The sequence below is a fragment of the Carcharhinus amblyrhynchos genome, chromosome 31, assembly GCF_965287045.1.
Source record: "Carcharhinus amblyrhynchos chromosome 31, sCarAmb.v2.hapA, whole genome shotgun sequence".
Lineage (NCBI taxonomy): Eukaryota > Metazoa > Chordata > Chondrichthyes > Carcharhiniformes > Carcharhinidae > Carcharhinus > Carcharhinus amblyrhynchos.
The window spans coordinates 7970586-8042674 of NC_137354.1; the positions used below are offsets into that span (position 1 = coordinate 7970586).

The 72089-nt window shown below is 45.2% G+C and overlaps 2 protein-coding genes across 3 annotated transcripts; both read left to right on the top strand.

The window, feature by feature from the left end:
* The first annotated feature begins 4676 nt into the window (after positions 1 to 4676).
* On the top strand, positions 4677 to 9893 carry chchd1 (coiled-coil-helix-coiled-coil-helix domain containing 1). Its single transcript, XM_080215666.1, has 3 exons — positions 4677 to 4832; positions 5856 to 5974; positions 9356 to 9893. Exons 1-3 carry the CDS (start codon positions 4694 to 4696, stop codon positions 9467 to 9469), a joined length of 372 nt encoding a protein of 123 aa, XP_080071792.1. The 5' UTR covers positions 4677 to 4693; the 3' UTR covers positions 9470 to 9893.
* A 9392-nt stretch (positions 9894 to 19285) lies between these two features.
* On the top strand, positions 19286 to 58863 carry LOC145360498 (neurotrypsin). Of its 2 annotated transcripts, none has more exons than XM_080215747.1 (15): positions 19286 to 19614; positions 19927 to 19966; positions 25600 to 25842; positions 27207 to 27345; positions 30145 to 30323; positions 32438 to 32585; positions 34098 to 34276; positions 35924 to 36065; positions 37028 to 37233; positions 38959 to 39100; positions 41340 to 41545; positions 45153 to 45231; positions 46876 to 46998; positions 54723 to 55003; positions 57466 to 58863. In XM_080215747.1, the coding sequence occupies exons 1-15, from the start codon at positions 19558 to 19560 to the stop codon at positions 57777 to 57779; spliced, it is 2478 nt and encodes an 825-aa protein (XP_080071873.1). In that variant the 5' UTR covers positions 19286 to 19557; the 3' UTR covers positions 57780 to 58863. The 2 variants fall into 2 exon arrangements, with proteins under 2 accessions (XP_080071873.1, XP_080071874.1); XM_080215748.1 differs by lacking the exon at positions 19286 to 19614 and adding an exon at positions 19633 to 19686.
* The last annotated feature ends 13226 nt before the right edge of the window (positions 58864 to 72089 follow it).

Genomic DNA, 72089 nt, shown 5'->3' on the forward strand with positions numbered 1-72089 from the left:
TTCTTGTGTGCTATACAGACAAAGCATACCATTCATAGAGAAGGAAAGGAGAGAGTGCAGAATGTAGTGTTACAGTCATAACTAGGGTGCAGCAAAAGATCAACCTAATGCGAGGTAAGTCCATTCAAAAGCCTGATGGCAGCAGGGAAGAAGCTGTTCTTGTGTCGGTTGACACGTGACCTCAGGCTTTTGTATCTTTTTCCCGAAGGAAGAAGGTAGAAGAGAGAATGCATGGGGTCCTTAATTATGTTGGCTGCTTTGCCGAGGCAGTGGGAAGTGTAGACAGAGTCAATGGATGGGAGGCTGGTTTGCGTGATGGATTGGACTACATTCACAGCCTTTTGTAGTTCCTTACAGTCTTGGGCAGAGCAGGAGCCCATACCATGTTGTGATACAACCAGAAAGAAGGCTTCTGTAAAAGTTGGTGACATGCCAAATTTCCTTAGTCTTCTGAGAAAGCAGAGGCATTGGTGGGCTTTCTTAAGTATAGTGTCAGCATGAGGGGGCCAGGACAGTTTGTTGGTGATCTGGGCACTTGCAGACTCCACACAGACAATGACCCAAGCTGGGAATCGAACCCGGGTTCCTAGCCCTGTGAGGCAGCAGTGCTAACCACTGTGCCACCGTACCGCCCATGACTTTGAAAGCCTTTTGTTAACCAGGCTAACTAGGGACAGAGTTTAAAAATGAGAGGTCTGACATTGAAGACTGCGATGAGATGAATTTTTTTCTTTCAGAGGGTCATTAGTGTGCGGAATTCTCTCTCCAGAGATCAGTGAAGGCTGAGTTGTTGAATACATTCAAAGCTGTTAGATTTTCCATCACCCAGGGAGACATAGGTTATGGGGGGGTCAACAGGGAGGTGGAGTTGAGGCCACGTAACCAGATTAGCCATGATCTTATTGAGTGGCTGAATGGGCTCGAGGGGCCAAATGGCCTACTCCTGGCCCTAATTCTCATAAACTTATGTTCTTGTGGAACTCAACATTGTTCCAACTCCATTTTGAAACAAAAACCTGCATTGACGTAGTGCCTTCAATGCGGGGAAGTGTTCATTTTCATTCACCAGTATGAGGTTGTAGTGTTGCGAGGTACTTCCCATGCAAGGCACACATCGCTCCAGACATGTCCTTGAGTTATGACGGAGAAAATGAGCTTGTCAACTTACCTGCCAGAGTTATAATTGAGTACGAACACATTCACCAGAAGTCAAGTAGTAATTCATTCTTTATTTTCACTGCCAAGGATTACTGGATCTCCTGCTCTTACTCTAAGTGAAACCATTAATAATTAACAGGAGTTTGAACATGTCAGAATACAAATTGAATTAAAGCTTCATGCTGACATATGTGTCTGGTATCTTCCACATTCATCCTGGTTGGTATAATTAGCTAATGCTAGTCAGGTAGAATCCGCAATTCATACTCAGTAACAGGCTGTCATAGCTTTAGGGATGTTTTTTGTGGGAAGCAGATTTGAAAAGAAATGCAACAAGTCTCCAGCCAGAAATGACAAGTTATGAGTTGAATCTTACAGCTGTATTTTTTGATTTTTGTTTTGGTTGCCAAGGTGCGGGATTTCACTGTTGGAGAACAGAATTCATCCCTATTCTGTGCTGCATGTGTCAACTCCGAGCAAGGTACCTTTATATTTAATTTCAGGCAATAACAGTGACGTTGCGTCCTGAAATGTTTCCAAGAGGTGCCGAGGAAAATGAACAACTCAGAGAATGGCATTGAGTCATTGAGGGCGGCACAGTGGCACAGTGGTTGGCACTGCTGCCTCACAGTGCCAGGGACCCGGATTTGATTCCCAGCTTGAGCTGAGGCCATTCAGCCCATCGAGCCTGCACTGACTCTCTGACAGAGCACCTTACCTAGGCCCACCCAGCATCGTACAATGCTGTTTAAAATACTTATTATTTAATGACTTCCACGACCTGTGTAGATTGTTCAAAAGCACTTTACAAAAGTACTTTTGAAGCGTAGTCACTTGTCATGCAGGGATTGAATTCAATAGCAAGGAATGAACGAATCAAGGGAACAGAATATAAAGCAATTGATTAAGAAGGGCTTTCCACAGGAAGTGTAAAATACAAAGCAAACTTTGCATTGATTAAAAAGGGCTAAGTTGGAACAAAGAACAGTACAGCACAGGAACAGGCCCTTCGGTCCTCCAAGCCTGCACTGATCATGTGTTCCTAACTAGGCCATCCGTTTGTATCCCTCTATTCCCAGTCTGCTCATGTGGCTATCTAGATGCGTCTTAAATGATCCTAGTGCGTCTGCCTCAATCATCTTGCTTGGTAGTGCATTCCAGACCTACACCACCCTCTGTGTAAAAAATGTCCCCCACGTATCTGTATTGAATCATGCCCCCCCTTACCTTGAACTTGTGACTCCTTGTGTTTATCAAGGGGCTGACCTCAGACGGTTACAGTTAATCTACATTGTGTGATATTGGTTTGTTGTTTTACAGTTTATTATTATGACATTGTAACGCATCCAGTTTGTAATTCATTATTGTGAAATTATGATGTATTTTGGTTTGTAATTGGATGAATTGTTTTGAATAAAAAGATTAAGAAGGCTTTCAGTGGGGGAGTGCTAATTATTCTCCTGGCTGAAGAACATCCATTCAAAACATCAGCAAAAGCCAGTAATGTTCACATCCCATAAAAGAATTAAAAAAAGGTCATGAACGGTGCTATTTCATGCAAATCTTTGCATCATGGTGGCACAGTGGTTACCACTGCTATCTCACAGCGCCACGGACCTGGGTTCCATTCCCAGCTTGGGTCACTGGCTGTGTGGAGTTTGCACATTCTCCCCAGGTCTGCGTGGGTTTCCTCCCGTTTCCTCCCACACTCCAAAGATGTATGGGTTAGGTTGCTTGATGTGGGTATGCCGGCGTTGGACTGGCGTAAACACAGTAAAAAGTCTGACAACACCAGGTTTTAGTCCAACCTATTTATTTGATAATATACTCACAAGCTTTCGAGGGACACCCTCTTCGTCAGGTGAATGGAGAGTTCTGGCCTCAGACAGAGCATATAAAGCACAGACAGTTTACAGATTACTGATTAGAATGCGAATCTTTACACCTAACCTGCTGTTCAAGACCTGAAGTGGCTGATAATGTGAGTGGAAGGAGCACTGATCACAGTTTAAAGAGATGTGTATTGTCTCCAGACAGTACAGTAAGTGAGGTTTTGCAAACCCAGGCAAGTCACGGGGGTTACAGATAGTGCGACATGAACCCAAGATCCCTGTTGAGACCGTCCTCATGTGTGCGGAACTTGGCTATCAGTCTCTGTTCAGCGACTCTGCGCTGTCGTGTGTCATGAAGGCCGCCTTGGAGAATGCTTACCCGAAGGTCAGAGGCTGAATGCCCGTGACCACTGAAGTGTTTGCCAACAGGAAGGGAACAGACTTGCCTGGTGACTGTCGAGCGATGTTCATTCATCCGTTGTCGTAGCGTCTGCATGGTCTCCCCAATGTACCATGCTTCGGGACATCCTTTCTTGCAACGTATCAGGTAGACAACGTTGGCCGAGTTGCAAGAGTATTTACCATGTGCCTGGTGGACGGTATTCTCACGTGTGATGATGGTATCCATGTCGATGATCCGGCATGTCTTGCAGAGGTTGCTGTGGCAGGGTTGTGTGGTATTGTGGTCACTGTTCTCCTGAAGGCTGGGTAGTTTGCTGCGAACAATGGTCTGTTTGAGGTTGTGTGGTTGTCTGAAAGCAAGAAGTGGGGGTGTGGGGATAGCCCTGGCGAGATGTTTGTCTTCATCAATGATATGTTGAAGACTCCGGAGAAGATGTCGTAGCTTCTCCGTTCCGGGGAAGTACTGGACGATGAAGGGTACTCTGTCCACTGTGTCCTGTGTTTGCCTTCTGAGGAGATTGGTGCGGTTTTTCGCTGTGGCGCATCGGAACTGCCGATCTATGAGTCGAGCACCATATCCTGTTCTTATGAGGGCATCTTTCAGGGTCTGGAGGTGTCTGTCACGATCCTCCTCATCTGAGCAAATCCTGTGTATACGGAGGGCTTGTCCATAGGGAATAGCTTCTTTAACATGTTTAGGGTGGAAACTGGAGAAGTGGAGCATTGTTCCTTCCACTCACATTATCAGCATCATTCAGGTCTTGAACAGCAGGTTAGGTGTAAAGATTCGCATTCTAATCAGTAATCTCTAAACTGTCTGTGCTTTATATGCTCTGTCTGAGGCCAGAACTCTCCATTCACCTGACGAAGAGGGTGTCCCTCGAAAGCTTGTGAGTATATTATCAAATAAATAGGTTGGACTAAAACCTGGTGTTGTCAGGCTTTTTACTTAGGTTGCTTGGCCATGCTAAATTGCCCCATAGTGTCCCAGGATATGTAGGTTAGAGGGATTAGCAGGATAAATGTGTGGGATTGTGGCTTGGGAGTAGGATTGTTGTCAGAGCTGACTCAATGGCCTGAATGGCCTCCTTCTGCACTGTAGGGATTCTATGATCACATGTCCTTGCAGCCTGAACTTGATAGAACTAGGTCTTTGCAACGGTGGTATTTACGACGAGCGCACCTGCTTTACGGCAGGAGGTCAGCGTCCGCCCGGCGCTGGTGCCTTTCCGGCAGTGAGGCAGCGCACAGGCGCAGGGGGGCTTATAGAGGGGTGCGCATGCGCAGTGGAGCTGGCGGCAATGGCGGCGGCGGGGGGAATGAGTGTCCAGGCTCGGGTGGCCCGGCTGCTCAACCGGCAGCACGGGAAGCCGGTGCTGAGGCCTAACAAGCCGCTGGTGCTGGCCGACAGGGTGGCGAACAGGAAGAGCCGGCTAGCAGGTGTGAGCAACCGCCCCCCCCCCCTCTCCGGGGTCTGCGAGGTCAGGCCATTCAGCCCAAGAGCGCCATACTAGCCCCATTCCCTTCAACTACAACCCAACTCTAGCCTTCCTCCCTCCTTCCTGGGGATCTGGTTGTTCAGGGTGTGGCTAACATACTCTCTCCTTCCTCTAAAATTAGAAAGTCTTCTGAACACTCATTTGTAAAAAAATACATAATCCAGTTCAATCCCCCCCCCCCCCCCCTGACAAAAACACCCAGGAGCAGTACTGAGGGAGTGCCACACTGTTGGAGATGCCCTCTTTCCTTTGTGACATTAACCTGGACCCTGCCCGCGCTCACAGGTGGAGAATGTAAAAGATCCCACAACCACAGCCCACTGTGGTTCAGACCATCGAGTCTGAGGCCCTATCCCTGTAACCCCATGTATTTTCCCTGCTAGTCCCCCAACCTTAATAGTGGTCAAGAATCCAAGAGAGAAGGGAATAGAGCTTTGCGATGATAGATTTAAATGTGGAAGTCTGATGAGCTGAGGCTTGAATGTGGCCTAAATGCTGGGTTGGACCGAATGGCCTGTTTCTGTGGCGCGTATCTTCTAACACTGTTTTCAGATTAGTGTGGGACCAGTGTCCCAGGGCTAATGTTAATCTCTTGACTGAATTCAGTTTTAAATCAAACGGACAAATTACCAAGGGTTTTTTTGCCATTTATGGGATCTTGCCATGCATGATTTTCTATCTCGCACATTCACTCAGCTGTAAAGCACTTTGGGGCCACTTGAGATCTCTCTAAATGCAAACTCTTTCTTCCTATCTCTGGCAGTCTTCCATTGCTTCTGCAATCGAAATTTTGAACTTGATGTGATCTTCTGATCTGTTGTGTTTTTATTTTTATGTTCTCAAGCTGAGACTGGCCTATGGCTTGTCAGGCCTGCGTTTCTCCACTTAAAATCGGCAGAATCTCATCTACTTGTATATATTTTTATTTTACCAATAATCTTACTAATGTTTTACTGATTGACAGAGGCCACGTGTATCACGGAGATGTCGGTAATGATGGCTTGCTGGAAGCAAAACGACTTCAGTGAGGCAGCCTGTGCCCAAGAGATCCAAGCATTCTATACGTGCACAGCTAAAGCTGAGGTAAACAACCGTTTTGTTCATGGGATGTGTGCGTTGCTGACAGGACCCTTATTTGTTGCTCTCCCAACGGCCAGCATTTGTTGCTTGTCCTGAATTGCCCTTGAACTGAGTGGCTTGCTGGGCTATTTCAGAGGGCAGTTAAGGGTTAGCCACATTGCTGTGAATCTGGAGTCTTATATATAGGCCAGACCAGGTAATGATGGCAGATTTCCTTCCTGAAAGAACATTAGTGAACAAGATGGCTTTTTTAAAAATTTTTTTTAAGTTTATTTATTAGTGTCACATGTAGCCTTACATTAACATTGTAATGAAGTGACTGTGAAAATCCCCTAGTTGCCATACTCTGGCGCCTGTTCAGGTACACAGAGGGAGAATTTAGCATGGCTAATGCACCTAACCTACATGTCTTTCGGACCGTGGGAGGAAACCAGAGCACCCGGAGAAAACCCATGCAGACACAGGGAGACTATGCAAACTCCACAGAGACAATGACCCAAGCCGAAAATCAAATCTGGATCCCTGGTGCAATGAGGCAGCAGTGCAAACCACTGTGCTGCGTTTTTGTGAGAATCGATGATAGCTTTGATGCTGACCATTACTGAGATTGGTTATCAATTCCAGATTTTGTCTTAATCTAGAACTTTGTTCTTTGTTCTTAGAACGTAGAACAATACAGCACAGTACAGGCCCTTCAGCCCTCATCTTGTGCCAAGTTATGTCCAAACCCAAGATCAAGCTATCCCACTCCCTAAATTGTACTCACCTCTATTACTACCTCTGGCAGCTCGTTCCAGACACTCACCGCCCTCTGTGTGAAAAAATTGCCTCTCTAGATCCTTTTGCGTCTCTGTCCTCCCACATTAATCTGTCGCATTTAAATTCCACCAGCTGCTGTGGTGGGATTTGAACCTGTGAACCCAGGGGTGGCACAGTGGTTAGCACTGCTGCCTCACAGCACCAGGGACCCAGGTTCACTTCTGGCTTCAGATGACTGTGTGGAGTTTGCACCTTCTCCTGCGTCTGCGTCCACACTACAAAGGTGTCCAGGTAAGGTGGATTGGCTTTGCTAAATTGTCTCTTAGTATCAGGGGGTATAGCAGGGTAAATCCATGGGGTTATGGAGATGGAGCGTGGGCGTAATTGTTGACAGTGTAGGCTCAATGGGCCAAATGGCAGCCTGCTGCACTGTAGGGATTCTATTCTGATCCTCTGATTAGCCTAGGCCACTAGATTAGAAATAAATACTTATGTTGCCGAGTGAAATGTGTAATTAAAAGAAAAGTGTGACGAATGAGTGCGTAATAGTGCCGTATAACATATTAGAAAATTTAACAGGGACATACACAGAATTTTATCTACCTAATGTCCAGTGACATTACCACTGTGCACCATCACCTTCTAATATCCTGGAGCTGTAGATAATGTTGTTGTATTTAACGGAAAGGCAAAGTAACTATCATTTCCAATTATAAGAATGTTGATGGGAAAGTTGGTTGTGGGGGAGGTGGAGAGAGATTCAAACAGTCTGGATTTCCTTCAGTCTCCAGATGTCTGACTTTTTTGGGCAGGGAAAGGTTGACGTAAGGTGAAATGAGTGAGAGATGTAATCGGAGCACTAAAATGTGAGAGAAACAGATTGAGAATGAGTGGGGAGAAGGAGGAACACCAATTACGTGCCAAAGATTTTCTTGTGCTTTGCGTGGGATTTTGGGAAGTGTAGATGCCTGGGCTTTAGAGTGAGGTTGAGTGTGTGAGGGTAGCCTGTGTGGGGGGGAAAGAAAGGTTCAAATGAGACATCACAAACAATGAATACATTTAACATGCAACAAAGCACAGTGTGTCTTCTACTTGGTCAGCTCTGCAAATTATGTAAATATGCTATCTCACTGATATTAGCATGGTAATTTTAACATGTTCTTAGCCTTCAAAGAACTTTTTGAAGAAATTGGAGAATCTTGTTCAAGATAACAGATTGAGAGGATAGTAACTACACAGCTCACCCTTTCTCCAGTTGTTATGGATTTAACATCAGTCAACAACACTGCATTTCATCTTTTTGGATATATTGGGTGGTCTGCTCATGCAGTCACAGAGGTTTATAGAATGGCAACAGGCCCTTTGGTCCAACTTGTCCATGCCGCCCTTTATTTTACCGTTAAATTAGTCCCAAGTGCTTGCGTTTGGTCCATATCCCTCTGTACCCATCTTATCCATGTAACTATCCAAATGCTTTTTAAAAGACAAAATTGTACTCGCCTCTACTACTATCTCTGGCAGCTCGTCCCATGCACTCACCACCCCTTATGTGAAAAAATTGCCCCTCTGGACCCTTTTGTATCTCTCTCCTCTCGCATTAAACCAATGCCCTCTAGTTTTAGACTCCCCTACCTTTGGAAAAAACTGTTGACTATCTGACTGATCTATGCCCCTCATTATTTTGTAGACCTCTATAAAAAAACCTCTGTCATAGATTTGATTTATGTATTTGTTTGGGATTTTGCGAGAATTTCTGTTTCTGAAGGGCATTGGCATTCATGGGATGCTTGTGACCGTTGACTAGATTTTTTTTATTCGTTGGTGGGACATGGGTGTTGCTGGTTGGACCAGCATTTGCCCGTCCCTAGTTGCCCAAGGGCAGTTGAGAGTAAATCACATTCCTGCGGCTCTGGAGACACGTGTAGGCCAGACCAGATAAGGACAGCAGATTTCCTTCCCTAAAGGACGTTAGTGAACCAGACGGGTTTTTCCGGCAATGATTTCATGGTCATCGGTTGATTCTTAATTCCAGATATTTTTTATTGAATTCAAATTCCACCATCTGCCATGGCGGGATTCAACCCTGGGTCGTTAGCTGGGTTTCTGGATTAATAGTCTAAAGGTAACACCACTAGGCCATTGCCTCCCCATTGATGACAATGTGCTGCTGCTGCTGCTGCTAAGGCCATACTCACCGTCTCAGGTACTCTCCGTGGCATTCCTTTCACAAGCAAAACCCAGGTCTCTGGAGCTGTGAAGCAGCAGTGCCAACCACTGTGCTACTGTGCTGCCCCGTCTTGCAGTGTGGAACAATCCCAGATCCAGGACCACATACTGGGGGACACACTAAAGCTTGAGGAAACCACCACAAAGGCACAGAGGGGAAAGACCACTATTGTAAGGCCCTTCCATCATAGTATACTGAGGAATTGGAAACAGAATATAGTAAATCTGGGCTGTAATTGGAAACATACTGTTGAAAGCAACTGATGTTGTTTCCATTTTATTGAAAGCCAGCTTTGAGCTGTCATGTTCTGTTCTTCTATAAATGTTACAAACAAGGTGTATTTTCTAGAAACTAAATGTAGTTATCCCAATGTCTGAACTGGAATTTCTACCTTGCAGGCTGAACGGAAAGCAAGAGCAAGTTTGGACAATGTGAGACAAACCAATGCTTTGACTCCCAAACAAGCTACAAAGTTACTCCAGCGATACCCTAACAAAAAGCAAGTGACATAAACTCCTGTTCTGAAGCATGCTTAAGAATTATTCGGATTCAAAAGACTGCTGGCTACTTCTTCTGTCTGTCTGGAGGCCTTGTTGCTGGTGGATGTGACTGCTCTGCGAATTTTGTGACTGCGATGTCCGTCAATGACAGCAGAAATCTCATAGAGCCAAGGAAACGGCTGCAGCTATGGTACTCAAGGATTCAAGACAATGGCCAGGATTCTCTGGCCTCGTTTGTACTCACTGCCAGCGAGAATGGAGAATTTGGTGCTCAGCAGGACTGGAGAATCCCAGATACAGGCGAGGCTGGAGAATTCCAGCCAGCATGTCCCACTGAATAAAAAATGCTGGTGATTTGTTATATTTTGTGTAACACGTGTCAAAAATACTTCATCTGGAAATTATGTTGAATTTTTAATTTATCTTTGCCATTGTCTATCTTTTGTGGGTGGTGTTGCATTCTATTCTTCCTCCTTAGGTCTACCATGCCACATAGAATTTCCATTTGTGAAGATCCCACGCCAAGTCTCTGATCTGTGCCTTTCACTAGATGTGAGGAGTTGCACCACTGCAACTGGACTGATTCTGTTTCCTTGTCTCTGGTATACTGCCCCCCAGTCCACCACTTCAATGGTGGCAGTGTCTGAAGTCATTGGAGGTAGATTTTCCAGCTCAAAACCATCTTGCACCCCTCCAATAGACAGTATCTGTGGTGGATGCGGCCAGCTGTGCTTCCAACCAAGGTCATCCAGCACAGTCAAAATGGCTCACTCCTTCTCTCACTTCTGGGGAGGTCGGTCAGGCAGACAAACCGATCAGTTTGTACATGAAAGCACATGCTTGGGGAGTCATACATTGTTTTTTAAATTGTTTGCAAATAGTCAAGCCACAGTGCTTACCCTTGCTGCCTCACATTGCCAGGGACCCAGATTCGATTCCTGGTTTGGGTGACTGTGCAGAGTCTGCACCTTCTCCCCGCATCTTCCTCCCATAGTCCGAAAGATATGCTGGTTAGGTGCTAAATTCTGCCTTTGTACCCAAACAGGAGTGTGGTGACTAGGGCATTTTCACAATAACTTCATTACATTGTTAATGTGAACTGACTTGCGACACTAATAAATAAACTTAAAATATAAAGCCAGCCGTGAAGGTGACATTGAAATAATGCTTCCTGAAGTGTTATTCAATATTGTCAGAGAATTGTATAAAATCGTAGCAAACCCTCTGTAATCACAGGAGAAAGCATCTTATATTACTGTGCCCCAGTCGACTCTCTAAGAAATGAATTCCAATACTTACACCTCTGCTAATAAAGTGGCAGTGATTTTGTTACACAGTGGGGAAGTATTTTGTGCATGTTTTTGCAATAACATTACATTCTGGGGCCAGTTTCTGCTCACTGATGTAGCAGATTCTTAATTAATTTTTGTCTCGTTGAACAATGAGAAATTGTTTGACTCTGTAAAAATATTAGCGAGGGAGCCTCTCCTTCACTCCCCATTAGTATATAATTGTGTTTCTTGCGACATTCTTATTTCAAGTCGATGGTCCCATTAGGTGGGAGATGGTGAGCTGTTGGAGTTGGCGTTAACTTTTAACATGGGCATGGTTCATTGAGACCACACAAGTCAGAGCAGAAGTCTCTCTGGCCTTCCTTCAGTAACTGAACCCCAAACCATTGATAAAATGGCCAAATTATTATTAAACTACTTACTCAGCAACAACCTGTTAGCTTGCACTCAGTTTGAGTTCTGCCAGGGTCACTCAGCTCCTGACCTCTGTCCAAACATAGACAAAAGAATTGAATTTAAGAAGTGAGGTGAAAGCGGCTGTCCTTGACATGAAGGTAGTATTTGGACTGAGTGTGGCATCAAGGAGCTCTAGCAAAACTGAAGTCAATGGGGATCAGGGGAAAATTTCTACTGGTTGGAATCATACCTGGCAAAAAGGAAGTTGTGGTTGGAAGTCAATCCTCTCAGTCCCAGGACATCACTGCAAGAGTTCCCCACGCTAGTGTCCTAGGCCCAACCATCTTCAGTTGCTTCATCAATAATCAGAGGTGGGGATGTCTGCTGATGGTTGTACAGTGTTCAGCACCATTCACAACTCCTCAAATACTGAAGCAGTCTGTGTCCTTATGCAGCCAGGCCTGGACAATATCCAGACTTGGGCTGACAAGTGGCAAATGGCATTCATGCCACACAAGTGCCAGGCAATGACCATCTCCAACAAGAGAGAATCAAACCAGCTCCCTTGACATTCAATGGCATTTACATCACTGAGCCCCCCACTATCAACATCTTGAGATAGCCATTGACCAGACTCTGAACTGGACCAGCCATGTAAATACCATGGCTGCAACAGCAAGTCAGAGGCTGGAATTTGGCACACATTAACTCATCTATTGAATCTGCAATGCATGTCCATCACGTGACTTGTGTTTAAATCTCACGATGGGCAACTGGTGGAATTGAAACTAAATTTGAATTGAAAGCTAGTGTCAGTAATTACCTTCTGAAATGGTCTATCAAGCCAGTCAGTTCAGGATTAATAAATGCTAGTCTAGTTAGTGATGCCCACATGCCATGAAAAAAATGACTCAATTAAAGTACCTGTCCTTGGTTCCTACAAGCAGTATTGTGTGTTATGGACATGGAGTAGTGGAGTATAATCCCTGTAGGAAGAGGCAGTATCATAAATCAGACTGATTGAAGAAAAGAGGTGTTATCATCCTATCATTGCACTATGCAGGTCTTGGGATACTGGCAAGGTCCGTAACTATTTTCCATCACTGCAGAAGATGCGTCTTCCTGAACCTTTTGGGTGGTACAGCGGTTAGCGCTGCTGCCTCACAGTGCCAGGGACCTGAGTTCGATTTCTGCCTTGGGTCACTATCTGTGTGGCGTTTGCACATTTTACCCATGTCCATGTGGATTTCCTCCAGATGCTCCGGATTCCTCCCACGGTCCAAAGGTGTGTGGGTTAGGTGGATTGGCCATGCTAAATTGCCCCTTAGTGTCAGGGGGACTAGCTAGGATAAATGCACAGGGTTATGGGGATAGGGCCTGGGTGGGATTGTGGTTGGTGTTGGCTCGATGGGTCAAATGGCCTCCTTTTGCACTGTAGGATTCTATGATTCTACAAACGAGTTCCTGCATTCCTGTTGTGTACGGACTTCAAGGATTTGGACCCAGCATTAATGGGGGGAAAAGGAAAGTTTTACACTAATGGGGAAACAACAGCATAATGGTATTGTCACTGGACCAGTTAGTAATTATGAGACCCAAGTAATGCTCTGGAGACCTGGGTTCAAATCCTACCACAGCAGATGGTAAAATTTGAATTCAATAGAAACCTGGAGTTGAAAAATGTCTAATGATAACCATGAAACCATTGTCATAAAACCCCATCTGGTTCACCAATGTCCCTTAGAGAGAGAAACCTGCCTCCCTCTCTGTTCTGGGATACATATGACTCCAGGTCCATAACAACATAGTTGACTCTCAACTATCGAGAGTTTCAAGTTTTTACGTGCCCAGATCACCAACAACCTGTCCCCATGCTGATTAAGAATTCCCACCAACTATGGTTAAGAAAGTCCATCAACACTTCTACTTTCTCAGAAGACTAAGGAAATTTGGCATGTCAGCTACGAGTCTCATTAACTTTTACAGATGCACCACAGAAAGCATTCCTTCTATTTGTATCACAGCTTGTATGGCTCCTGCTCTGCCCAAGACTGCAAGAAACTACAAAAGGTCATGAATGTAGCCCAATCCATCATGCAAATCAGCCTCCCATCCATTGACACTGTCTACACTTTCCACTGTCTCAGCAAAGTAGCCAGCATAATTAAGGACCGCACGCACCCCGGTCATTCTCTCTTCCATTGGGAAAAAGTTACAAAAGTCTGAGGGAACGTACCAACCAACTCAAGAACAGCTTCTTCCCTGCTGCCATCAGACTTTTGAATGGACGAATTTCGCATTAAGTTGATCTTTCCCTATACCCTAGCTGTGATTGCAACACTACATTCCGTACTCTCTCTTTTCCTTCTCTATGAATGGTATGCTTTGTTTGTACAGTGTGCTAAGAAACAATACTTTCACTATATGTTAATACAAGTGACAATAATAAATCCAATCAAATCATGTCCACGGACAACTAGGAATGGACAATAATGTTGGCTAACTAGCAATGCCTATGTCCCATGAATGATAAAAATAATTACCCAAAACATAAAAACAGCGATAAAACATTGGAAAGCCCTCTGAGTACCCGCACAGGAAACTGGAAACTTTACACCCATTAACAGCCTTTAACAAGCCATTAACAGCCTTTCCCCTAGTTTCTATGGCTGTGACTCATCTTTCATTCCCTCCCCCTGCAATATAAACATCTCCCGCTTTCTGCAGCTTTAAGCTTTGACAAAGGGTCATCTGGGGACTTGAAATATCAGCTCTTTTCTCTCCTTACCGATGCTGCCAGACCTGCTGAGATTTTCCAGCATTTTTTCTTTTGGTTTCAGATTCCAGCATCTGCAGTAATTTGCTTTTATTGAGAAAGTCTTCTGAAATGGCCTTGCAAGCTACTCAGTTCAAGGGCAATTAGGGATGGACAACAAATGTTGATCCAGCCAGTGATGCCCTCATTTTATGAATGAATTTAAAAAATGAATAACTTTTTGAAGTCATAATATACGGCAGTTATTATGGACTCAGGGAAACTCCCAAAGTCTATGATGACAAAGAGTAGGTAATGTGTTTTGGCCAGGACACCAGGAAAATCTCTCCTGCTCGTCCTCAAAAGTGTCTCAAAACAGGATCTTCTACATTCAGTTGGGTGTACAGCTGGAGCTTCAGTGTAACATCTTGTCCAAAAGATGGCACACTGGACAGTGCAGCGTTCCACCAGTACCATGCAGCATGGTCAGCCTTGACTGTTGGCCTGGAGTGGAACTTGAGCCCAGAGATTCAGAGGCAACTGTGAAGTGCAAGAGACCCTTAGACATGGAGACATGCACTCTTAAATGTTGCTTAAAAGCATTTCAGAAATTTCTCCGCTGTTTACTCAATATTTTACTGCCTTGTTAATATTTATCTGAGCCAGACATGACTCAGTGGGTAGCACTCTTGTTTCTTTGTCAGATGCCTGTGAGTTTATACTTGAATTAGCTGGGCTAAGGAATATTTTATATGCACAAAGCCATATATGGTGGTGAATTATTCAGGAGTACATGACTTTATCCCATCCAGTTTCCTGTGCGAGTGACTCTAGCGATGAAATTAGGGGACGTAATTAGCACTGCGGAAAGAAAATCAGGATGTTTGGTGAGAATCTGTGCTGTGTGTAGGGAGGAGGGTGGAAAACATCCACTCGGGTCCAGCTGAAGTCTGTTCAACAGGATGGACCTCCAGTGACCATCTGAAACCTTGGAGTGTCCTGAATTTTATTTAATTATTATCTTAAAGATCGGTCTCATAGTTTAGATTGAAGGCTCGAAGATTGTCTTAACTTCCTTGTGACCTGCAATGAATCCAACCAGCCTTAGGATAAATTCTGAAGTGTCGGCTAGGGAAACTCAACTTTTGCAGTCCTTTTTTTCTGTCATACAGTTGTTAACAGTTTTCTTAGTTTATTTATTACTGTCATAAGTAGGCTTAGCAGTTGAAGGAGTTGCAGCAAAGCACCCTGCCACAGCAGCAATTTCTCACCTCAAGAGGTTAAAGTTTTAAGTTTATTCAGTATTGTCACAAGTAGGCTCACATTAACACTGCAATGAAGTTACCGTGAAAATCCCCTAGTCACTACACTCCAGCGACTGTTCAGGTACACTGAGGGAGAATTTAAGCATGGCCACTGCACCTTTCAGACTGTGGGAGGAAACCGGAGCACCCAGAGGAAACCCACACCGACACGGGGAGAACGTGAAAACTCCGCACAGTCAGTGACCCAAGCTGGGAATCGAACTCAGGTCCCTAGTGCTGTGAGGCAGCATTGCTAACTGCTATGCCACTGTGCCACCCAGTTAGAAGAGGGTGATTAACTATCAATCTTGAAATTTTTATAAGATTTTGATAGACTCGATAAAGAGAGAGATTGTTCCCACTAATCTGAAAAATTATAGCTCATGGAATGAAAGGGACACTAACAATGTGGATATAAAATTGGCTGAGTTATAGGAAACAGGGAATAATGGTCACGGGATACTTTTGAGGCCAGGAGGAAGGCTTGTGTTGGAGTTTCCCAGCAGTCAGTATTGGGACCCTTGCTTTTCCTGATTAATAATCAAGACCTTGGCACGTAGGGGACAGTTGCAAAGTTTGCAGATGACATAAAACATGAAAACTTTGTAAGTATTGTGAGAGAGACAGCGTAGAACTTCAAAAGGACACAGGCAAGTTGGTGGAGTGGGCAGATAGTGGCAGATGAAATTCAATGCAGAGATGTGTGAGGTGATGCATGTTAGTGGGAAGAACATGGAGGGCCAACATAACATAAGGAGTGCAGTTCTTAAAGAGGTGCAGGAGCAGCGGGACCTGGGTGAATGTGTGTATCGATCATTGTAGGTAGCAGGACAGGGAGAGAGAGCAGTTAATGAAGCATACTGCATCCTAGGCTTTCTTATAGGGGTGTGGAGTACAAGAGCAAGGAGGTTATGCTGAACTTGCTAGTTAGACCTCAGCTGGAATACTGTGTACAGTTGTGGGTACTACACTATAGGAAGAATGTGAAAGCATTGGAGAGAGAGCGCAGAAGAGATTTACAAGAATGGTTCCAGGGATGAGAAAATTCAGGAATGAGGATAGGCTGGAGAGGTTGGAACTGTTCTCCTTGGAGAGAAGAGAGGAGATTTGATAGAGATGTTCAAAATCATGAGGGGGCTGGACAGATTAGTTAGAGAGAAACTGTTCCCACTCGCAAAAGGATTGAGAATGAGAGGGCGCAGATTTAAAATGATTTGCAAAAGAAGCAAATGTGATGTGAGAAAAATGTTTTTTCACAGAGCGAGTTGTTGGGGCCTGGAATGCAGTGCCTGGAAGTGTGGTGGAGGAAGATTCAATTGAGGCATTCATGAGGGTGTTAGATAATTATTTGAACAGAAACAATGTGCAAGGGTGTGGGCGAAAGACAAGGGAATGGCACCAAGTCATGATGCTCATTTGGAGAGCCGGTACAGACATGATGGGCCAAATGGCCTCCTTCTGCGCTGTAACAATTCTGTGATTCTGTTAAGAGAAACAACAGGCCCAGGGGCCAATGATGTAAAACATCCAGCAAGAAGCCAATAACAATAAAATACTGCAGATGCTGGAAATCTGAAAAAAACACACAGAAACTTCTGGAAAAACTCAGCAGGTCCGGCAGCATCTGGAGAGAGAGAGACAGAGCTAATCTTTCAAGACAAATTGCTCCCTCAAATCGAAGGAGGGGAGAAATGTAATGGGTTTTATGTCATTTGAAATGGGGAGGAAGAACAAAGGGGAATACCTGAAATATGGTAGAAGGCGGGAAAGATTAAGTGACAAAGACATCATGGTACAAAAGGCAAAGGGAGCGGCAACGGTTGCAGTAAAGAGACAAAGCATTTGTCCAGAGTGAGTGTAAAGGTCAGAATAATGAACAGCTCGGTCCCAAAGCAAAAACAGAAGAAATTGAGGAGGGATTTCAGGAGAAACACCTTCACCCAGTGTATGGTGAAAATGTGGAACTCGCTGTCTTATGTTGAAGCGTATAATCGGGATTTAAGGGGAAGTTAGTTAGGGGAGAATAGCTGGTCCTGTTGGTTGTTAGGTGGGTGGCAGACTTAGACCTGTCCGGGACATTACCACCTAAGGATACAGATGAGAATCTGCCTTCATTCACCACTAGGTGTAGGCAGAGAATTGGAATTAGGGTAGTTTGGAGATTTGATTTGATTTATTATTGTCACATGTGTTGGTATGCAGTGAAAAGTATTGTTTCTTGCGTGTTTTACAGGTAAAGCACACCGTATGTAGAACACATAGGGGAGAAGGAAAGGAGAAGGAGCAGAATGTAGTGTTACTGTCAGACCTAGCATGTAGAAAAAGATCAGTTTAATATTTGATTTGATTTATTATTATCACATGTATTGGGATGCAGTGAAAAGTATTGTTTCTTGCGCACTATACAGACAAAGCATACCATTCATAGAGAAGGAAATGAGAGCGTGCAGAACGTAATGTTACAGTCACAGGATGTAGAAAAAGATCAATTTAATATTTGATTTGATTTATTGTTGTCACATATTGGAATGTAGTGAAAGGTATTGTTTCTTGCGCACTACACAGACAAAGCATACCATATGTAGAGCACATAGGGGAGAAAGAAAGAAGAGGATGCAGAATGTAATGTTACAGTCATAGCTAGAAAGATCTGAGGAAGAATGGGGAAGTGTGGGTGGTGTTAGGATGGGGAATGAACAGTACTGACTGGGCTGGGCTGAATGGCCTGGTCCTGTGTATTTAATCTTTGGGCTAGCAATAGCGTGAGTATTAGGCTGCCTCGCTTCCCCTTTAAACCCCGCCTGTGTAATCGAATATTAAGCTGATCTTTCTCTAAATCCTAGCTGTGACAGTAACATACATTCTGCACTCTCTCCTTTCCTTCTCCCCATGTACTCTATGAATGGTATGCTTTGTATAGCGCGCAAGGAACAAAACTTTTCACTTTACCCCAATACGTATGACAATAATAAATCAAATTAAATATTAAACTGATCTTTCTCTACAACCTTGCTGTGACAGTAACACTACATTCTGCACCTTCTGCTTTCCTTCTCCTCTACATACTCTGTGAACGGTATGCTTTGTCTGTAAAGCGTGCCAGAAACAAAACTTTTCACTACATCCCAATGCATGTGACAATAGTAAATCAAATCAAATATTAAACTGATCGTTCTCTACACCCTAGCTATGACTGTAACACAACATTCTACACTTTCTTTCATTTCTTTCTCTATGAACGGCATGCTTTGTCTGTAAAGCGCGCAAGAAACAATACCTTTCACTGTATCCCAATACATGTGACAATAATAAATCAAATATTAAACTGATCTTTCTCTACACCCTAGCTATGACTGTAACAATACATTCTGCTCTCTGTCCTTTCCTTCTCTATGAACAGTATGCTTTGTCTGTATAGTGCGCAAGAAACAATACTTCTCACTGTATCCCAATACATGTGACTAATAAATCAAATATTAAACTGATCTTTCTCTACACCCTAACTATGACTGTAACACTACATCCTGCTCTCTGTCTTTTCCTTCTCTATGAACAGTATGCTTTGTATTGCATGCAAGAAACAAAACTTTTCACTGTACCCCAATACATGTGACAATAATAAATCAAATCAAATATTAAACTGATCTTTCCCTACACCCTAACTATGACTGTAACACTACATCCTGCTCTCTGTCTTTTCCTTCTCTATGAACAGTATGCTTTGTATTGCATGCAAGAAACAAAACTTTTCACTGTACCCCAATACATGTGACAATAATAAATCAAATCAAATATTAAACTGATCTTTCCCTACACCCTAGCTATGACTGTAACACTACATTCTGCTCTCTCTCTCTCCTTTCCTTCTCCATGAACGGTATGCTTTGTCTGTGTAGCCCGCAAGAAACAATACTTTTTTGCATGGGAGGAGAGGACACTTGGTCAGAATTTCTGGAGTGAGATTAAGGTGAGAGTGGGTGGGGAGGAGGAACCTTTAATTTTTTTTGCCGATAATTAAGTGGTGCTGGAAAAGGGAGCAGGAAAATGGGGCTGAGATTAGCTGCAGTATGATGGAGTTTTGTTTTGTGCGCTGGGTCCCACCCATTCACTGACTACTCTCTCTCTCTCTCTCTTACACACACAACACACACACCATTTCATTCTACCGCAGCTCTGGCTCTGTGTGTGTGTGTGTGAACACGCAGTCATTTACCAGCTCTTGCAGAACCCCGAGACAGGTCCCTTTCCTCTCTGCAAAAGGTGGCAATCCCTTTCGAGGTCTGGAGAAGGCTGCTTCATCCCGATTCCAGCCACCTCAGCGTGAGGAAACCCTGACTAGGATGTAACTTCAGAATGGTATTGGTTTCTGTACTCTCCACAATCCTGTACTACTGTTCCCTGGTCGCCGAGGTAAGATTGCAACTGGATTAATCATTTCTGGGAATGGGATTAGATTTCACTTGTCCACATTTAAAAGGAGAGGTACGTTAGCACTTAATTACATTCTGTAATCTGCATCCCCTGATAAACCCTGTGTACTCTTTGCTTAACCTATTGCCTCCCCAGTTTATTTAGTCTGGTTTTAATCTTGGACCTAACCGTTTAGCGAGTGTGGAGTCGACATACTGCCGTTTTCAAACACCCCTGAGAGAGAGGCAGACAGTGCAGCAATTTGCAACTTGAGTTAATTCATATTTTTCGTTGATTTTTCTTTACTCCCAGCTTGCAGAGACCCATCAAGCAAAAGACACCCATCTATCAGGTAACATGTCTTAAGCCTATTCTCGCCAAACTCTTGCTAAGACATCTTTTATGCCTGATTATTAAGAAAAAAACTTGTATTTATATAGTGCCGATCTCGGGATGTCCAAAAGTGCTTTGCAGCCAGTTAAGTCCTGTTGGAGTCAATGTTGCAATGTTAGTATAAAACTTGATAGGAAATATGAACAGACATTTCTAAACCACAGTTCACCAGACTTTCCCAGGAAGAGAAAAGCCACATTGAAAATGGAGATTTGTTTAATTAATCTGCTATACATTTATTATTCAAAATAACACTGTTCAAATTCAAGGAAGGTTGAATGCCTGGTTGAGTGTTTAGTTTGGACATGCCAATTGGCAGCCTGGTTAACCTTTCCTGTCATTATCACAGAGCTGGCTGGAATGATAAATAGGGTTTTTTTTTGCAATTCAACATGTTCCTACATTACTTGGATCTTCCCACCAGCAAGGAGTGAAGCTGGGTTGCTGCAAGGGCGGTTACTCGCTGCGAGCAGTATTTTTATTTCTCCAAATAAAAGATCAAATAGCTTCAATGATGAAATGCTTCTAATCAGTTGGAATAATATAATTCTGGGTGAGATTTTACGGACACACAGCATGAACTGAAGCGATCAAACAGTTCATCTGGGTTTCTGTATCCCTTTACACGTGCACACACACACACACATATACACTCTCTCTCTCTCACACACATAAACACTCTCTCACACACACGCACACACATTTACACACACTCTCTCACACACACACATACACACGCTCTCTCACACACACACATACACACGCTCTCACACACACATATACACACGCTCTCTCTCACACACACATTTACACACACTCTCACACACACACATACACACGCTCTCTCACACACACACATACACATACTCTCTCACACATACACAAACATAAACATATCCATACTCACACACACATATATATATACATACACATATTCACACACATGCACCCTCTCATGCATACACACATACTCTCTCACACACACATACATATACACACACATGTTCACACACACATATATACACACATACACACTAACACACATTCATATATATTCACATACAAAACCACACATGTGCACATACAAAAACACACTTATGCATGCACATGCACCTAAATGTACAGAAACACACATGAAAATGCATACACATACAAAGACATACACAAATCACCACCCCCCACCCCCACTGGCTGCATGCATAGATAACAGCCCCAATATTTACTGTAGTGGGAGTGGGGCTGGGAGAGATCATTTCACGTCAAGAAATTGTCACACATCTTGGACATTTTGACTCTGTCAAAAGTTTTAAAAAATAGAAGAAAGACTTACATTTATATATTATCTTGCATTATCTTAGGATATCCCAAAGACTTTTACAGCTTATGAATTACTTTTTAAAGTACAGTCACATATATTGGGATACAGTATTGTTTCTTGTGTGCCATACAAAGCATTCTGTGAATAATGTATTTAGGGGAGAAGGAAAGGAGAGAGTGCAGAATGTAGTATTGCCATCATAGCTAGGGTGTAAAGAAAGATCGACTTAATATGAGGTAGATCCATCCAAAAGTCTGATGAAAGCAGAGAAGAAGTTGTTCTTGAGTCAGTTGGTACGTGACCTCAGACTTTTGTATCTTTTTCCTGATGGAAGAAGGTGGAAGAGAGAATGTCCAGGGTTCGTGAGGTCCTTAATTATGCTGGCTGCTTTTCTGAGGCAGCGGGAAGTGTAGACAGAGCCAATGGATGGGAGGCTGTTTCCTCAAACTCGAATGCACCTTAAATCGGAGTGGACAGCATTGCTTTAGAACTGTAGCATTGTAAAATGAGGTTACTTCTTGTTGTCTCTGATACTCAGCTTGGTATGCTGAATGTCTGAAATTAGGCCAATCGAGATCCCCTCTGACTTGTATAGTGTCCAGAGCATCAGCCTCCGACCAGATGTGGCTCGAGGTAGGAGTTCTCCAATTTTCTGGGGTTGAGGCACGTGTCAGAGAGCATGGAAACTTGTTTATAAGAGTCTAAATACATCATTTTTGCAGTATTGCAGTTTGGCTAAAGGCTATGAATTGAAACCCCACTCTACACTTGAACACATGATCTGGCCTGATGCTGAGGGGCAGTACCAAGGGAGTGCTATATTGCTGCACTGCCAGCTTTTGGATGTTAAACTGAGGCTCTGTCCTCCATTATAATAGATCCGGTAGCACTATAAGAACATAAGAACTAGGAGCAGGAGTAGACCATCTGGCCCCTCGAGCCTGCACCGCCATTCAATAAGATCATGGCTGATCTTTTCTTGGACTCAGATCCACCTACCCACCCATTCACCATAACCCTTAATTCCTTTACTGTTCCAAAATTTACCTATCCTTGCCTTAAAAACATTCAATGAGGTAGCCTTAACTGGGCAGGGAATTCCACAGATTCACACCCCTTTATGTGAAGAATTCCCTCCTCAACACAGTTCTAAATCTCCTCCCCCTTATTTTGAGGCCATGCCCCCTAGTTTTATCCACAGGGAGGAGGGAAATCTCCCAGTGTTCCAGAGCAACGCTTCTCTCACAATCATCTCCACTAAAAGTTGACTGCCTATTTACTCATTCATTTGCTAAGTGCATGGCATTGCTGTTCAAAAATTGGCTGCCATGCCTAAGCACATAAAAATAATGATTGTATTTCAAAAGGCAATCTTTCCATTGTAAAGCACTTTGCAACATTCTGTAGACATGAGAAAGCAATGTAAATGGGAAATTTTCATTCAAAGTATTTCATGCCTTGTTTGATGTGGTTCTGCATTTTCATTTAATGGGGTGATTTAGTCTACACTGCGAAACACGTGCATGCACTCAAAATCTGGGGCAGAATTTTCTCAAAACAAATCTAAGTGTCGGACAGGCAAGAAAATGATAGGTTTCCTCGCCGGTATTTTCAGTGAGGTAAGTAACATAAATTTAAGCACTCTGCAAAACAGGAGCCACTGTGCAAATCTTGCCAGTAAGGCGGGGCGTGAGTGGAACCTATGAAGCCGGCTGCTGAGCTTCTGGGGCGCCATTGCGCAAGTGCACTGATCTCCCAGTATACTGTGTATATTACCCTCCCCCATCAACCCAATGACTGCCCGGACATCGCCTCCACCCCTCCGCCACCTCTCCCAATGCCCGCTCCCGATAATTTAGTACTCCAGATATCCACCAACTGATCCCCGCCCCAGACGTCACCTGCCCCGCCCCAACTCTCCAATCACTGCCCCTAACCCCCCAATCACCACTCCATCACCCCTCCCCCTGGGCTGGCACCGTTCCATGGAAATTGCATCATTAATATTGAAATCAATGAGTGTGAGGTGGCAAAACAGTGCCAACATGATCGCAAGAGGCAAGAAACCAGGCACAAGCCTGACTTTTTCACCTCTCGCTCTATCTGACCAGCTCACCGTGCCTATTGACCATGTGGTGAACCAGTAATATTGCACTTCCATTCTCTGGTTTGTCCTCAGCTGGAATATTGTCACAGTTCCAGACACCATGTCTTAGCAAGGTAGTAAAGGCATTAGAGGAGGTGCAGAAAAGATTCATGAGGATGGTTCCCAGGATGAAGAACTTCAGTTACTTGGACACACTGGAGAAGTAAGGACCATTCCTCTTCTTGAAGAAGAGAAGGTAGAGAGGAGATTTGATTGGGTTCGTCAAGATTGTGAGGCGTCTAGGCAGAGCAGATAGGGAGAAATGGTTCCCATTGGTGGAAAGGAGTGAGAATGAGTGGGCATAGGTTTAACATAATTTGCAAAAGGGGCATTGGCAACGTAAGGAGAAACTTATTCACACCGTGAGCGGTTAGAATTTGGAATGTGCTGCCTTAGAGTGTGGTGGAAACAGATAAAATCAAGACAGTAACAAGAGAATAGGATCATTACCTGGAAAGGATATATTTGGGACCCAGAGGGAAACCCACATTAGGTGGCTTGCTCTTTCAGACGAGTATTGTGAGCAAGTTTGGGTTCCATATCTAAGGAAGGATGTGTTGTCCTTGGAGAGGGTCCAGAGGAGGTTCATGAGAATGATCCCGGGAATGAAAGACTTGATGTATAAGGAGAGTTTGAGGTCTCTGGGTCTGTACACTATGGAGATTAGAAGGATGAGGGGGTGGATCTCATTGAAACTTACAGAATACTGAAAGCCCTGTATACAGTGGACATGGGGAGAGACTAGAATCCAAGGGCGCATCATCAGAGCACTGAGATGAGGAGGAAATTTCTTCAGCTAGAGAGTGGTGAATCTGTGGAATTCATTGCCACAGAAGGGCAGGTCATTGAGTGTATTTAAGACAGAGTTAGGTAGGTTCTTGATTGGTAAGGGGATCAAAGGTTTCTCAACCCCGTTCTCCATAACCTATCAGCCATGACTGAATGGCAGAGCAGACTCGATGGGCCAAATGGCCTAATTCTGTTCCTATGATCTTATGAGCAGCATGGCAATGATGGCTGTGACCCTTCTCTGATCTGTGGTAGAAGCTGCTTTCCTTTTGGATTCAACAGCTTTGAAAGATGATTCCTAAATCTCATTACTTTTAAAACCTGCATATGTTGTGTAACTTGTTTATATATGTGTATATGGAAATTCTGTGGGTATTTTGACATGTTTGCTGAGGATGCAGAGGGTCTAATACACAGAATCAAGGAGCAGTTAGAGACAGGCTAATGTTTGTAACTCCCCACATGTTGAGTTCTCTGTTCTCTCTGCACAATGAGTGCTACAAAAGACTCTACTGGCTGGAAGATGGACTGTCCCTGCCTCCAGCTCATTGTCTCATTGGTGGCTCATTGGGTAGCACTCTTGCCTCTGTGTCTGCTGGTTGTAGGTTCAAATTCCACTTCAGAGACTTAAGCATAAAAATCTAGACTGGTGCAGCGCTGAGGGAGAGCAGAGCTGTGTGGATGTGTCTCAGGTGATGGGCAGGATTGTATGGCCTTGCACGGGTGAGACCAGAAATTCCCACCTGAGATTTCCATTATTGGAGCCTTGCCCACTCCGATTCCTTGGCGGGCAAGGTGGTAGACTTCCGGCCGATATGTCTAATGGAGGCCTTGCCTGCCTAGATGTAAAGGACCACATGGCACTGTTGTGAAGAACAGGCAAGTTCTCTCTGCCCAACCTGGCCAATATTCATCCTCTGATCACCATCACTAAAACAGATAATCTGGTCACTACCACATCATTGTTTTTGGGAGTTTGCTGTGTTTCTTACATTACAACAGCACTTTAAAAGTACCTTGTTAACTGTAAAGGGCTTTGTGATGTCCTAAGGTTTTGAAAGGTTTATATAAAAGCAAGCCTTTCATTAACTAGTTGACACAGTAATGCCAATAAATATTACGTATAAAGAGAGAGCAGCGATGGTTAAAGTTTAGACACTTTGCATAAGGAATTGGAAGGGATTAGTCGAAAGTAATACATTCACAAACACCCATTTGGGGTTGAAACACAAGGAACATTGCCAAGTTCCTGGAGGCAGAGACTAACCCACTCTCTTTAACAGTGTAAAAGCGGGTGTAGAAGAAACCTAATTCCTCGATCTGGCCCTTGTTTCCACAGCTGTTAACCGGTGCTTGGGCGGTTTCTCTGAACTGGGTCATTATACCGGGTCAGTAACCTTCACTGTGACAGGGGAAGAGTGCCTGAAGTGGACAGAATTCCCAGACTATGTCCAGCAGTATCCCAACAAGGGCCTTGGCGACCACAACTTCTGCCGCAATCCCGACGGCGAAACCATCCCGTGGTGCTTCTACCGCAAGGAGACAGGGTCAATAAGCTGGTCAGAATGTGACTGCAATCACGGTAAACACGTTGTTTCTGTTTTCATTCAACGCAGCTTTTAATTCGGGTGGAAGGATCCCATGACTGTCACCCCATGATGATCTGGGGAGAATGTGCAAACTCCACACAGACAGCGGTCCCACTGGGAATTGAACCCGCGTCCCTATCGCTGTGAGGTAGCAGTGCTAGCCACCGTGCCACCATTCCCCGCTACCCTGTTAATTTTCACTCTTTCACATCTTGGGTGTCTTTAAGCTGAACATTCTCTGCTCCTTTGCCTTCAGGAGTATGCCCTGATGGTGTATTTCTCGCCAGGCATTTCTGGAAGCCAATCAAATGTAGATTCTTACCCCCTTCACTCCCTCCCTAATGGGGGGATGGCAATGGGAGCACCACCTCCCAAACTGAGAGGCTGAGAGCAGCTCTCCACTCAGCCTTCTAAACAGCAAAAGGTACCAAATTTAAAAGAGCTCACAGCCAGAGGGAATCCACAAAAGAACTCCAAAAAGTTTCCAAAAGTCACAAAACTTGATTGTATTTTTTGGTTAATGAATGGGTGTTGTATTTATTTGAACAGCCTTCCAGTGGAATCCTACTTTATCCAGTGTGTTATTTATTTAGTTAAAGTTCCCAGTTAGTTAAATAAATAAATTGTTCAGTGTTCCTGTTAAAGTGAGTGTCAGGTATTTCTGTTAGTCAACCTCTAAACCACATTAAAGAACACTTCACACCTTTCCACACACTTCTAACAGATTACGAGACGAGCTATTCCTCTTTGGGGGATTTGGTGCTATGTCTTAAAGGGGAACACTAACCCCCCTCGTGGTAACAATATGTACAAGTGGTCCAGGAAAGCGCTGGGGGACTGAAAGTGAGATTTATGGAAACAGTTGAAATTTCAATTTGAATTTGACCCTCTGGGTCAGGCTGGTTGAACAATAATACAGTCCACACCAGCCTACCCATGTGCAATCTTTAAGGTTTACCTCAAGCTTATGGTCAAATTGTTTCTGCAAATGGCCTTCAGCCTAAACCCCGGACAGGCAAGCGATGCATTGGCTGCAGTTATGTTGTGGCAGCAACAATGCGTTAGAGATTTGAGGCCAGGTGGAGCTGCATTAGTGCTTCTGGACTTGGAGAGCACTCCTTTAGCTGGGAGATGGAAAATTACAATGTGGTTACACCACCTCGTTATGCTGCAATTAGTTGCGAGTTAAGATGCATTTGGGAAATTTTAGAGGTTGCGTAAGCGTTTCCAACACTTTCAATAACTGGTTCGAGGTGTTTTTTCTCGGTCTGCCTAATACACACCTATTTATTTTGATTAAGGAATTGCTATTTCTCAAAGGACAAAAGACTGTTCATAGTTTTCTTGGGTTTTTAAGGTGCCGTTCGGCTGAGTGGAGGAGCCAGCCCACATGAGGGGAGAGTGGAGTTGCTCTACAATGGACAATGGGGCACTGTCTGTGACAAGAGTTGGGATGATAGAGATGCCAGTGTGGTCTGTCGGCAGCTGAGCCTGAGGTATGAACATCGGAACAATACATCCAGCAATTACCCAGAACGTAGCAATTATAGCTGTTGCCAAGGTTATATTAAACCTCTGTGGCGACGTATAGCTCTTGGCATCATATTGTTCAACACTTAATCATTTTAAAAGACAGTTTTTGCTCGACCATGCCAGGCATCAGTTTTGAGCCATGTCATTGCTGGCTGGTCGAGGTGTTGTTCGATTTGTCTCTTTGATCATTGCTTTTAAATGACAAAGTTTGGTGTACAAAGTGGCTCTGTTAATTGGGCCTGTGCTGTATTAGGCAGAGAGCAAGTCCAATCTTGCCAAGCTTAGATTGTATAGCAACTGTGTAATAACTGCCTCCAAGGCCAGTGTCCCTTCACCAAATTTAGATTTATTTACACAGTAAGCAACACTCGGACACATACTTCCTTGTACAGGGTATAAACCCCGAGTGCCAGTAACCCTGACATTCCACATTATGTAACTAGTAAGAAGTCCCACAACACCAGGTTAAAGTCCAACAGGTTTATTTTGTCATTAGCTAAATTGATCTGAGTGTCGGGGGATTAGCTAGGGTAAATGTGTGAGTTACAGGAACAGGGCCTGGATGAGCACAGACTCGCTGGGCCTCATGGCCTCCTTCTGTATTGTAAGGTCTCAATGAAATGCCACTGTGGCAGCAGGTGGAATTTAAATTTGATTAATTAATAATAAAACCTGGGATTGAAAACTAATCGTGATGTGGAGATGCCAGCGTTGGACTGGGGTAAACACAGTAAGAAGTCTCACAACACCAGGTTAAAGTCCAACAGGTTTATCTGGTAGCAGATGTTACTAGCTTTTGGATCGCTGCTCCTTCGTCAGGTGAATGGGAGTTCTGTTCACAGGGCATATAAAGACACAAACTCAATTTACAGAATAATGATCGAAATACAAGTCTTTACAAGTAATCAAGTCTTAAAGGTGCAGACAATGTGAGTGGAGAGAGCATTAAGCACAGGTTAAAGAGATGTTTATTGTCTCCAGCCAGGACAGTTAGTGAGATTTTGCAAATCCAGGCAAGTCATGGGGGTTACAGATAGTGTGACATGTGGGTTCAAGTCACATGATCTGTAACCCCCATGATTTGCCTGGACTTGTAAAATCTCACTAACTGTCTTGAAAAGCTAGTGTCAGTGATGGTATTCGTGAAGCTATCGTCGATTGGTGGAAAAACACATCTGGTTCACTAATGTTCTTTAGGGAAGGAAATCTGCCATCCTTACCGGGTCTGACCTACATGTGAATCCAGAGCCACAGCAATGTGGTTGACTCTTAACTCCCTTCTGAAATGGCCTAGTAATAAGCTCAGTTCAAGGGCAACTGGGGATGGGCAACAAATGCTGTCTTTGTTAGTAGTTCTCATGTCCCATGAAAGAAAAATAAAAGCGACACTGGGTAAAATGGAGGTCAATTGTGGACCAGCCATGATCCCATGAACCAACAAGACAGGTTCGGGGAGTGGGGGGTGGAGGAGGGGGGAGCATTTCCTGTGAGTATTGGGAATGGAAGAAGTTTGGGCACAGGAGCTTTCTGTTGTACTTTGTGTTGGTATAATAATATTAACATAAAGTGGGGTCTGTTTTATTGATTTGATTTGATTTATTATTGTCACTTGTAATAACACACAGTGAAATGTATTGTTTCTTGCGGTATACAGACAAAGCATACCATTCATAGAGAAGGAAATGAGAGAGCGCAGAATGTAGTGTTACAGTCATAGCTAGGGTGCAGAGAAGGATCAACTTAATGCAAGGTAGGTCCATTCAAAAGACAGATGGCAGCAGGGAAGAAGCTGTTCTTGAGTCGATTGGTCCATGTCCTCAGGCTTTTGTGTCTTTTTCCTGATGGAAGAAGGTGGAAGAGAGAATGGCCGGGGTATGTGGGGTCCTTAATTATGCCGGCTGCTTTTCCAGGGCAGTGGGAAGTGTAGACAGAGTCAATGGGTGGGAGGCTGGTTTGTCTGATGGACTGGGCTATGTACACGACCCTTTGTAGCTTCTTGCCATCTTGGGCAGAGCAGGAGCCATACCAAACTGTGATACAACCAGAAAGAATGCTTTCTATGGTGAGAGTCGTAGCGGACATGCCAAATTTCCTTAGTCTTAGTGAATGGCTTCAAGAGGGAGATAGATATATTTCTAACTACATAAAAGGGATAAGGCGATTTTGGAGGGCTGGTGGATTTGAGACCACGGAGAGATCAGCCATGATCTGATTGAATGGCGGAACAGGCTGGAAGAGCTGAATTTGTCTATTTCTCCTCATTTCTATGTTCCTGCGTTGCCGTGGGGAAAGGGAAGACAAGGTTCTGGTGTGACCCATTAGGGCAGTATGTGCTGCCTCCTGTTATTTTAGCAGCTTTGCAGGCTTAAAACAATCCTAGGAGAATGAAACCCAATGAATTGAGAAACAGCATATTTATTTATTAAATCTGCTGCATGCTATTTTTAGGTCATTGATTAACATCCTTGTTAAGTTTCTGCATTATTTTGTCACGGTCATTAGTCTAGTTATTTTTAGGAAGTTAACCGTATCAAAATAGCACAAATTTGTCAGCTAGCATACTAAAAATAATTCAGAGGAAAAACATGTAGTGTGAGCAATTGTACTCATGAAATAACAGTTGTTACTTCCTGTCCATTTCCATTTTATCCTCTCTCTCCTTCCCGCTCTTTCCATTCTCTCCATGAACCCCTTTTCCCAACCTCTTAACCCTTCCTTTTCACCCCCGTCCCTACTTTCTCTTCTGTTGCTTGCGTTCGCAGTGAAACGGGGGTTGGAAAGAAGAACTCATTGTTCGGTGCGGGAGCAGGTCCCATACACATGGATGCGGTTCACTGCCGTGGTGACGAGATTGCCTTGCTGCAGTGTAGGAACAGCACGTCAGCGAGTGGAACTTGTAGCCACCACAATGATGCAGGGGTTGTGTGCGGACTGCCAGAAGGTAAAGGCCAGGAATAAACTCCTCAGCAAGCGTAACTGGAAAGATTTGCAAAGTAAAATGGTTGACCTGAATAATATATTATACTAAAATACCATATAATAACATAGTGTAAATGTAATGTCGCCATAGTCCCAGATGACAATTAAACTTTATTAGTCACAAGTAAGGTTTACATTCACACTGCAATGAAGTTACTGTGAAATTCCCCTAGTTGCCACATTCCGGCACCTGTTCAGGTCAATGCACCTAACCATCTTTCAGGCTGTGGGAGGAAACTAAAGCACTCTATTATAAAAAGGATATTATTAAACTAGACAGAGTGCAGAAGAGATTTACTAGGATGCTACTGGGACTTGATGGATTGAGTTATAAGGAGAGGCTGGATAGACTGGGACTTTTTTCTCTGGAGCATAGAAGGCTGAGGGGTGATCTTATAGAGGTCTATAAAATAATGAAGGGCACAGATCAGTTAGATAGTCAATATCTTTTTCCAAAGGTAGGGGAGTCTAAAACTAGAGGGCATAGGTTTAAGGTGAGAGGGGAGAGACACAAAAGTGTCCAGAGGGGCAATTTTTTCACACAGAGGGTGGTGAGTGTCTGGAACAAGCTGCCAGAGGTAGTAGTAGAGGTGGGTACAATTTTGTCTTTTAAATAGCTTCTAGACAGTTGCATGGGTAAGATGGGTATAGAGGGATATGGGCCAAATGCAGGCAACTGGGACTAGCTTAGGGGTTTCTGAAAAAAACGGCAGCATCAACAACTTGGGCCAAAGAGCCTGTTTCCATGCTGTAAACCTCTATGACTCTATCACCCGGAGGAAACCCATGCAGACACAGGGAGAATGTGCAGATTCCACACAGACAGTGACCCAAACCTGGAATCAAACCCGGGTCCCTGGCCCTGTGAGGCAGCAGTGCTAACCACAGTGCTACCGTGCCGACCATAGACTGCTCACCCTTTTCAGGGGAAGGAGCTGGCTGGTGGTGGTTTAATCCGAGGATCAACACACCTCAGGCAAGGGGCAAGGTTTAGAAGGCAAGTCATTCATGAATAACCTCAGCCGGTATGGGAATTGAACCTGCACAGTTGGCATCGCTTCATATCGCAAAACAGCCAATTGAGCTAACCGGCCCCGTAATAGTGTATAAAATATTATATAACATAATATTCTGTAATATAATACAATATTGTATCGTAATACAATAGACAAAGAACTAAAAAACAATTTAATGCCACTGGATTCTCTGAGCATCCCACCGTCTATCGAATCCCATTTCTCCACATAAGCATAAGTTTTCGTTCGGAGAGTGAGTAGAAATGTCTCTTAGAGTACACAGAGTGAATTCTCCAACCTCATCCATGGCCTGAATTCTCCGGACCGGCTGCAGCGAACGGAGATTAGGCTGAGCAGATGCAGGCCTTTATATTTTCTCTCTGTGACGGACACACTGTCCTGGAACCTAGCAATGACGTTCCACAACCTGGAAGCAAAGCGAGAGCGGACAAAGATTGGGCAGACTGTCCTGCATGATTAGGCTGTGCCGCTTCCTGGGGCTGGCACCTCCACCCAGCTGCGGGTAGTGAATTGGCCAACATCTTTCTTCATTCATTCGTGCGACATGGGCATCGCTGGCTGACCAGCATTTATTGCCCATCCCTAGTTGCCCGAGTGCAGTTGAGAGTCAACCACATTGCTGTGGATCTGGTTGACCAGACCAGGAAAGGACGGCAGATATCCTTCCCTAAACCAGATGGCTTTTTCCAATAATGTAAAGTGGTTTCACAGTCATCAGTAGATTCTTAATTCCAGATATTTTTATTGAATTCGAATTCCACCGTCTGCCATGGCGGGATTCGAAGTCAGGTCCCCAGAATAATAGCTGAGTTTCTGGGTTAATAGTCTAGTGACAATACCACTTGACCATCGCCTCCCCTTACTAAATCTAACCTCACCTATCTATGCCACAGACTGTCCTACATGACATGGTACTATAGTGCCGTAAGGTTACCATCATTGAGATTGAATGTGGAAATCAGGATTGGCATTGATTGAGGAATAGATTGATATTGAAATATCACTTTGCGTATCTTTGTCTTGCCTTTCTCAAGTGCAGGTTCAGTCATGCCCATTCGCCTGGTTGGAGGGAAGGAGGACTATGAAGGTCGAGTTGAGGTGTTCCATGGTGGAGAGTGGGGGACTGTGTGTGATGACCAGTGGGATGATCTGGATGCTGAGGTGGTCTGCAGACAGTTGGGCTTAAGGTATGACAAGGACAGAATGTGAAGCTTTTTGTTTGCTTGTTCGAAGGTTCAGATCTACTGTGTATTTTCTTATTCATTCAAGGGATGTGAGCACCACTGGCTGGGTGACCATTTATTGCCCATCCCTTACTACCCTGGTGGACCTAGCCAGCGACACCCACATCCCATCAACAATTCTTCTTCAAATCACAAGAAATGAAATGAATTATCATTTGCCAATACAGCATAGCCATTTCATAGAATCCCTACAGTACAGAAACAGGCCATTCATCCCATCGAGTCTGCACCAACAACAATCCCACCCAGGCCCTATCCCCATAACCCCACAAATTTACCTCACAAATCCCTCCAACCTGTGCATCCTGGGACACTAAAGGACAATTTAACATGGCCAATCAACCTAACCCACACATCTTTGGACTGTGGGAAGAAACCGGAGCACCCGGAGGAAACCCACGCAGACACGGGGAGAATGTGCAAACTCCGCACACAGACAGTGACGCAAGCCAGGAATCAAACCCCAGGTCCCTGGCACTGTGAGGCAGCAGTGAGGCAGAGAGACATCAACTAGTTAATCATAGAATCTCTGCAGTGCAGAAGGAGGCCATTTGGCCCATTTAAGCCTGCACTGACAACAATCCCACCCAGGCCCTATTCCCCATAACTCCATGTTTTTATCCTTTTTGAAGTTAGTTTATTAGCGTCACAAGTCGGCTTACCTTAATACCTCTATGCAGTTACTGTGAAAAATCCTCTAGTTGCTGCACTCCGGTGCCTGTTCGGGTACACTGAGGGAGAATTTAGCACGGTCAATGCACCTAACCATCACGCCTTTCTGTGGGAAGAAACTGGAGCACCCGGAAGAAACCCACAAAGACACAGAGAGAGCATGTCACCCGAGGTCTGAATCGAACCTGGGTCCCTGGCGCTGTGAGGCAACAGTGCTAACCACTGTGCAACCATACCATATTGTGAACTGTGTGATATAATGCAGAAGGACTACGGACAGCGATCTTGTGATCTTAATGGAATTTCTACAGGGCATGAAACAAACAACTGTTTATTTCCTCGACCCATTCATCTGTATGTAAAAAAAAAGCCTTAATGGCTTCTAAAGACTTGCAGTGAAATTAATGACACATTCTAGGTAACATTTCTGTAATGTTCAACCTAGAGTTACAAACAATTAACATCTCATGTGAAGAAATAGTTCAGCAACATCGACAGCTCCTATTTCACAAGCATGAAGGTAAAAGCTTTGATTTAACTTGTGAGTAAACTCAATAGAAGGGAACCCCCGCTGACTCTGTGTCATAAAGCCCTGGCTATGTAATCACCTATAAGGTATATGTTTCTGTTCTGTTAATTGTATATCACATGTTGTTAATTATATACGGAGGTGGAGAACATCACTTGGGGGTTTAATTAAGCACATATAAAGTGACACTTACTGAAACTGTAGCGTGGTTGGTTTCGGAGGTGAACGCCTGCTCTTGTCTCTTCCCTCCGTAGCGGGACCGCCAAGTCCTGGATGTGGTCACACTTTGGGCACGGGTCTGGCCCAATACTGCTGGATGAAGTTGAGTGCACAGGCAATGAGCTGTACCTGGACGAGTGTAAGAAGAGCCACTGGGGACAGCACAACTGTGAGCATGCGGAAGATGCTGGAGTCTCCTGTAACCCATTTACAGGTATGTAGTTCCTGTGTTTTAAGTTGATTTATTGGGGGGGCGGGGGTGGTGGTGGGGGGCAGGGAGCAGTGGGGGGGGGTGGGGAGGGGGGGCTGCAGAGATTCAAAATAGCCGACCTCCCACTACCAAGACTGACAGCAGGATTTAGCTCCAACCCTTTTATGATGCCCTCCATACCAGGCAACATCCTGGTAAATCTTTTCTGCACCCTCTCCAAAGTCTCCACATCCTTCTGGTAGTGTGGCGGCCAGTGTTGAACACTATACTCCCAAGTGTGTCCAAACTAAATTTCTATAAAGCCGTAACGGGGCTTGCCAATTTTTAAACTCAGTGCCCCGGCCGATGAAGTCCAACTGGAAAGGAATGGTATCTATTGTTGAACTCAAAATTAAGTCACCACTCTGTTACATCCATACACAAGTCCCAACTAGGACAACCGTTCTACAAACCCTTCCTGGTGTCTGCTTTATAAAGGGCTCAAGGTGATGGTGCCAGCTGTTGCCAGTTACCAAAGGAACCCATATTCAGCGAGTCCCATAGGGAGATCTAATAGTGATTTCCCCATGGAACTGATGGCAGTTATCACACCTTTCAATGTCCCAATGTTTGTAATATATATAAATGATTTGGAGGAAAATGTAACTGATCGATTAGTAAGTTTGCAAACGACGCAAAGGTTGGTGGATTTGCAGACAGCAATGAGGACCATCAAAGGATACAGCAGGATATAGATCAGTTGGAGACTTGGGCAGAGAGGTGGCAGATGGAGTTTAATCCAGCCAAATGTGAGATAATGCATTTTGGAAGGTCTAACACAGATAGGAAATATACTGTAAATGGCAGAACCCTTAGGAGTATTGATAGGCAGAGGGAGCTGGGTGTACAGATACACAGGGTGGCATGGTGGCACAGTGGTTAGCATTGCTGCCTCACAGCTCCAGGGGTCTGTGTTCGATTCCCGGCTCGGGTCACTGTCTGTGCGGTGTTTGCACATTCCCCCCTGTCTGTGTGGGTTTCCTCCGGATGCTCCAGTTTCCTCCCACACTCCAAAAATGTGCAGGTTAGGTTGATTGGCCACGATAAATTGACCCTTAGTGCTGTGGGATGCATAGGTTAGAGGGATTAGTGAGGCAAAAATGTGGAGTTGTGGAGATAGATAGTGCCTGGGTAAGATTGTTGTTGGTGCAGACTCAATGGGCCGAATGGCCTCCTTCTGCACTGTAGGGTTTTTCTGCTTTCTTTCTATCAAATATTCAGCAGGGCCAGGCAGCCACTGTGGAGAGAGGAGCAGAGGTCACATCTCAGGTTGATGACCTTCTATCAGAACCTCCACTTACATGGTGAATCTGTTCATCCTCCCCTGTCCAAGCACCTTGTGATTCTACCCGTCCCATCAACTGTCCTCCCTCAGCCACTATCTTCAGCAATGAATTGCGTTAGTTGGCCGTTCTCCTCATTAATTCTTGAGAACATTCCTGACCAGGGATAGCTGTGGCATGTCTCTACAGAGCAATGAACCAGAAGTAATTCATGTGTGACGTCTTTTAAGTTATTTCGACACGACGATTTACCTTGTTTCAACTGATGCTCCTAATTTTTCTCCTCTCCATCCAAAATAAATGTCTACGCAACGGATGATTGCTGCAGACGGTATGGTCCGACTGGTTGGAGGCAGGGATTCCAGCGAGGGGAGATTGGAAATCTATCGCAACGGAGCATGGGGTACGGTGTGTGACGACAATTGGACAGACCTGAATGCTCAGGTTGTTTGCCGCCAGCTTGGATTCAGGTAACGTCGAATGCTTTTGACATCCTGTATTTTATAGAATGATACAATGCAGAAGGAGGCTCTTTGGCCCACAGTGCTCATGCCAGTGGCATTGTGAGGCAGCAGTGCTAACCACTGTGTCACTGTGCTGCCCTGTGTGAATCACAATATACACATTCTCTGCCTCACTCGAGTACCGTGCATGAAGGCAAGTGTCCCTTGGAAGAAATGAAATGTCTTAAGCAAAGGACGTGAAGGGGAGAAAAAAGATACTCTATCACAGGAGGTGACGTAGATATTTTCAGAAGGTTCCATTCCTGACAACAGCTTCAACCACACACACCAATTCTGAAGCATTGTTAAGGGTGGCACAGTGGTTAGCACTGCTGCCTCACCACATCAGGGACCCACATTCAATGCTGGCCTCGGGTCACTGGCTGTATGGAGTTTGCATGCTCTCCCCATGTCTGCGTGGGTTTCCTCCGGGTGCTCCAGTTTCTTCCCACAGTCCAAAGATGTGTGGGTTAAGTTGATTGGCCATGACCTTAGTGTCAGGGGGATTAGCAGGGTAAACATCTGGGGTTGTGGGAATAGGACCTGGGTGGGATTGTGGGTGGTGCAGACACGATGGGCCGAATGGTCGTCTTCTGCATTGTAGGGAATCTATACTAAGGTCACATAAAGAGTATGGAACTAGATGGAGCTTTACAGAAATTACTTGTTTTATAATACATGCTAGCAGTGTCTTTGAGGGAATAACAGTCCAGTTCTCTTCATTTAAAATTGCTCAATTCAAATTAATGAAAATTGGAGTCATGTGAAATAAGGTCGATTAAATTTGTTGAATTTATACCGAATAACTTGAATTATTTTCTCCAGCACAGAATGGTTTTTTTAGCAGTGGGATCCCAATGTAGTCGAACTTTGCAGTCTTTCAGAGATTGTTCTTGCTGCATCAGGTCTTTGTGTTTCTCATTGATTAGTGGCCCCGGAGTCGTGGCCCCTGAGGCCAGATTCGGACAGGGACGTGGCTTCATACTCCTGGATGAGGTGGCCTGCACCGGGGCTGAACCCAACCTCCTGGCGTGCGCTCGGAGCAACTGGGGCCAACACGACTGCTCGCATCACGAGGACGTGGGCGTGATCTGTGCCCAGGAGGAGGACAATAAAATCAGCCAGTCTAATTTCGGTAAGAAACACGCAGTTTCCCAGCGAACACTTTCACGGGGAGGCTGCGGGAGTGCCTGAGGAAGGGATAGAAGAGTATCGCTGAAGGACATCGGGAGGCGATAGCCCAGTGGTATTATCACTAAACTACTAATCCAAAAACTCTGCAGACCCGGGTTCAAATCCCGCCACGGCAGATGGTGGAATTTGAATTGAATAAAAAAGTCTGGAATGAAGAATTTAATACAAGGGGTTACAGATATAGGGCCTGGGTGGAGCTGTTGTCAGTGCAGGCTTGATGGACCTAATGGCCTCTGTCTGCACTGTAGGGATTCTATGCGTGTACAGCAGAGGAACAGTCGGTCCATATTTGTGTTTATACACCAATCCTCCTCTTCGTCTCACCCCATCGGCCTCTCATTTCTTCCTTGTGTGTTTATCTGACTGGATTAGGGGGAGGTGATGGGCTGGTGGCTAGATCTTAATCCAGAAACTCCGCTAATCTTCTGGGAACCTGTGTTCAAAACCCACAGCAGATGGTGGAATTTGAATTCAATCTAGAAAAATCTGGAATTAAGAATCTACTGATGACCATGAAGCCATTGCCAATTGTTGGAAAACCCATCTGGTTCACTAATGTCCTTTAGGGAAGGAAATCTGCCATCCTTACCCGGTCTGGCCTACATGTGACTCCAGAGCCACAGCAACGTGGTTGACTCTCAACTGTCCTTGGGCAATAAATGGCCAGTCAGCGACACCCATGCCTCTCAATGAATTAAAAAAAAGAAAAGATAGATATCTTCCACCCATGCTAGACTGCCAAATTTCAAATGGTCACAATAGTTCATGATATAGGGGAAAATCATAGAAACTCTACGGTGCAGAAGGAGGTCAAGTCTGCACTGACAACAATCCCAACCAGGCACTATCCCCACAGCCCCACACATTTACCCCACTAATCCATCTAATCTACGCATTCCTGGACACTAAAGGGCAATTTAGCATGGCCAATGCACCTAACTCGCACATCTTTGGAGTGTGGGAGGAAACCAACACACAGTCCAAAGATGTGCAGTTTAGGTGGATTGACCATGCTAAATTATCCCTTAGTGTCCCAAAATGTGCAGGTTAGGGAAATTAGTGAGGTAAATGCATGAGGCTGCAGGGATAGCGTATGGGTGGGATGCTCTGTCAGAAAGTCAGTGCAGACCTGATGGGCCAAATCCACCTCCAGTTCATTTTCAAAATTTCAGATCACAACAATTTGCCCTGTTAAAAAGCAAATTCTCCTCTAGTTCTTCCACTGGTCTCACCCGCAGCCTGTGTCCCTCTGGTTACTGGCCCCATTGTCAATGGAAACAATTTCCCCTTATTCACTCTGTCAAAATCCCCCTTGGTTTTGGATATATGTGCCGGAATTTTACCGGCACGCCCGCCCCGGAATTGGGGCGGATGAGGCTTGTAGAACGGAATACATCTTGGGCAGGATTTTACATGCTTCACCCGAGCGAGGTTATAAAATCCTGTCAATGGTGGGACGGACAACATTAGGACACATATAGGGAGGGATGGGATTACAAAAAGGCCAGGGCGAAAGCGCAAAATCAGAGAGACCCCTGAATGCGTCAGATGGCACATGCGAGGTTAAGAACTATTAAATGTGGAGTTTCCCTGGGCTGGTGGCTGGCTTTTCTCCTGCCCTTCTCAGCCACCCTCCTCGTGCGACATGCCTATCCTGTGTTTACAGGGTCACTTGTCCGGCTTGTGGATGGAGAGAACAGTAAAGAGGGGCGTGTGGAGGTATTCCTAAACGGAGAATGGGGAAGTGTCTGCGATGATGGATGGACAGACAGGAACGCGCAAGTTGTCTGCAGGCAGTTGGGTTACAGGTGAGTCATGGAGCATGGCCGTCTTAAAACACTCAATCATCCCTCTGAGCTCTTCTGTCCAAAACACCCAACTAAAACACACCCAGTGGCCACATTCAGAACATTGAGAAACATGTTGATAATACATTGGTATTACGTTCCTCTTCCAATGAAATGACCCAAATGGGCATCTCCAGTGTTGAGTGTTTTTCCATCGTTGCAAATGTTGGGGAATGCAAGTCGATAGTAATATAACTGGGAATTCTGTGAGTGCTCCATCTTCACCAATTCACTTCAAGGATGGAATATATCAAAGAAAGAGATTGGAATAAAATTGGAATTGGAATAAAAACAGGAAGAGAAATATTGAATTAAGAGAGAGAGAAAATAGAAACAAACTGTAGTATCAAATCATATGAGGGCGGCATGGTGACACAGTGGTTAGCACTGCTGCCTCACAGCTGCAGGGATCCAGGTTCAGTTCCCAGCTTGAGACACTCTGTGTGGAGTTTGCATATTTTCCCCGTGTCTGCATGGGTTTCATCTGGGTGTTCCCATTTCCTCCCACAGTCCAAAGGTGTGCAGGTTAGGTGGATTGACCGTGCTAAACTGCATGGTCTCAGTGTCCTGGGATGTGCAGGTTAGAGGGATTAGTGGGGTAAATATGTAGGATTACGGGGTGGAATTGTGATCGGTGCGTAGCCTCCTTCTGCACTGTAGGGTTTCTATTTGCATTACGGTTTTGATAACCCCCAGTAACAAGTTACTATCTGTGGGATTTTATAGGATTGCTAAATTGCCCCTTAGTGTCCCAAGATGAGCAGGTCCAGAGGATTATCCATGGTAAATGTGTAGGGTTACGGGGATAGGGTCTGTGGGGGTGGGCCTGGGTGGGACATTCTTGTGGAGAGTTAGTGCAGAATCGATGGGCCAAATGGCCTCCTCCAGCACTGTAGGGATTGTACGATTTCTATCGTTTGGGGAATTTCCTCAGCGGTTCCTCCTGATTGGCCCATCGGCCAATGGGGAAACACTATTTTCACTGTTTATCCAGGATTTCTGCTGATGGAACAGCCGCCTGTAAGATCCCCCTATTCCCCCAGTGACATCATCTTTCTATTTCATCCCATTATTCATCATGTTAAGCACCCTTTATTCTCCGCTATTCTAATAAAAATAGTGCCTTTTTTCCCTTCATTGATAACCACAGCAAAATAATTCCCTGTGTAAATAAAAAGCTCTGCGGAGTCCATCCAGCTCCTCAAGCCCCCATTCCATTCAATGATGGATTGCTTGAATCTTAACTCCACCTTCTTGTCTTGAAGGTCTTGCCCTGATGAATTCTCAGTTTTGACCCTCACCTCCAGCCACCTTTCCTTGGCCCCGCCAACCACCCCCTCCCCAACCCTCACCTTTTTTCAGGGTGAGAGTTCCAGATTCCCACCGCCCTTTGTGTGAAGAAGTGCTTCCGCACATCACCCCAGACGGGGCCTCCTAGTTCTTGTTTTAAGGTTGTCCTGGACTCTCCGTGGCAAAAGGATTTGCCATTGGGAATAAAAATTCCTCCAGTCATCGATGGATGGAACTGTGTTAGCGGGAGCAGCGTGGTGGCACAGTGGTTAGCACTGCTGCCTCACAGCGCCAGGGATCCAGGTTTGATTCCCAGCTTGGGTCACTGTCTGTGTGGGGTTTGCACATTCTCCCAGTGTCTGCGTGTGTTTCCTCCGGGTGCTCTGGTTTCCTCCCACATTCTGAAAGAATGGATGGTTTCGATGGATTGCAGGGTCTGTTTGCCCAGACGCAAGGTGGTACTCATTGTGAAGGTTCCTCTGGGATGGCTTCGCCACAGATTTGCCAGGTTATGGCCCTGGGAAATATTGCAATGTCAGGACCAGTGTAACCAAAACGGGGGGAGTGGTGTATAGTGAGGAAGATTGTCAGAGGATATAGCAGGAGATAAATCAGCTGGAAACTGATTAGTGCTGGTTAGGTGCACTGACCCGAACAGGCGCCGGATTGTCACAACTGGGGGGATTTCACAGTGACTTCATTAATGTAAAGCCTTACTGTGACTAATAAATAAAAAAAACTTTAAAAGGTCAGAAACACAGAGGTGGGCAGGGGACAAGATTTCTTGTGTCAATAGCTTTATTGTATGTTTGAGTAGTTAGTGAACACAATGATCAAAATCAATCCTCCAAACCCGAGGCAAGGTCAAAGTGGGAGTCTGACTGTCAACCAAAGACTCTTTCCCTTGCAGTGGCCAATCCAAAGCCAGAACGATGGCCTATTTTGGGGAGGGACATGGAGCTATCCACCTGGACAATGTGAGATGCGCCGGCCACGAGAATTCCCTGGATGAGTGTGGCACATCCGGCTTCGGAATCCACAACTGCTGGCACAGCGAGGATGCGGGTGTCATCTGTGATTACAAGGAGGATCCACTGGAGGTGCTTAGCAGCAACGGTGAGTACTGATGGACACTGACTGGGTGCGAGGGATTATCTCCCAAAATTGGACATTCTTGTTCAGAATTATTGCTGGAAGTTACTGCCTAACTTGCTCCATTATAACATCCTTCGATAGGGATCTTCTGGCCTCCTACCAGCCATCCCATCCCATCCCATCCCATCCTACCACCCCACCCCACCCCCCATGCCCCCAGCATATTTCCCAGCAGTGGAGAAGGCCCATCATTGGACAATTGCAGGATCTTCCAGTCCCACGAATGTTTATGGGATTTTGCGTGCCCCACACCCTCCTTCACTGGGAATGCACTGCGGTTATGAGTTGGGGGGGGAGGGGGTGGGCACCATTGGCAGGCTGGAAAATCCCTGCCAGCGGGAAGGGAAAATCTCGGCCTATGTTCTGATCACAATATCCAAGCCTTCTGACAGTCTACATAAACCCCATCCACTGGTTCTCCTCAGTCAACTCTCTGGTTACATCTGTCCTCAAAGAATTCCAATAGATTCATCAAGCATGATTTCCCTTTTGTAAATCCATGCTGACTTTGTCTGATTGTAGCACTGCCTTCTAAATGCTGAGCTATGAAATCCTTGATAATGGATTCTAGTTGGGGGTGGTGGGGAGTCACCATTGGCTGGACAGGTAAACCCTGCCGAGCAGGACGGGCCAGATAATCTTGGCCTCTGTTTTCACCACAATATCCAAGCCCTGATGTGCAAGGTTTGAAGTTTATTTATTAGTCACAAGTAGGCTTACATTAACGCCGCAGTGAAGTTATTGTGTAAATCCCCTAGTCGCTACACTCCGGCGCCTGTTCGGGTACGCTGAGGGAGAATTTAGCATGGCTATTGCACTTACCCAAATCAATCTCGTGCTCCCAAACCCGAGGCAAGGTCAAAGCGGGAGTCTGACTGCCAACCAAAGATTCTTTCATTTGCAGTCTTTCGGACTGTGGGAGGAAATCAGAGCACCTGGAGGAAACCCACACAGACACAGGGAGGATGTGCAAACTCCACACAAGCAGTGACCCAAGGTTGGAATCGAACCCGTGTCCCTGGCGCTATGAGGCAGCGGTGCTAACCACTGTGCCACCCTATTATTGCCATCAAAAGAAATTGTCAAAAAGGATTTATTGAAATGATTACAGGTATTAGATGTAGTAAAAAGTCCTTTTATTTTTTCTTTACAGATGCCATCTGGCTTATCATATAACTCACAGCATCTTCTGGGTGTATTTTTTAATTAATAGACGTATGATTTTCAAACTTCTCAATTTCACAAATATAACCCTTAGCCAGGAAAATCCAATTTTACTTTCTTCATCTGTGTAGAGAGAAATGTTGTTATAATCTTTCATTCAAATATACCCCACCCTGGTCAGCCCTTACATAAATCATTCAGTAACTGACAAACCTCAGGCAGGGGCACCTCGGCGGCACAGTGGTTAGCGCCGCTGCCTCACAGCACCGGGGATCCGGGTTCGATTCCGGTATTGGGTCACTGTCTGTGTGGAGTTTGCATGTTCTCCCTGTGTCTGCATGGTTTTGCTGCAGTTTCCTCCCCCAGTCCAAAGATGTGCAGGTTAGGTGCATTGGCCAGGCTAAATTGATCCTTAGTGTCAGAGGGATAGGCAGGGTAAATGTGTGAGGTTATGGGAATAAGACCCATGTGGGATTATGGTTGGTGTAGTCTCGATGGGCCGAATGGCCTCCTTCTGCCCTGTAGGGATTCTATGAAAAGGATTGAAACTTGGAAGAATTTTTTTTTGTCAACAAGGATGGTCTTGAGGATCAGTGGGAAGTGTCCCTGCCTCTGAGTTGGACGGTCTGAGTTCAAGTCCAACCCCAGGACTTGATGGTTATGCTAAGTGTGTTAGTGACACAGCCAAACGGATAGATTATCAATCTGCAATGTTCCTGTGGCAGCTCAGCTACACTGATATCAAGCAGCACCCTCATGTTATAGGCTCCGGTGACCAGCAAGCAACCTGACCCAGGAACAAAAGCAAAATACCACGGACTGAAAATCTGAAATAAAAAACAGAAAATGCTGGAGAAACTCAGCAGGCATGGCAGCATTTGTGAGAGCGAAGCAGAATTAAGAATTCGAGTCCGTAACTCTGTTTCATAGAATCCCAAGTGCAGACGGAGGCCATTTGGCCCATCGCGTCTGCACTGACAATGACCCCACCCAGTACCTTTCACCGTAACCCCAGTACTTTGCTAATCCCCCTGACACTAAGGGGCAATTAACCTAACCTGCACATCTTTGGACTGTGGGAGGAAACTGGATTATCCAGAGGAAACCCAGACAGACACGGGGAGAATGTGCAAACTCTGCATATACAATGACCTGAGGCTGGAATTGAACCCAGGTTCCTGGCGCTGTGAGGCAGCAGTGCTGACCAAGAAGCTAATGCCATTTTAATTAACTCATTTTAAGGAGGAACTGGGCGAGTATCTCCTTGTGGAAGGAGCTGGAGGTGATCGGGAAGACTTGACTCATATTGGGCGGGGTGTTCCTGCTGCGTGCGCCCCAAGACCAGAAATTTCCACCTAAAGTCAATGGACCTTCAATTGGCCTGTCAAATATTCAGTCCCACCCGCTACGATTCCTGTGGAGGGCCGGACAGGAAAGCTCTGCCCAATATCAAAGGAGAAGGCTTGGTGGCCAGAATGGCCAATTTTTGTTCCTTGTTTTTGATGATATTTTGTTTAAAATGATACATTATTGATATGACGTGGAGATGTCAGCATTGGGCTGGGTGGGCATAGTAAGAAGTCTCACAACACCAGGTTAGAGTTTATTTGGAATCACGAGCTTTTGGGGCACTGCTCCTTCATCAGGTGAGTGGAGAGGTAGGTTCACAAACACAGCGTATATAGACAGCGACACAATTGCAAGATAATGATTTATTTGGAATCACGAGCTTTTGGAGCAATTGCAATTGTGTCTTTGCCCATATATGCTGTGTTTGTGGAACCTACCTCCCCACTCACCTGATGAAGGAGCAGTGCTCCGAAAGCTCGTGATTCCACATAAACCTGTTGTACATTATTGATAGGCAGTGTGTTATCCCATGTTTCGAAATAAAGTGACATGACTCTAAATTAGATCTATCCCTTCAAGGACATTGTATGAAGCAGGCAAGAATCAAATCCCACTGTGAATCCTTAAGGTCTCATGTAGGGTGGCATGGTGGCACAGTGGATAGCACTGCTACCTCACAGTACCAGAGACCCGGGTTCAGTTCCCAGCTTGGGTCACTGTCTGTGTAAAGTTTGCACATTCACCCCATGTCTGCGTGGATTTCCTCCGGGTGCTCCGGTTTCCTCCCACATCCCAAGACATGCTGGTTAGGTGCATTGGATATGCTAAATTCTCCCTCAGTGTACCCAGAGTGTGGTGACTAGGGGATTTTCAAAGTAACTCCATTGCAGTGTTAATGTAAGCCTACTTGTGGTACAAATAAATAAATGAATTTTTTATTTAAGATGCATCATTTGGCATTTCTGGTCATGATATTCTGTGCTTGACTTGGGTGGAGATTTGACGCTGAAGAATGTTAGTTTAAACATTAATCGCTCTTGTTTGGGATGTTTAGGTGCTTTGCCTTCAGTGTGTGGCCTGCGTTTGATCAATCGTCGTAAGAAACGGATTATTGGTGGGAATAAATCGATCAGGTAGGAACCGAAAATGATATTGTAATCAATGGTATTTTTCTATCCGTCGGGTGACGGGTGACAGTCATCCAATAGTCAGCTGAGTTCAAACTTTCCTCAGTTTGACTTTAGTTTGGAGCAAATCAATAATCGCAAAGATTATTTCATCTATCTGCTAACTCACCAGAAAAGTAGTAGTTTGTGCCGGATCAGTTGATATATTTAGAATCGTAGAATCCCTACAGTGCAGAAGGAGGCCATTCAGTCCATCGAGCCTGCACTACCAACAACGCCATCCAGGCCCTATTCCTATAACCCTACATATTTACTCTGCTAATCCCCTGACACTAAGAGTCAATTTAGCATGGCTGATCCACCTAACCTGCACATCTTTGGACCGTGGGAGGAAACCGGAGCACCCAGAGAAAGCCCAAGCAGACACAGGGAGAATATGCAAACTCCACGCAGACAGTGACCCGAGGCTGGAATCGAACCTGGGTCCCTGGCTCTGTGAGGCAGCAGTGCTAACCACTGTACCACAGTGCCGCCCCAAGATGATCTGGTCATTTTAGTATTGCAATCTCTGATGGACTGTAAAATGCTGCCTTGCTGGATCTAATGACCTGTTGCCATTCCAGCTTTTCTCCTATTATTTCTATCGAGATAATAAAGTGATTGATCCTTTTTTTTCCCCTGGAAAATCCTGCCCTGGGCTTCTGTTTCTCAAACCAGGAATGCCTTTTGTAATGGGAAGAATACATGTACATTTTCTTTTTGTTATTCGTTCAAGGGATGTGGGTATCGTTGGCTGAGTCAGCATCTATTGCCCTTCCCTAATTGCCCCTTGAACCCAGAGGGCAGTTTAGGGTCAATGACATTGCTGAGAGTCTGCATGTAGATCAGACCAGGCAAAGATGGTGGATTTCCTTCCCTAAGAGACATTAATGAACCAAATTGATTGTTACAACAATTGGTTTCACGGTCTTCCTTAGACTTTTGGTTCCAGATTTTTACTGAATTCAAATTTCACCATTTGCCATGAGTGGGATTCGAATCTGGATCCCAGAACATTACCCTGGGTCTCCGGATTACTAGTACAGTGATTATAGAGTCCCTACAGTGCAGAAGAAGGCCATTTGGCCCATTGATCCTGCACCATCCCACCCTATCCCTGTAATCCCATTCATTTACCCTAGCTAATCCCCCCAAAACTAGGGTCAATTTAGCATGGCCAATCTTTGGAGTGCGGGAGGAAACTGGAGCACCCAGAGGAAACCCACGCAGACACAGGGAGAATGTGCAAACTCCACACAGACAGTGACCAAACCCGGGGTCCCTGGACCTTGAGGCAGCAGTGCTAATCACTGTGCCACCATGCCACCTTACTGATGATACTACTATGCCACTGCCTCCCTAGTGTATGGGCTCAACATAAGCAATGAGGGCCTTAATTCGCCGACTGTTCACGCCCTGAGCCGTTGCCAGGAGAGGACAGAGATTTTAGCGCTCAGCCAAATCCCTGTTCACTGCAGGGGGAATCCCGCTGGTGTGAACGGTTAAAGAATCCCACCCAGAATGTGTAGATTACTCTTTCTTTAGTTAACTCTTTACATGCCTGCACTAGGGGTGTTTTTCAGTAAGGAGGTTTCTGACCTGTGTTTGCAGAGGTGGATGGCCATGGCAGGCCTCGCTGAGGCTGAAGACCTTTTACAGAGAGAGCCGGCTACTCTGCGGGGCCACGTTAATCAACAACTGCTGGGTGCTGACTGCAGCTCACTGCTTCAAGAGGTTTGTGCAGGAGAGAATAACCCTTTGTTTTTGATCAGAAGGTACCTTTGGTCACAGTTTCCCCATCCCCGTTTTAGATCTATTAGCGTGGCTGACATGTAACATTGGCTTCTGCAAGTGACTGGCCAATCCCCTCCAACGCCAGCATCACATTGGCAGCGGGCTTCAAAGTGGAGAAGTAACGGTGCAGAACCTGTTTGTGCTGAGGCTACAGCCCGCGAAATGGCTCAGTGGATCAGTTTGTGGGTTCATGTCCCACCCCCAGTGACTTGAATACGATACCCCACGTGCTGTCTCTCAAGTGGGATTGCTAATACGCCTGCCCTCCTGGATGAATGTGGACGGTCTTACGTCACCCTGTTGGAGGTGAGGCCACACTTGGAACATTTTATTCCAAGGAGTAAAACCCTGGCTTGGCCAACTTCTCCCTATAACTCAGGCCCACAAGTCCTGGCAACATCCTCGTAAACCTTCTGGTTTTGGTCACCCTGTGATCGGAAAGACATTGATAAATGGGAAAGAGTGCAAAGAAGATTTACGAAAATGTTGCCAGCATTATTGGGCCTGAGTTATAGGGAGAAGTTGGTTACGCTAGGGCTTTATTCCTTGGAATGTAGGAGAATGAGGCGTGACCTTATTGAGGTTTATAAAATCTTGAGGGGCATGGATAGAGAATGCACATAGGGTGGGATTTTCTGCCCTTGCTTGTCCCCCAAACCAGAAAATCCCACTCAAGGTCAATCAACCTTCCTATGGTCCACCCCTCATTCCCGTGGCGGGCAGGATGGTAAAATCCTGGCCCTTTTCCCCAGGGAAAGGGAATTGAAAACTAGAGGGCGTAGGTTTAAGGTGAGAGGGGGAAGATTTAAAAGAGACCCGAGGAGCAACTTCTTCATGCAGAGGGTGGAGGGGATACGGAATGAGCTGCCAGAGAAAGTGGTTGAGGCAGGGACAATAATAATATTTATAAAGCAGTTGGATAAGTACACAGTTGGGAAAGGATTAGAGGGATGTGGGCCAATTGCAGGCAATTGGGTCTAGCTGGGAGGGCACCATGGTCAACATGGAGTGGTTGGGCCAAAGGGCCTTTTCCCGTGCTCTATGACTCTATGGTGAATGTTGCAGCTGATATTGTTTCCTTAGCATCAGACAAATAAATGATTGTTTCATTACACATTGTGGGAGCTTGCTGTGCATAAATTGGCTGTGGCGTTCTCCACATTACAACCGTGCTGCAATACAACAGAAAATACTTCATCAGCTAAAAAGCAGCCTGGAACAACTGGAGGTCACGAAAGTTTATATGAATCAATTCTTCATTTCTGATTATAAGAATATGGAACTCACAGGCATTTATTGACTGCACTAACGTCTGATCCTTATTGGTCATCTGCACCATGACCTTGGAATTGTCATTGTGCATAAAGACTAGCACCCCACCTGTATGCAATTCCTTTGTCCGTTATTTTGATGGGGGTGTTATCCTACATGTAGAAGGAGGCCATTCATCCCATCGAGCCTGTACCAATCACAATCCCGTCCGAGCCCTATTCCCATAACATGCATTTGCCCTAGCTAGTCTCCCTGATACTGAGGGACAATTTAACCTGGCCAATCCACCTAACCTGCACATCTTTGGACTGTGGGAGGAAATCGGAGCTCCTGGAGGAAACCCACACAAACATGGGGAGAACGTGCAAACTCAAACAGTGACCCAAACTGGGAATCGAACCAGGGTCCCTGGCGCTGTGAGCCTAACCACTCTGCCAACCTGCTGCCCATTCTGTTTATGACAACTGGGTTAACCTCCCTGATAACACAAAGGAAGTGAGCACAGGAGTACTAATATCCTCATATTCTCACCAAAACTGTGCCCAGTTCTGTATAAGTCACTCATCCATGGCACCATAGAATCCAGTCAGTGCTGGAAGAGGCCATTCGGCCCATCGAATCTGCACCGACTCTCCAAAAAGAAAATCCCACCCAGGCCCTCCCCTTAACTGTTGAGTCTTGACTGCCCTCTGAAATGACCTAGCAAACCATTCAGTTCAAGGCTAGTTAGGGATGGGTTTGAATCTGTGGAACTCTTTGCCGCAAAAGACTGTGGAGGCCAGATCATCAAGTGTCTTTAAGACAGAGATAGATAGGTTATTAATTCATAAGGGGGAGGGGTCAGTGTTGTGGGGAAATGCAGTAGAATGGGGATGAGAAAAATATCAGCCATGATTGAATGGTAGAGCAGACTCAATGGGCCGAGTGGTCGTAAGACACAGTATTAAGACCATAAGACTATGTCTTATAGTCTTAAATGTTGGCTTTGCCAGTAATGCCCACATCCCATCAAAGAACATATTTTTTAAATGTGACCACAAAGGTTTTGCTTGACAGGATCTTCCAAAGCCATGGCTTCTACTGCCTCATGGGACAAGAACTGAATTCACACAGGATACCAGCAGCTACAAATGACACACCGTCCCGACTTGGATCAATATCGCCAGTCCTTCACTGAGTTCAGTCCCAGAACTCCCTCCCTAACAGTGCTGTGGAGGCACCTGGACTGCAGCAATTCAGGAAGGCAGTTCTCCACTGGCCCCTTCTCAGAGGCAATTAACGTTGGACAATAAATGCTGGACTGCCTAATGCAGCACAGTGGCACAATGGCTAGCACTGCTGCCTCACAGCGCCAAGGATCTGGGTTCAATTCCAGCCTTGGGTCACTGTTTGGGTGGAGTTTGCATGCTCTCCCTGTGTCCACATGAATTTCCATCGGGTGCTCCGGTTTCTTCCAACAGTCCAAAAATGTGTGGATCAAGTGGATTGGCCATTCTAAATTACTCCTTAGTGTCCCAAGACATGTAGATTTGAGGGATTGGTTGGGTAAATATGTAGGGTTACAGGAATAGGGTCTGGTTGGTTTTAAAAATTTGTTTATTAGTGGGACAAGTAGGCTTACTTCAACATTGCAATGAAATTACTGTGAAAATCCCCTAGTCGCCACACTCCAGTGCCTGTTCGAGTATACTGAGGGAGAACTTAGCATGGCCAGTGCTCCTAACCAGCACGTCTTTCGGACTGTGGGAGAAAACCGGAGCATCCAGAGGAAACCCAGGGAGGCACAGGAGAACGTGCAGGCTCCACACAGTCAGTGACCTAAGCTGGGAATCGAACCCAGGTTCCTGGCGCTGTAACCACTGACCCACCGATTGTGATGCCCTTGGGTAGGATGCTCTTTGGAGAGTTGGTGCAGATTCGATGGGCTGAATGACCTCCATCTGTACTGTAAGGATTCCATGATTCTATGAACCACATTCCTTGATACGTAAAAAGTAAGACTGGATGGTCCTTCATACAAGCAAATAGAATCTGAATCGTCAGAATCAGAATAATAAATGTGATTGAAGAGCAAAATGCTGTGAAGGCTGGAAATCTGATAGCAATCTCGGCCAATGTTCTGATGAAAGGTCATCGATGTGAAACATTAACTGTTTCCCTTGCCCCGGTTGCTGCCAGAGCTGCTGAGATTTTCCTGATTTTTATTGTATGTCATAAATTAGATAATGCAGCTTGACTGTATCTCAGCGTTGGCAGGACTGAACTTTACATCAAACTTCAGATTGCAATATGTCCTTGACAAAGTTCAAGTACTCTTCCACTGATAATAATGTGAATCTAATTATTATTACAAAAAAAATGAAGGAAAGGAAGAAGGACTTGCTTTTCACCAACACCTTCCCAATCTCAGGAAGCCCCTCAACCAGGTGAAGTACTTGGAAAGTGTAGTCCTTGTTGTAATAATGCCCTGATTACCTGGTGTATTGTATTGCACTGATTTTGGAGTCTATAGTCACCTTCTTTCTCGATTAGTGCCAATTCTTATTCTTTCTTCCTTCTTGTCTTTCTTGATTTGACTTGATTTATTATTGTCACATGTATTGGTATACAGTGAAAAGTATTGTTTCTTGCACATTATGCAGACAAAGCATACCATTCATAGAGAAGGAAACGAGAGAGTGCAGAGTGTAGTCTTATAGTCATAGCTAGGGTGTAGAGAAAGATCAACTTAGTGCAAGGTAGATCCATTCAAAAGTCAGCAGGGAAGAAGCTGTTCTTGAGTCGATTGGTTCATGACTTCAGAGTTTTTTTTCCCATCGGAAGAAGGTGGAAGAGAGAATGTCCGGGGTGCGTGAGGGTCCTTAATTGTGCTGGCTGCTTTTCCAAGTCAGCGGGAAGTGTAGACAGAGTCAGTGGATGGGAAACTGGTTTGTGTGATGGACTGGGCTTCATTCACGATCCTTTGTAGTTTCTTGTGGTCTTGGGCAGAGCAGGAGCCATACCAAACTGTGATACAATCAGAAAGAATGCTTTCTGTGGTGCATCTGTAAAAATTGGCAAGAGTTGTAGCCAACATGCCAAATTTCCTTAGTCCCTTGAGAAAGTAGAGGCATTGGTGGACTTTCTTTCCGATACAGTCCACATGAAGGGACCAAGACAGGTTGTTGGTAAGCTAGATACCTGAAAACATGGTTTGTCCCATTGATGTAGACAGGGGCAAGCACTCCACTAAGCTTCTCGAAGTCGAAAACCACCACCTTCTTAAAGAATTTCCATGCACTGAACTGCCCACCAACCAATTAGCTTTTATATAGTGCTAATACCACTGAGCCATGCTAAATTTCCGCCTTAGTGTCCCATGATATGTAGGTTTGGGGGATTGATGGGGTAATAGTGGTATTATCACTAGACTATTAATCCACAAACTCAGCTAATGTTCTGGGGACCCGGATTCAAATCTCGCCATGGCAGATGGTGGAATTTGAATTCAATTTAAAAAAATCTGGAATTAAGAATCTACTAATGACCATGAAAACATTGTTGATTGTCAGAAAAACCCATCTAGTTCATTAGGGAAGGAAATCTGCCGTCCTTACCTGGTCTGGCTTACATGTGATTTCAGAGCCACAGCCATGTGGTTAACTCTCAACTGCCCTTGGGCAGCTAGGGATGGACAATAAATCCTGTCTCAGCCAGCGATGCCCATGTCCCAGGAATGAATAAAAATATAAATAAAATATTCCACGTGTCTTCACAGGAACATTGTCAAACATCAAAAAGGGCAGAGAGGCAGTGGAGTCTAGGAAGCAAATTTCAGCGCTGAATACCTTGGCTGCCAATGGTAGAGCGACGGAAATGGGGGGAGCGCAGAAATAATGGAGGGTTGTACGGACGGTGGGGTTTACAGAGATAGGGACGGGTTGAGGCCAGAAGGAGTTTTCAGAACAAGAATGAGAGTTTTTCAATGAAGGCGTTGCAAGAATTGGAGAAAATCCTTGGAATGGTTTTGTCAACTGACGTTTTGGATGACAATAGAAGTTCCTACGATGCCCCTTTAATTTCAAACTTCATGGGTTGAGGGCATCACTGGCTGGGTCAGCATTTATTGCCCAATCCTGATCCGTCTGCCAGGAAGTTGCAGAGGACATTGTGGGTCTGGAGTCACATGTAGGCCAGACTCAGGTAAGGACAGCAGATTTCCTTCCCTAAAGGAACATTATTATTTATTATTGTTTTATTTATTGGTCACAAGTAAGGTTTACATTAACAGTGCAATGAAGTTACTGTAAAAATCCCCTGGTCACCACACTCTGGTGCCTGTTGAGGTGCACCAAGAGAGAATTTAGCACGGTCAATGCACCTAATCAGCATGTCTCTCAGACTGCGGAGGAAACCAGAGCACCTGGAGGAAACCTACGCAGACACGGGGAGAGCATGCAGACTCCACACAGACAGCAACCCAAGCTGGGAATCGAACCTAGTTCCCTGCCGGTTTGAGGCAGCAGTGCTAACTACTGTGCCACCGTGCTGCCCAGTGAACCAGATGGGTTCTTCCAATAATTGACAATGCTTTCACGGTCATCAGTAGATCCTTAATTTCAGACTTTTTTTTAACCGAATTCAAATTCCGCCATCTGCCGTGATGGGATTCGAACCCGGATCCCCAGAACATTAGCTGAGTTTCTGGATTAATAATCCAGTGATAATACCACTAAGCCGTCGCCTCCCTTTAAAGAGAAGCTACATGAATATAATATAATATGTAATGGAGCTCATATGGAACATAAACGTGGGCCAAATGACCTGAGCTGCCACGCTCATGTGGAATCCTTTAAAACAGAAGCGTTTACCAGATTGAGAAGGTTAAAGAAAGGAAGACACCAGATTTGATCTAAACTCAAGTGTTACAATATGAGTTGGGTTTTTATAACAATGGTCATCATTAAATTTTTAATTCCAGATTTTTATTCAATTCAAATTTTACTATCTGCCGTGGTGAGATTCAAACCCAGATTTGATTTATTATAGTCAAATGTATTGGAATACAGTGAAAAGTTGGTGGCACAGTGATTAGCGCTGTTGCCTCACAGCGCCAGGGACCGATTCCCATCTTGGGTCACTGTCTGTGCGGAGTTTGCACATTCTCCCCTATCTCCATGGGTTTCCTCCGTGTACTGCAGTTTCCTTCACAGTCCAAAGCAATCAGCTGGTTAGGTGCATTGGCCATGCTAAATTCTCCCTCAGTGTACCTGAACAGGAGTGTGGCGACTGGGGATTTTCACAGTAACTTCATTGCAGTGTTAATGTAAGCCTACTTGTGACTAATAAATAAACACGTATTGTTTCTTGCATGCTATACAGGCAAAGCATACCATTCATAGAGTACATAGTGGAGAAGGAAAGGAGAGAGTGTAGAATATAGTGTTACAGTCATAGCTAGGATGTGGAGAAAGATTAACTTAAATAAGGTAGGTCCATTTAGAAGTCCGATGAAATCAGGAAAGAAGCTGTTCTTGAGTCAGTCAGTTAGGTCTCTGAACTTCTAGTCTAGTTACTAGTCGAGTGAAAACGTTACCATGCCACTGTCTCCCCCAGCATTACCCTCTGTGACAGTCTTGGGCTGAACACATGTAGTGCAAAGTCCTGTGAGTAGTGAGCACTGTTCCATGGTAGCTTGGAGTTTACAGCAAAATCAGCTCTCATTTCCTGATGTGGTTTCCTGTGCCTGATTGCAGGCTGATGTCTCCCTTTGTCCGAGTCCCGGTGCTGATGGAAGGCAACCTTTATCAAACTCTCAGCACCCCGCATCAACAGATGGATAGGGTCATTGCTGTTGAAAGTTCTCCTTATCGTAGCGAACAGCAGGGGGAAGCAAATGGTAAAGATCAAGTTACTCGGGAAAAGAAAAATTTGCGTTTATAATAGCGCCTTTCATGGTCCACCCCACCAGGATGGCCCAAAGCACCTTTGAGGTGTAGATACTGTTACAATAATAAAACACGGCTACCTATTTGTGCACAGCAAGATCCCACCGACTGTGGTTGCCGACTCTCCAGGATTGCCCTGGAGTCTCCAGGAATTAAAGATTAATCTTCAGCACACTGCTACAAGCAATAGTCAGGTGAGTATTGGCCCTTAGCGTCAGGGGGACTGGCTAGGGTAAATGCATGGAGTGACGGGGATAGGGCTGAATAGGATTGTGGTCAGTGCAGTCTCAATGGGCCGAATGGCCTCCTTCTGCACGCTAGGGATTCTATGATACTGAGCCACTCGGAGCTGCCGTGGAAATGCTGCACCTTGAGAATGGAGCGCATAAAATGGAAATGGGGATTTACATCTAAAAACCTTAATTGTAAAAGAAGGTCTGTGTGTGTGATCATTGCACCTTTCAGGTTTGGTAACGATACACGGCGTTACTTCATTCGGGTTGGAGACTATCACACAGCGGTGGAGGATGAGTACGAGCGAGAATACCCCGTTGAAAAGATTGTCACACACAAGAACTACAAGCTGGGCAGCAATGATAACGACATAGCGCTGGTCAGAATCAAGGGCAAGGAAGGACATTGCGTGACGTTTAATCAGTATGCTACACCAGTCTGTTTACCAGGCAGAAAGGAAAAGATGAGGATAAACAGACAAACCTGCTACATCACTGGCTGGGGAGATACGGGTAAGTGGTGTGACAGAACTTTGATCTGCAAGGGAGTTTGGGCGGGTTACACGGTGAGGGAAGTGGAGCTCAGGCCATAATCAGATCACATTGCATGGTGGAGCAGGCCTGAGGGGCTGAATGGCCTACTCCTGCTCTTGTTTTTCTGATAGAGCCCCTACAGTGCAGCGAGAGGTCATTCAATCCATCGAGTCTGCACCAACTCTCCTAAAGAGCACCCTACCCAAACTCTCCCCTCTGTCCCTATATTTACCTATGGCTAACACTCTAAGCTTCCCATCTTTGGACACTAAGGGGCAATTTAGCATGGCCAATCCACCTAACCTGCACATCTTTGGACTGTGGGAGGAAACCAGAGAACCCAGAGGAAACCCACCCAGACAGGGGGAGAATGTGCAAACTCCACACAGTCACCCGCGGCCAGAATTGAACCTGAGTTCCTGGCGCTGTGGCTGCAATGCTAACCCACTGTGTTGCCCCATTTGGAATGTTTTTCCATCGTTCCAGTTGAAGCTTCCATCAAACTCTTTTGCAAAACCACAAATAGAAACTCCCTCATGGTCAATCGAACAGCAAATTGGAAGGCAATCATTTATTTGCTTCCTTTTGTATTAATAAATATTCCCTGATGTATGTAAGACTGGTAACCTGCCACAAGTTCATCAATACAGACAGGAATGACTTCAGCACTAAAAGAAGTGAGCTTTTTCAATCTGAGTTTCTTACCCACTGCTTGTAAATAACCTGGATCATTTATTAATTCCAGTGGGGTAAAATAGTCCCTTTCTTAACACAGTCTTAAAGATGTGCTGGTTAGATACATTTACCCAAACAGGTTTTTTTTTAACTTTATTCCAATCCAATCCAATCAAATTAAATCCAATTCAGAGTCCCAACAAGTTGGGACATTCCCAATCCAAGCTGACAAGACAGGGCTCTCACCTCCTGTCTTGGGATTGATCTACATGGTCCAAGCTGATTGGAGTAGGTGTAGCTCCTTCTCCAAGGCTTGATCTCATTTGCATCTTTACGAAAAGGCCGAGATGCCGCTCTAAAAAATTACTTCAAATGAAACTGAAATGTAACCTAATGACTTCACCCAAGTACAGCATGTTGATACTACACTTGATCTTAGCCAAAAGGCCGGACTGTGGTGACATGGGGAATTTCACAGTAACTTCATTGCAGTGTAACGTCAGCCTTACTTGTGACTAATAAATAAACTTTAAATTCAGTCTTATAAAGCTTTTAAAAGGTGCTGAGAAGTGTCCCTGCCTGTTTGGGTACACCAAGGGAGAATTTAGCATGGCCAGTGCACCTAACCAGCATGTCTTTTGGACTGTGGGAGGAAACCGGAGCAACCGGAGGAAACCCATGCAGACACAGGGAGAACGTACAGACTCCACACAGACAGTGACCCAAGCCAGGAATCGAATCCAGGTTCTCGGTGCTGTGAGATAGCAGTGCTAACCACTGTGCCATCGTGCCACCATTTACTCAACTTAAAAACCCTTCCTGATTTGAAACTCCTCCGTCAAATCTCGACTTGGCCTTCTCTACTCCCTGGTAAATGTAACATATTCGCATAACTATAATTCCTCAACCCTGGAACAATTTGAATAAATCTCTTCTGCATGCTCTCCAAAGCCTTCATATCCATTCCAAAGTGTGGACCTGACACATTAATCTAACTGGGTCTGCAAGGTAATGTAGCAATAGTTTGAAGAAAGAAACTCCTTTAAAGTATATTGAAATAGAACCTTTCAATCCACAATGTATGTGCACAGACATATACTCGATTTAATTGCATTATTGTGTACACTGTTTTGGGGGTAGCACAGTGGTTAGTACTGCTGCCTCTCAGCACCAGGGACCCGGGTTCGATTCCTGGCTTGGGTCACTATCTGTGTGGAGTTTGCATGTTCTCCCCGTGTCTGTGTGGGTTTACTCTGGGCGCTCTGGTTTCCCCCCACTGTCTGAAAGATGTGTGGATTAGGTGGATTGGCCATGATAAATTACCCCTTAGTGTCAGGGGGATTAGCAGGGTAAATGTGTGGGGTTACGGGGATAAGGCCTGGGTGGGACTATCGTTGGTGCCGGCTCGATGGGCTGAATGGCCTCCTGTGTTGTAGGTGTTCGATGCTTCTATGATTTTATGATTCTATCTTCATACAGGCATCGCACTGCTTAATTGTAATGTTGCCATGAAAGATGGCATAAATTGGATTATGTTGTATAGAAGGAGCCATTCAGCCCATCATTTCTGTGTTATTTATCCAATTTCCTTGTGCTTGCTTGCTTCCTTGAAGTGTTTTCCAGATCGTAACAATTCCATGAAGGTATTGAAAACACATCAATGTGGTCAACTTTGCCAGTTGCAAGCTTCACTTTAACCCCATTGAAACAAAATGGCCGACACCGGCCACTTTAACAACCTGTTGTTGTTCTGTCCTGCTTTTTAGGAAAATCCTACTCGAGAACTCTCCTGCAAGGCCATGTGCCTTTACTGCCAAAGAGGATCTGTGAAAGCCGCTACAGGAACAAGTTTACTGCCCGCATGATTTGCGCGGGCAATCTGTCCGAGCACAAGCGGGTCGACAGTTGCCAGGGCGACAGCGGTGGGCCCCTCATGTGCCAGCGCACAGGAGGACGCTGGGTCATTATAGGGATCACCTCATGGGGCTACGGGTGTGGAAGGAAGGACTCTCCTGGCGTTTACACAAAGGTGTCCAGGTTTCTCTTCTGGATCAAGAAAGTGACTGAAACCGAAATATGAATGTGGGAAAACCTGGCACACAAGTGACCTTGGAAGGTGTAAGATGGTGGAGGGGTTATTGAGGGAGGGGAGAGCTGATCCAACAGTAAACTGCTGAGTTATGTCTTACTCAAATGCACCAAAGACAAAGGGGAGGCAGTGGTGTAGTGGCTTTGTCGCTGGTCTAGTAATCCAGAGTAATGCGCTAAGGACTCAGGGTTCAGGCCTCACCATGGCAGATGGTGAAATTTGAATTCAGTAAAACTCTGGAATTAAAAGTCCAGTGAAACCATTGTCAATTGTTGCAAAAACCCATCTCATTCATCTATGGAGGAGTTTTAGGAGTGGGGGCACAGTCGTTAGCACTGCTGCCTCACAGCGCTGGGGACCTGGGTTCAATTCCCTGTCTGGGGTCACTGTCTGTGTGGAGTTTGCACCTTCTCCCCATGTTGGTGTGGGTCTCCTCTGGGTGCTCCAATTTCCTCCCATAGATGTGCGGGTTAGGTTGATTGGCCATGCTAAATTGGTTCTGGTATCGGGGGATAGGCAACGTAAATATGTGGGGTTACGGGAATAGGGCCTGGTTGGAATTGTGGTTGGTGCAGAGTCGGTGGGCCGAATGGCCTCCTTCCGCACTGTCGGGATTCTATAATCTTTTGGAATAATAATTGGGATTCAGTACAATCTGTCTCTATTAGACTTTTAAAAGTCAACCAACATGGTGTAGAATAAATCACACCAATAAAACACAGTTGATACCAGGGATTACCTGAGTGAGGATTAATTAATCTGATGTTTGACAATTCTTCGAGTTATTTAATACATTGCATTGTTTTTCTCTGCTTCATTTTAGAAGATTTAAAAGTTTGAAAAGGTGTTTTTCCATTCACTACTCTGGCAAAAAGAGGTTTGTACTTTGTATTCCCAATTTCAATATCATTATTTATTAGTGTCACAAGTAGGCTTACATTAATACTGCAGTGAAGTTACTGTGAAAATCCCTAGTCACCACACTTCAGCACCTGTTCAGGTACGCTGAGGGAGAATTTAGCACAGCCCACGTACCTAACCAACACGTCTTTCGGACTTCGGAGGAAACCGGTGCACCCGGAAGAAAGCCACGCAGACACGGGGAGAATGTGCAGACTTTGCACAGACAGTGACCATGTCAGGAATGGAAGCCGGTCCCTGGTGCTGTGAGGCAAGAGTGCTAACCGCTGTGCTGCCCATCAGTAGCTAAGACCAGGACCTCCACTTTTTACTCACTATGAACAGAATGAGGGCCAGTTTCATTCTTGGCTTTGAAACTATTCAAGTTGAGCTTCCCCCGAATGAGAGAACTTTGTCATTCTTCAGCACAGTGGTGAACCCTACTGAGGCATATGGTGTGGTAGGGTTGAGGCTTTGAGTGAGGGGGATGGTGTGTGGAGGGCAGAGGTGCATGCAGCAGTATAGACCAATCTGCACTGCAATGTATAGAACATAGAACATAACAGCGCAGAACAGGCCCTTCGGCCCACGATGTTGCACCGACCAGTTAAAAAAACAATGACCCTCTAACCTAAACCAATCCCTTTTCGTCCATAAACCTATCCACGGATCTCTTAAACGCCCCCAAACTAGGCGCATTTACAACCGCAGCAGGCAGGGCATTCCAATCCCTCACCACCCTCTGGGTAAAGAACCTACCCCTGACATCCGTCCTATAACTACCCCCCCTTAATTTAAAGCCATGCCCCCTCGTGCTAGCTTTCTCCATCCGAGGAAAAAGGCTATCACTGTCCACCCTATCTAAACCTCTAATCATCTTATATGTTTCTATAAGATCCCCTCTTAGCCGCCGCCTTTCCAGCGAAAACAACCCCAAATCCCTCAGCCTCTCCTCATAGGACCTCCCCTCCATACCAGGCAACATCCTGGTAAACCTCCTCTGCACCCTCTCCAAAGCCTCCACATCCTTCCTGTAATGTGGGGACCAGAACTGCACACAGTACTCCAAGTGCGGCCGTACCAGAGTTGTGTACAGTTGCAACATGACGCTGCAACTCCTAAATTCAATCCCCCTACCAATAAACGCCAAGACACCGTAAGCCTTCTTAACAACCCTATCTACTTGATTCCCAACTTTCAGGGATCTATGTACACATACACCTAGATCCCTCTGTTCATCCACACTATTCAAAGTCCTCCCGTTAGCCCTATACTCAACACATCTGTTATTCCTACCAAAGTGAATCACCTCACACTTCTCCGCATTAAACTCCATCCGCCACCTCTCAGCCCAGCTCTGCAACCTGTCCAAGTCTTCCTGCAAACTATGACACCCTTCCTCACAATCTACCACACCTCCGACTTTGGTGTCATCAGCAAATTTACTAATCCACCCAACTATACCCTCATCCAGATCATTAATAAAAATTACAAACAGCAGTGGCCCCAAAACAGATCCCTGAGGCACACCACTCGTAACCGAACTCCATGACGAATATTTACCATCAACCACCACCCTCTGTCTCCTATCTGCTAGCCAATTCCTGATCCAATTTCCTAGATTACCCTCAATCCCATACATCTGCATTTTCTGCAGAAGCCTACCATGGTGAACCTTATCAAACGCCTTACTAAAATCCATATATACCACGTCAACTGCCTTACCCCCATCCACCTCTTTGGTCACTTTTTCAAAAAACTCAATAAGGTTAGTAAGGCACGACCTACCCGCTGACCTCTGAACAGATCAGATAAGGTCACAAACAGGTCAAGAAAATAATCAAAAAAGGCCCATGGAATCTTATTGCCCATCCCTGGTTGCCTGAGAGCAGTTCTATGGCTCTGGAGTCACATCTAGGCCAGACCAGGTAAGGATGGCAGATTTCCTTCCCGAAGGGACATTAGTGAACCTGATGGGTTTTTCGACATTGGTTTCATGGTCATCAGTAGATTCTTAATTCCAGATATTTTTTATTGACTTCAAATTCCACCATCTGCCCTGGCAGGATTCGAACGTGGGTCTACGGAACATTAGTTTAGTTTCTGGATTAATAATCTAGCGATAATTCCACTGGGCCATCACCTCCCCAAGATGAGTTTGTATGACAAGTGATGATAGTTTCCTTCCACCAGCTGCCTTGGCAGGATTTGAACCTTTCCCAGGACATTAGCCTGGGGCCTCTGGATTACTAGCCCAGACACTACCACCATCGCCTCTTAAATGCTGGCCTTTATACTTAGAGAAGGAGAATATAATGTGATTAAAGTCATAGTTCAGTTATATGAAACCCCAGGCGGACTATGCCTGGAGTTACTGTGAGCTGTTCTGGGCCCCAGTCCTTAGTGAAATGCGGTGTAAATTTGTAAAATGATACCTGGAGTTCCAGGGTAAAGTTACAAAGCGAGGTTAATTTAATTAGGGTTGTATTTCGTTACATTAAGGAGCAAGTTAATCAATCTTAAGGAGAACAGGTCGAGTAGATAGAAGCTGTGCTGGAAGTCTTGGGCTAGAGGCCAGAGTCTAACAATTAGAATGAGATCCCTCAGGAGTGAAATTCGGAAGGAAGTTCCAGATACAGAGGATTTGGGCCTCTCAGGCAAGTTGATGGAACTCACCAGGCCTCCTTCAATAGCACCTTCCCAGCTGGTGACCTTCACCATCTAGAAAGACAAGGGCAGCAGATACATGGGAACACCATGACCTGGAAGTTCTGCTCCAAACCACTCACCATCCTGATTGGAAATACGTCACCATTCCTTCGCTGTCGCTGGGTTGAAACCCTGGAACTCCCTCCCTAACAGCACTGTGGATGTACCTGCATCTCAGCGACTGCTGCAGTTCAAGCAGGCAAGTCACCTCCTCAAGGGGCAATTAGGGATGGGCAATAAATATTGGCCTACCCGGCAACACCCACATATCAGCAATGAAAAAAAATGTGGAGAAGGTCCTGGAGTTAGAAAGCAACCAGTCATGAACTCAGCGTCTGTTAGAACAGTTTTGAGGGGCTAAACGGCCACTCCTTGTTCCTCCCTCTATCTGTTTCTGAACCCCCTTCCCTGGACAGGGTAAAGCAGGAAGGCACCAAATGTGGCTCAACATTCTTCTCAACATAGCATCACTAATATCAACAGGGGAGACGATGGCGTAGTGTATCATTGCTGGGCAATTAATCCAGAAACTCAGCTAAAGTTCTGGGGGCCTGGGTTCAAATCTTGCCATGGTGGAATTTGAATTCAGTTTTCTTTTAGAAACCTGGAATTAAGAATCTACTGAAGACCGTGAAACCATTGTTGACTGTCGGAAAAACCCATCTGGTTCATTAATGTCCTTTAGGGAAGGAAATCTGTCATCCTTGTCCTGTCTAGCCTACATGTGACTCCAGAGCCACAGCAATGTCTCAATTGCCCTCTGAAATGGCTGAACAAGCCTCTCAGTTCAAGGGCAACTAGGGATGGACAAGAAACGTTGGCCAACCAACGACGCCCATATCCCACGACTGAATAAAAAGTAACATGGCTGATCGTCTAGGCACCAGCGATGGGCCCACTGCAGTGAAATAGGAAAGCAGGCCACAGGGAGAGAAAGCCCTACCCGACACACAAGAGGTTGCACACCAGCCGCGATCGCAGGCAGCTGAAGGAACCAGAGGGCTGGCGGACCTCCCGTCACTTTCCACTCTTTGTCCCTGTGCAGGCTGAACCTGCAAATCTCAGCACACATCCGCAGCTTCGTCCCTCGCTGCACAGGCTTGTCCTGCTTCGTGCAGTACCTGGTGTATCAGGTCGCCAAAGTATTAATATTTAAAGCAAAGCAGGATGTGGAAACGTGTGTCAGCCTTCACCCATTCCACGCTTTTGTGCTTTAAGGATCACACTGAATTGGCCAACTGCTGCTGTTTGCAGTCATCAGCAATAGTTTTTAACCTTTAAACCTACACCAGTGATGAGCATGTGTTGCAGATTAATCCAGGAGGATGTTGTAATGAGGTTTTGAAACACTGCTTCTTCTGAACAGCAGCTGAATGAATATAAAGTGCTCATTTAATATTGATAGATTCCATTGTGCTCATCTGCATGCTGTATGCTGATTAGGATCTCTGGTTGCACTGCAGCTCTGATGTAGGGATGCCAGCGTGGGTATTGTGAGATTTCTTACTGTGCACTGCAGTTCCTCAGAAACACCAGCAAGTGGCAACCTGTTACATTTTCTCCTCGTCACACAGCCCAAGGGCACCGCTCCTGAGAGAGTGACCAGATATCGTACTCAGGTTAACACCAGACTGCGACAGGTCTCAAATTAATATTTCGCATTTGCATTGTTGGTTAACAAACAAAAAATCCATCATATTAATTTCACACACTTTGTCACCATACAAGTAATAAAAATGACTTGTTACCACACTCAGATTATCATGGTTAATATTGAAGGGAAGAGTTTTGAGTTTATTTATTCATGTCACAAGTAGGCTTACATTATAAGATTTTACAAGACCCTTGTCAGACCCCACTTGGAGTACTGTGCACAGTTCTGGTCGCCTCACTATAGGAAGGACGTGGAAGCTAGTGAAAGGGTGCAGAGGAGATTTACAAGGATGTTGCCTGGATTGGGAGGCATGCCTTATGAAGATAGGTTGAGGGAGCTGGGACTCTTCTCCCTGGAGAGACGAAGGTTGAGAGGCGACCTGATAGAGGTTTATAAGATGTTGAGAGGAATAGATAGGGTGGATTCTCAGAGGCTATTTTCCAGGGCTGAAATGGTCACTACAAGAGGACACAGATTTAAGGTGCAGGGAAGCAAGTACAGAGGAGATGTCAGGGGTAAGTTTTTCACTCAGAGGGTGGTGAGTGAATGGAATCGGCTGCCGTCGGTGGTGGTAGAGGCAAACTCGCTGGGGTCTTTTAAAAGACTTCTGGATGAGTATATGGGATCTAATGGGATTGGGGGTTATAGATAGGTCTGTGGCTTAGTAGGTATAGATGTGATCGGTGCAACTTGTGGGCCGAAGGGCCTGTTTGTGCTGTAGTGTTCTATGTTCTATTAACACCGCAGTGAAGTTACTGTGAAAATCCCCTAGTCGCCACACTCCAGTGTCTGTTTGGGTACATTGAGGGAGAATTTAGCAAGGCCAATGCACCTAATCAGCGAGTCTTTTGGACTGTGGGAGGAAACCGGAGCACCCAGAGGAAATCCACGCAGACACGGGGAGAATGTGCAAACTCTACTCAGTGACCCAAGGCCGGAATTGAACCCTTGTCCCTGGCATTGTGAGGCAGCAGTGTGAACCACTGTGGTGCCCCTGGAACACCCTCCCTACCAGTGCTGTGGGTGTACCTACACCACATGTGCTGCAGCTCACCACCACCTTCTCCAGGACAGTTAGGGGTGAGCAGTAAATACCGCACAGACAGTGACCCAAGCCGGGAATTGAACCCGGGTCCCTGCCGCTGAGAGGCAACAGTGCTAACCCCTGTACCGCAAGAGCTTGCGCAGGGACAAAACATTCACAACCTGAAGAAGCCCCTAAACCAAGCCGGTACTTGTGAAGTGTTGCCATCGGCGTAATGGGCACGCAGCAGCTAGTTTGTGCACAGCACGATCCCACAGGCAGCAATTATATGAGAGAGCCATTAATCTGGTTTTGGTTTGAGCAGTGAGTAAGTGAGCTGTCGGAGGATTTCCACCGCCCCTTTCCAAATAGTATCCCCCTGATCATTCACGTTCATTTGGGAGAGCAGGCAGAACCTCAGTTTAACATCTTATCTGAAAGCAGTGCCTCCAACACTGCAGCACTCCTCCAGCACTGCACACGAGTGTTAGCCTGGATTATGTGATTATCTCCGTGGTGGGTTCTAAACCTTCCTAACTCGAAGGTGCGAACGTTAGTTACCAAGCCGCAGCGATCTGAATCTTAAATAACTCCAGTCCAGTCAGATCCAACCCACATTTTCAAACAAAAAAAACTATCCAGATGCTTTTATTTCCTGCGTGGGAGGACATTTCTCCAAAAATAGTTTGGGTTTGCAATTACTCTGTGGGATTTCCCATGTTGAAGCACTCGAACATGCTTGTTCAGCATTTATCAATGTTCAAAAGGGATGTTAACCTGTTCGGAATAAATTAAAGGCTTTATCTTGCAAAGTGGAGCATTCAGCCGGGGTCCTTTGCTTTGAGGTTGACACAACAAACTAGGTGGACACTCCAGTGCAGTATTGAGGGGGTTCTGCACTGTCCTTCAGACAAGATGTTGAACAGAGGTGCTGTTTTTTAAATTCATTTGTCGGACATGGGTGTCGCTAGCTGGCCAGCATTCATTGCCCATCCCTAGTTGCTCTCATCCTGAGGGCAGTTGAGTGTCAACAACATTGCTGTGGCTCTGGAGTCATTTGCAGGCCAGACCAATTAGGGACGGCAGGTTTCCTTCCCTAAAGGAACCAGATAGGTTTTTCCGACAATCGACAATGGTTTCACGCTCATCAGTGGATTTTTAATTCCAGAGCTTTTTTTTAATTGAATTCAAATTCCACCATCTGCCGTGTGAGATTCGAACCCGGGTCCCCAGAACATTAGCTGAGTTTCTGGATTAATAGTCTAGCGATAATACCACTGGGCCATCACCTCAGGCCTCTGGGTGAATGTAAAAGATCTGTCGGCACACTCTCAGAGAAGAATAGAGGCCTTATCTCTGGCGATCTGGCCAGTATTTATTCCTCAGTCAATGGATGATCCCATCATTGTGACACTGCTGCCGTGGGAGCTTGCCTTGCGCAAATTGGCTGCTGTCTTTCTACAATTGCAACTGTGACTCCACGTCATAAGTTTTCAGCAGCTATATCTACCATTCCTTCACTGTTGCTGAGTCAAAATCACAGAAACATAGAATCCCTATAGTGCAGAAAGGCCATATGGCACATTGAGTCTGCAGTGACAACAATCCCATCCACCCGTAACCAGATGCATTCACCCTGCTAATCCCCCTGACACTAAGAGGCAATTTAGCATTACCAATCAACCTAACCCACACATCTTTGATGTGTGGGAGGAAACTGAAGCACCAGAGGAAACCCACGCAGACATGGGGAGAACATGCAAACTCCACACAGACAGTGACCTGAACCAGGAATCAAACCCAGATCCCTGGCACTGTGAGGCAGCAGTGCTAATCACTGTGCCACCGTGCCACCCAAATGCAAGTCTACAGAGGGACCACAAGAAATTACAAAATGTCATGTGTTTAACCCCATCCATTGACTCTGTCTCCACTTCCCGTGCCTCGGAAAAGCAGCCAGCATAATTAAGGACCCCACACACCCCGGACATTCTCTCTTCCACCTTCTTCCTTTGAGAAAAAGATACAAAAGTCTGAGGTCACGTGCCAACCAACTCAAGAACAGCTTCTTCCCTGCTGCTGTCAGTCTTTTGAATGGACCTACCTCGCATTAAGCTGATCTTTCTCTAGCTAAGACTGTAATATTATTCCACACTTTCTCCTTTCCTTCTCTATGAACAGTATGCTTTGTCTGTATAGCGCACAAGAAACAATACTTTTCTTTGTAAATGTGTGACAATAATACATCAAATGACTGTAACACTACATTCTGCACTGTCCTCAATGAACGGCATGTTTTGTCTATATAGCACACAAGAAACAATACTTTTCACTGTGTTAATACATGTGACAATAATAAATCAAATCAAATCAAGTAAAAGGAATTTCTGGCCCTGCTTGCTGCTGGATCTCACCGCAGGTCAATGGACTTTTAACTGAACTGCCGAATCTCCCGGAAAATCACTGCATTTCCTTTCCTGTGGCATGACTGAGTTGTCCACACCTGATCAAAGATAATAACAGACAATTTAGAGATACCCTTTCCTTTATCAAGATTATCAGATGGTGAAACCCAGGACAACTGGAGCCAGGTACAGGGCACTTGGAAACCACTTCTTGACTGCTAACACCAACTGAGACATTACTGGGAAGCATAAGAACATAAGAACTGGGAGCAGGAGTAGGCCATCTGGCCCCTTGAGCCTGCTCCGCCATTCAATAAGATCATGGCTGATCTTTTCGTGGACTCAGCTCTACTTACCCGCCTGCTCACCATAACCCTTAATTTCTTTACTGTTCAAAAATGTATCTATCTTTGCCTTAAAAACATTCAATGAGGTAGCCTTCACTAGGCAGGGAATTCCACAGATTCACAACCATTCACAACTTGCCACCTTTCATTGGCAGGGCCTGAATTAAACTTGAAGATAGGAATCTCTCTCCCTTTTCAAACACAAACCAGCACAGCTCCCCAAGTAAATCCTCCCCACAAAATCAAAAGCAGCTCTTTTATATTACCTGGCAGGTACAAGCAGCTTCTACATTGGCTTTGTAATCTTTAACCTTTTCAGCACACCCCCTTTTCATGGGATACTTCCCAAATTCAAGGAATTCAAAGTCATATTAGGAATAAAAAATTTGAATCATCCGACGATTTAAGTTACATAAATAAAACCAGCAAAGCGGGAATTTGGCACTTAAGAAGAAAAGCAATTTCTCATGTAAGTAGATCTCGTTACATAACATGTGAACCACAGGAACAGGCCATTCAATCCATCCAATCCATGCCCGTGTTAATGTTCCACTTGATCTCCCTCCCATCCTTCCTTGTCTAACCCTCTCAGTATAACCCTCCACTCCTTTCTATCTCATTCCCTTCTCTGGCTTTTCCCTGAATGTATCTATAATATTCAGTTCAACAAATCCCTGTGGCTGCCGCTCCCACATTCTCATCAAACTCCCCTTTGGTTATCTCAGTGATGATCTCATTCTGATGGACATCTGGCTCTGCTCTTCCTAAATAACTGGAAACATTAGCCAGGATTTTCCTGACAGGACCAGTCATAAGTGGGACAGGGAGTTTGGTGGACTGGCAAAGAAATCCCATTGACACTCGACAGGAGCAGAAAATCCCAGCCTTTCTCTCTGTGTCTCCTCCATCAAAACCAGTCTTCATTTTGAAGGCCTCTATTACGCCACTCCTTAGCCTTATCTTTACAAGAGAAAAGAGATCCAGCTTGTTCGCCCTCTCCTGTAGTGCAGAAGGAGGCCATTCAGCCCACTGAGTCTGCACCAGCTCTCCAATAGAGTATCTGACCCAGGCCTACCCTAACCTCATGCATCCACCCCAATAATCCAGCTAACATACACATCTTGGGACACTAAGGGGTAATTTATCATGGCCAATCCCCACCTAAAGTACACATCTTGGGACATTAAGGGGCAATTTAGCACAGCCAATCCACCTAATAGACACATCTTTGGACACTAAGGGGTAACTTTGCATGGCCAATTCATCTATTTTGCACATCTTGGGAAACTAAGAGGCAATTTAGCATGGCCAATCCAGCTAACGTATACAACTTGGGAAACTAAGGAGCAATTTACCATGGCCATCTTTGGACTTTATTTGTTGATTCAAGCCACATCAAATCGCCCTCGAGCTAATACAGATAATCCTGCTTTTGTCCTGATAAGTGCAAGTTGATGGGTTTCAGCTATATTCAAACTGCACTCTACCAAGTGACTGCTTATGGCAACAATGTTCCCACAACTTAGATTGCTGACGAGATGGGTTCTCTGTGCTTATGTCTCATAGACTCCAGCTAGGAATTCAATATATGATTTGATTTGATTTATTATTGCTGCATGTATTAACATACAGTGAAAACCATTGTTTCTTGCGTGCTATACAGACAAAGCATACCGTTCATGGAAAAGGAAAGGACAGGGTACAGAATGTAGTGTTACAGTCATTGTTAGGGTGTAGAGAAAGATCAGCTTAATGCAAGGTAGGTCCATTCAAAAGTGTGATGGCAGCAGGGAGGAAGCTGTTCTTGAGTCAGTTGGAACGTCACACTTCTGTATCTTTTTCCCAATGGAAGAAAGTGGAAGAGAGAATGTCCGAGGTGCGTGGTGTCCCTGATTATGCTGGCTGCTTTACCAAGGGAAGTGTAGATAGAGTCAATGGATGGGAGGTTGGTTTGTGTGATGGATTGGGCTATGTTCACAATCCTTTGTAGTTTCTTGCTGTCTTGGGCAAGACCTTACCAAGCTGTGATACAACCAGAAAGAATGCTTTCTATGGTGCATCTATAAATGTTGATGAGAGTCATAGCAGTTATGATAAGATTTGTCAATTTAGAAATTTTATTGGTGGCCACTATTATGTAACATAGATGTCAGCAAAATAATGATGATTGTGGGCATTTGAATCAAATGTAGAAATATTTTATCTGTTAAATTATATATGAAGTTCTAGAAATATATTTAACAAATGATTTCCTTCTGTGCCATTCTGACTCTGTTGCTTGCTGGAAGTTGTTGAATACACTCTCGCTCTGATATGTTTGTATCTCTGCTGGTGTCCCTCTGTCTTCGCTGCACATTTCCCCTTGTTCTTTTCCAGATGTTTATTGTCTCCACGTCCTCTCACCCACAGTATGCCATCCTTCTCCTCTCGCTCTCAGTTAATTTTGAGCTGTCCTCTATTCTGCCCCCTCCCCCTCCCCACAACAAATCTCAAACCGATGGAGCAAGAGTTAAGAGAGGAGGGGGATGTAAAAACAAGCTATAGCAATGAAAGATGAGGGACTTTTAACACAACTTAAGCAAAGCAAAATCAGAGAAATTAGAGAAGGAGAAAGAAAAAATAAGTCTTGCATTTATTCAGAAGTTTATTTATTTGTGTCGCAAGTCAGCTTACATTAACACTGCAATGAAGTTACTGTGAAAATCTCCTAGTCGCCACACTCCAGTGCCTGTTCGGGTACACTAAGGGAGAATTTAGCATGGCCAATCCGCTTAACCAGTACGTCTTTCAGACTGCGGGAGGAAACCGGAGCACCCAGAGGAAACCCACGCAGACACGAGGAGAATGTGCAGACTCCACGCGGACAGTGATCCAAGCCAGGAATCGAACCCAGGTCCCCGGCGCTGCGAGACAGCAGTGCTAACCACCCATAGAAGATTCTGTGTCACCTAACCATTCCCGCTGCCGGATTTCCACAATGGCCGAGGGGAGGTAAACACAGGCCAGAGGGATCAGGAAAACACCTGGCTGGGGATGTTAGGCAGTCAATCCGTTCAGGAGACGGGAAAATGGCAGCCGGTCCCTGTAGAAGTATTGCTGTATTTGCCCTTTGGGGTAAATCAAACACCGGTGCCACCTCTAATCTCAGAATCATGCAGCACAGGAGGTGGCCACTCAGCTCTTTGTGTCCAATTAATGCCGTTGCCCTACAAAATGTTACCCTTTCAAGTGATTACCTTTCCCTTTTGAAAATCATCTTTTATTCATTGGCAGTAGTGGAAGGGTGGGTATAAACCAGTGTCATTAATAAAATGCTGCAGTCTTCGTGTTTCACGTAACCGACCAGCCAGTGGCTTAATTTACTGCTGTTGGTAAATGAATACGGTGAGAGAAAGGACAATGCTGTATTCGAAGAGCAGCAGTGAAACCCTGGTGACGTTCAGGGGTGATTTATTGCCCCTCCGCTGGTGGAGCAGATCCGTGCCTGCCAACTCCTGGCCTTCCAATTCCTGTCACTTAGCTCTGGGGGGGTGGAGGGGTGGGGGTGTCTCATTTTGAAAAGGGATGCAAGCGTATCCCCACTTCTTCTGTGCATGGGTAGCAAATCAGGTGTCGACACTGCGCGCTTTTCCGATCTCCCTCTCAGAAAGCAGGGCTCCACGTTGGGGATTGTTGAAGATTCGCTGTTTAACAATCGGTGCAAGCGCTGTTAAAAAAATGACCCCGCACTTCGGCGAATTGCCCAAGAATGACGCAAGTCACTCCCAAAAGTCAGAAAACTTGAAATTGTTCAGCATGTTACACTCTCGTCCTCCATTCCTCCCTTCGCTATTTTGACGAGAAACTAAAATTACTGGGCACTATTTTCCCGCCTGCCAATGGAATCATGCCAGACAGTGGTGAGGAGGGGGAGGGAACCATGCAAAGGTCTGTTGATCTTGGGGTGGGATTTTCCAGTCCTGGGGCCAGTGTAGCTGGAAAATCCCATCCACTGTCTTTTTCTCTCTGAGATACTTAAGACCATAAGACATAGGAGCAGAATTAGGCCACTTGGCCCATCGAGTCTGCTCTGCTATTCAATCATGGCTGATATTTTTCTCATCCCCATTCTCCTGCCTTTTCCCCATAACTCCTCATCCCTTTATTGATCAAGAACATGCCTATCTCTGTCTTAAAGACACTCAATGACCTGGTCTCCACAGCCTTCTGCAGCAAAGAGTTCCACAGATTCACCACTCTCTGACTGAAGAAATTCCTCATCTCTGTTTTAGAGGATTGTCCCTTTAGCCTGAGGTTATACCCTCTGGTTCTAGTTTTTCCTACTAGTGGAAACATCCTCTCCACGTCCACTCTATCCAGGCCTCGTAGCATCCTGTAAGTTTCAATAAGATCCTCCCTCATCCTTCTAAACACCAACGAGTACAGACCCAGAGTCCTCATGTTCCTCATACTAAAAGCTTTTCATTCCAGGGATCATTCTTGTGAACCTCCTCTGGATCCTTTCCAAGGCCAGCACATCCTTCCTTAGATACGGAGTCCAAAACTGCTCACAATACTCCAAACAATACTCTTGTATTCTAACCCTCTCGATATGAATGCTAACATTTCATTTGCCTTTCTAACTGCCGACTGAACCTGCACGTTAACCTTAAGAGAATTTTGAACAATGACTCCTGAGTCCCTTTCTGTTTCTGATTTCCTAAGCATTTTTCCATTTAGAAAATAGTCTCTGCCTCCATTCCTCCTTCCAAAGTGCATAACCTCACACTTTTCCACATTGTATCCCATCTGCCACTTCTTTGCCCACTCTCCTAACCTGTCCAAATCCTCAAGTGATCACCTAAGTGATTAGTATTGTGAGACATTACTAATGTCTCCATTTCTAATCTGGAAAGAGCCAAATACATAAAGACTCAGGGCCAAGATTGGATTCACAGCCATTCTGGCCAGACTCTGAGGTTGCAGCTGCGGCAGGGGGCATCTTACACTAAGGATATTCCAACATCTCACACATTGGTCTCCATTGGGGTTTCGGTCTCTGAAAATCCTGGGTAGAAACAGCTTCCTCCTCAGAGCCCTGTTCCCCTTCCTCCTCCTCCCTCTTCCAGCAACCTATCCTGCTCTACACACCCTTTATTCATGCTTCACGTTTTAAGAACATAAGAACATAAGAACATAAGAAATAGGAGCAGGAGTAGGCCATCTAGCCCTTCGAGCCTGCCCCGCCATTCAATAAGATCATGGCTGATCTGTTGTGGCTCA

Bases quoted from the DNA above. Each gene is read 5' to 3' on its own strand.
- LOC145360498 (XM_080215747.1), top strand. From the start codon at position 19,558: ATGGTATTGGTTTCTGTACTCTCCACAATCCTGTACTACTGTTCCCTG. The intron at 25,843-27,206 runs GTAAACACGTTG...TGGGTTTTTAAG, and splicing joins AGAATGTGACTGCAATCACG to GTGCCGTTCGGCTGAGTGGA. The intron at 46,999-54,722 runs GTTTGTGCAGGA...TGCACCTTTCAG, and splicing joins GCAGCTCACTGCTTCAAGAG to GTTTGGTAACGATACACGGC.
- chchd1 (XM_080215666.1), top strand. From the start codon at position 4,694: ATGGCGGCGGCGGGGGGAATGAGTGTCCAGGCTCGGGTGGCCCGGCTG. The intron at 4,833-5,855 runs GTGTGAGCAACC...ACTGATTGACAG, and splicing joins CAGGAAGAGCCGGCTAGCAG to AGGCCACGTGTATCACGGAG. The intron at 5,975-9,355 runs GTAAACAACCGT...TCTACCTTGCAG, and splicing joins CGTGCACAGCTAAAGCTGAG to GCTGAACGGAAAGCAAGAGC.